Source organism: Trichomycterus rosablanca, chromosome 24, assembly GCF_030014385.1.
Source record: "Trichomycterus rosablanca isolate fTriRos1 chromosome 24, fTriRos1.hap1, whole genome shotgun sequence".
Classification (NCBI taxonomy): domain Eukaryota; kingdom Metazoa; phylum Chordata; class Actinopteri; order Siluriformes; family Trichomycteridae; genus Trichomycterus; species Trichomycterus rosablanca.
This window is the reverse complement of record NC_086011.1, coordinates 7,716,270-7,780,623: the sequence shown is the minus strand read 5'-3', so window position 1 is coordinate 7,780,623 and position 64,354 is coordinate 7,716,270. Positions and strand designations below refer to the sequence as shown.

Here is a 64,354-nt window from a genome sequence, read left to right as displayed (position 1 = left end):
GATCTTAAAAGACGAATTGTTGCGCTACATGAAGATGGCCAAGGCTACAAGAAGATTGCCAACACCCTGAAACTGAGCTGCAGCACAGTGGCCAAGATCATCCAGCGTTTTAAAAGAGCAGGGTCCACTCAGAACAGACCTCGCGTTGGTCGTCCAAAGAAGCTGAGTTCACGTGCTCAGCGTCACATCCAACTGCTGTCTTTGAAAGATAGGCGCAGAAGTGCTGTCAGCATTGCTGCAGAGATTGAAAAGGTGGGGGGTCAGCCTGTCAGTGCTCAGACCATACGCCGCACACTACATCAAATTGGTCTGCATGGCTGTCACCCCAGAAAGAAGCCTCTTCTGAAGTCTCTACACAAGAAAGCCCGCAAACAGTTTGCTGAAGACATGTCAACAAAGGACATGGATTACTGGAACCATGTCCTATAATCTGATGAGACCAAGATTAATTTGTTTGGTTCAGATGGTCTCAAGCATGTGTGGCAGCAATCAGGTGAGGAGTACAAAGATAAGTGTGTCATGCCTACAGTCAAGCATGGTGGTGGGAATGCCATGGTCTGGGGCTGCATGAGTGCAGCAGGTGTTGGGGAGTTACATTTCATTGAGGGACACATGAACTCCAATAAGTACTGTGAAATACTGAAGCAGAGCATAATCCCCTCCCTCCGGAAAATGGGTCGCAGGGCAGTGTTCCAGCATGATAATGACCCCAAACACACCTCTAAGACGACCACTGCTTTATTGAAGAGGCTGAGGGTAAAGGTGATGGACTGGCCAAGCATGTCTCCAGACCTAAACCCAATAGAACATCTTTGGGGCATCCTCAAGCGGAAGGTGGAGGAGTGCAAAGTCTCGAATATCCGCCAGCTCCGTGATGTCGTCATGGAGGAGTGGAAAAGCATTCCAGTGGCAACCTGTGAAGCTCTGGTAAACTCCATGCACAGGAGAGTTAAGGCAGTTCTGGGAAATAATGGTGGCCACACAAAATATTGACACTTCAGGAACTTTAACTAAGGGGTGTACTCACTTTTGTTGCCGGTGGTTTAGACATTAATGGCTGTATATTGAGTTATTTTGAGGGAAGAATAAATTTACACTGTTATATAAGCTGCACACAGACTACTTTTCATTGTGTCAAAGTGTCATTTTGTCAGTGTTGTCCCATGAAAAGATATACTTAAAAATCTGCAGAAATGTGAGGGGTGTACTCACTTTTGTGATACACTGTATATATATATATATATATATATATATATATATATATTAGGGCTGTCAAACGATTAAAATTTTTAATCGCGATTAATCTCAGAATTTCATAGAGTTAATCGCGATTAATCGCATTAAAAAAAAACTGTGTAAATGTTATAGAAAACAAGGATTTTTAAGTGAAATGTTACAATTAAAATGGTGAACACATTTTATGCTAAATGTACTTATGTTAAAAACTGCTGGGACAAGAGAAAACTGTAAGGGAGTTTTATTTACTCACATACTAGGCAGTAAATGTCAGATTGTAGGTTAAAATTTCTCCATCAGCAAACATTGTAGATCAGCGGTGCTTTAGGTGGGATAAGGCGTAGTTATTGTAACAGACTTTTCTGTATTTGTATTGTGACAATGGTTTGATGGACGTTTCTACACGAAGTGAGTGTGTTTTGACCCTTTTGGGCTTCCATAGTTCATGGACTAACGTGCTTGACTCAGCTTTCCGGTATTTGGTACCGTAACAGAATAAGTTTAAAAAAAAGTGTTCTGCTCCCGACAACTTGTGAATATAGCGTGTATTTATTTATTTATTAAACGAGTGCATCACTACAACGCTCGGTTACATTATGATAACAAACCGCAAATGAAAAACGGTGGCAAGTCCGACATTAAAACGTTTGTTCTACCAGTCAAGTCTCAACATGAACTAGAATTTGCGTTAACGGCACTATTTTTTTTTAATCGCGTTAAATTGAAATCGCGTTAATGCGTTATTATCGCGTTAACTTCGACAGCCCTAATATATATATATATATATATATATATATATATATATATATATATGTATAGAGAGAGAGAGAGAGAGAGAGACGCTCGGAGTCAACTTGCTTGTGACGTCACGTGTTTCGCGAATTTCTGTTCGTAATCCCAAATTTGTTCGTACGTTAAGCTGAAAAAGATCGTTCGTAACCCGGAATGTTTGTATGGTAAACCGTTCGTAACTCAAGGGTCTAATGTACTTTGAATGTATGAGTTTATTCCTTTTATGTATGACAGTCAACAATTCTTTAAAAAACTAAATATAATTTTGGTACATTAATAAAGTCATTAATCCATTTATTTTCCATTAGGCTGTTTTGATGTGGCTGAAACTTCAGTGACGTTTCCTTGATCATGTAGTCCCAATATTTTCTGAACATTATGATATGATATGTCATACACCTGTGCTTCCTAACTGACTCCTAACTGATTCATAATCATGTGTGTTATAAAATGTATTTACAGTGGTACCTTGTAACTCAACGTCCCCTAACCTCAAAATCTTTGAAACTCGACACCATTCGTCAAGAAATCTGTACCCTTAAACGTGTGTGTGATAAAACAGAATCAAAGTGCGGATATGAGACGATCTGCACTTGTGTGGAATAACCGTCAAATCCACTCTGAAAGCTTCCACATGTGTCTGTGTTTAGCTGGATTTTGTTTCACTTTTAAACTTGTGTTACAGCTCGGGGTGCTGAGAAATTGTAAGAATCAGCTTTTTCGAGAGTCTAAAACGCTTATCGTTAAAAAAAGCTTAACGTGACTAAATGTATTAAAATGACACTTAAAACACTAAACCCTCCTTATTATTACTGCTCATAAGTTCTCTCCACTAATTAAGAAGCATAAGGAAACAATAAAGAAGTAAAGGTTAAGAACATGTTTTATTGTATTTTTACTGATTTTTAACTGTTTTTAATTGTATTTCAATGTTTTTATATTATATGTGTGTTTTTTTCAGTGTATAAGTGTCAAAAACAACCCCATTATTTTATATAAGCCTAAAATATATTTAGTTTTACAGGACCATGGAACACATTAACAGGTTTCCCATACATCCTTATGGGACAAAATACCTTTTAAATTCAACCCCACTCCCAAAACCAATTAATGTTGACTTTCAAGGTACCACTGTATTTTATTTCCTGTTCCACTTGGAAACACTAGGGCCAAGGCAGAAATACCCCAGACAGGGTGCCAATTAATCCATCAATCACCCCCCCACAGGCATAGCTAATCATGTTTGTGAACACACCTGACTGGCATGTTGCTGACAGATAGCAGATTCGAACCCAGTCTCAGTGCTGGTAGGCTAGTTTAAAATAATTTATAATACAATTTGAATATCACCTCAGGTCACTATATTATTATAATATAAACGAACTTCCCCTTTAATGGTTTCTCATGCTTAGACTGCTTTGTTATACTTGTTAATATTTAAATGTTTCTTAGATCCCAATTGGAAATCCACTAAAAACAGGTCTGTACTTTTTAAATTGTCCCTGTTTAAATATATAGGACGCGTAGCAGAAATGTTCAACGACTCTTGGGGAAAAACACATTTGGTTTTGGATGATGTGATATATGATGGTCAATTTAGTGGGTTGGTCTGATGCATGATTTTTACAGCTTGTAAAGGGAAAATGGATTCATTTTCATTTATGAGGTGAAATTGTTCATTCTTTTAACTGTAAATACAACCCCAAATCAGAAAAAGTTGGGACAGCATGGAAAGTGCAAATAATAAAAACACACAGAGGGTGTGTTCGAAAAGCTCGTGTGCTGTCTACATAGACGCATTTTACGTCATCCTGTGCGCGCTCCCGAGAAGGAGGCTGTTCGAAATCCTAGATGCCTTAAAATCCTCACTACTGAGGCATCTTAATATTTCAATGTTATTTTGGCTCAAGAACCAGTGAGCATCCGACGCTGCCTTAGTGATCAAGGCAATCCCAGCATTCATTGCGGATCGGGTGCTCTTCTCTCACAGAAAAATAAACATGGCTGACGGGGCGGAAAAACGAATGGAGCTATTTTCAAACGTAAATAAAATATTACTGATTTTTAACTTGTATAAACTTGTACGGAGTGTTTTTACTTGCAAGTTCGAGCTTGTCAGGAAATGTAACCATTAGCGGTACATGAAGAGAGATGCTATATTGACGTTAGCGTGCTGTGCTACCTCAATCCATTGGTTTTAATGGCAAGATGCTAAACGCGAAACCCGATGGAAGCGCCGTCTAAGTAGTGCGTTCGAATAACCTGACTTAGTTTGACTTAGAATCCTCTCTACTGAGGCAGCTGCCTATGTAGACAGTAAGACAGCAAGGCAGCTCCCTAGGTTTTCGAACACACCCCAATGTTTCTTACATTTACTTTGACTTCTATTTGATTGCAGACAGGATGAACCTGAGATATTTCATGTTTTATCTGCTCAACTTCATTTCATTTATTAATAAACATCCATCCCTGCATTTCAGACCTGCGACACATTCCAAAAAAGTTGGGACAGTAAAGCTTAAGCTTAAAAGTAAGCTTTTATTTTGTCCCATTCTTCCTGCAAACACGTCTTAAGACGTGCAACAGTACGAAGTCGTCGTTGTCACATTTTTCGTTTCAGAATTCTCCTCACGTTCTCTATTGGGGACAGGTCAGGACTGCAGGCAGGCCAGTCCAGTACCCGTACCCTCTTCCTCCGCAGCCATGCTCATCAAAGTCTAAATTGCCACCGTCCCAACTTTTTTGGAATGTTTTGCAGGCCTGAAATGCAGGAATGGATGTTTATTAACCAATGAAATAAGGTTGAGCAGATAAAACATGAAATATCTCAGGTTCATCCTGTCTGCAATGAAATAAAAGTCAAAGTGAATGTAAGGAACTCTGTGTTTTTATTTTATTTACATTTTCCATGCTGTCCCAACTGATTTAGGATTGTACACAAACACTTCAACAATCCAATGCAGTTAACAGCTAAACAGTCCAGTGTAGTTAAAAACTTTCGCAAACTATGCATCACATGCCCCATTAGCTGTAAAGAGCAAAGGTTTGCCATCCTTAAAAGACACCTTATATTCTTCAAATCTGCCTCAGCTCTGTGTTTTAGTCATAATCCATCCCAAAAGCGTATGACTTTGATTCAATCGTAGCGGGGACTAAACGAAATCACGAGGGAACGGTTCTGCCCGTTCATGCCTCATGCTGGGGAAAGGAGGGGGTATTGCAAAACTAACTGCTAACCCCACCCTCTCGTTTTTGCCATCCTGCTGTGAACTCATGACTGAAAATCAATGGGCTTGTTTCTCTAGGGGGTTAAGGTGTGGGCTTGCACCGTATTGTTAAAAAAGGCAGGGAACCCTTTGAAGAATCAGTACAGTACTAAAAAAACACCACACGAGCATTACTAAATACCTTGGTATCCATCAGGCTGTAATATAATCAACTGTTTTTAAATATGTCGAACTAGGTGAACAAGAACCCAATAGTTCCAGCAAGAAACCAAGACCTGGAACTTTAAAATGGCCAAGCCGGTGTCCAGAACTCAACCTAATTAGGATTTAGTGGCATGAAGAATCCCAAAATGATGATACCAGTTGTATCCTAGTGGTTAAAGTACTGGACTAGTAAGCATAAGGCCACTGGTTTAAACCCCACCACTGCCTGGTTGCCACTGTTGGGCCCTTAACCCTCAAAAGCTTTAACTTCACTGTTCTGCAAGTCTTACTAGCACCAGGAAACACTATTGTTGCTATTGATTCTACACTTCAGTACTTTGTAGTTCTACAATTACTGACTGTAGTCCATCTGTTTCTCTACATACCTTTTTAGCCTTCTTCCACCCTGTTCTTCAATAGTCAGGACCACCACAGAGTAGGCATTCTCAGCACTGCAGTGACACTGACATGCTGGTGGTGTGTTAGTGTGTTTTGTGCTGGTACGAGTGGATCAGACACAGCAGCGCTGCTGGAGTTTTTAAATACCGTGTCCACTCACTGTCCACTCTATTAGACACTCCTACCTAGTTGGTCAACCGTGTAGATGTAAAGTCAGAGTCGATCGCTCATCTATTGCTGCTGTTTGAGTCGGTCATCTTCTAGACCTTCATCAGTGGTCACAGGACGCTGCCCACGGGGCGCTGTCGGCTGGATATTTTTGGTTGGTGGACTATTCTCAGTCCGGCAGTGACAGTGAAGTGTTTAAAAACTCCAGCAGCGCTGCTGTGTCTGATCCACTCATACCAGCACAACACACACTAACACACCACCACCATGTCAATGTCAGTGCAGTGCTGAGAATGATCCAACACCTAAATAATACCTGCTCTGTGGTGGTCCTGGGAGAGTCCTGTTGTACGGTGCCCTGGAGAAGACAGGGTTAAGGGCCTTGCTCTAGTCCCTAAATTCTAAAGAATTATTTAATATTTATTTTAAAAGCGTCCACAAACTCTGTGAACTGTGAATAATGAATTAAGGTGTTTAATACAGACATAAAGCACTACTGGAACAGTTGGTTGTCAGTTTATTGCCTATTATTGAGACCTTAATGAATATTAGACCCATATTTTGAGTATTGTACTGCATAAGATTGAATGGCATTAGCTTCCACGAGAGCCGACGGCTATTCTATTAGGATTCACGCCACACGCTAGCCCCCGCTGTTGCGCTACATCGGGCCAGACAATTTTCCCTTCGCTCCCAGACACAAATGGCTTTTTAAATAAGCTGCCCGCTTCTCTGAATCACACACTTTTCATAACTGATGTGATGAAACCTGGGACCAATGAGTCAATCACCGGCTGACAGTGAAAATCGAGAGGCTCCGTGACGTAGCGAGAAAGCTAGCTAGCTGGAAAAGAAAGCAAAGAGAATCAAGCGGTAATGAAGATTAAATCGGGCAATTAAGAACCAAACAGAGGAAGTGGAACCTCGCTGTAGTCGAAGTGGCAGGATTGCTTCAATACCCGAGAGAGGATTTAGCAGACGGTGCGAAAATAGACGCAACCTGGTTTAACCTCGGCGAGACGGAGAGCGAGAGTAAACCCAGCAATCGCTCATGTTCTAATTAGCTGCTGGTTTTCCCCAATGGTTTACTTTATTGTTATATGCAATAAGAAAAAAATATCTCATTACATGTCTCATTCACAGTTCCAAAAAAATGGTAAAAAATGTATTTCTAAAATACAATAAAAACCAAAGTGATTTTTTTTATTCTCGTGAATCTTTAATTATTTAATTAACAAGTAACAAGAAAAGATTTCCACTGTTTTTAGTGACCAACTTATTATTTATAATTTTCCCCACTTTTTTCCCCCAATTTTCTCCCCTAATCTAGTCGTCTCCAATCACCCTGATTGCGTCCTCTATACTGATTCCACCCTTCACCGCTGACTGACGACGCCTCTCAACTGACATACGCCCCCTCCGGCACGTACAGTCAGTACAGACTGCATTTTCACCCGCACGAGTCGAGTTCATACACCGACGGGCACTGTGTATGGAGGGCCACACCCCCATCAGCATTATTCCTCAGCCCTGTGCAGGCGCCATCAGTCAGCCAGCAAGGGCTGCAGTCGCACCAGTTATGAGGACCTATGATCAGACTTTTTACCCTCTAACCCCGAACAACAGCCAATCGTTGTTCATGCCGCCCAGCCCAGTCGGAAAGGCAGAGCTGAGATTCGATACGATGTATTCGAAACCCCAACTCTGGTGTGCTCCAAAGAGTTGGGACAGCAGCATATTTACTACTGTGCTATTTTAAATCAGAAACATGTGACATGGGGAAGACATGCACACTTTGTACAGTGGTACCTTGTAACTCAACTTCCCTTAAACTCGAACTCTTTGAGACTCGACACCCTTAACTAATCCGTTAACTAATACGCTACCTAAAGCATTATGTAAGAAACATAAGTCTATTATCTAGTGCACTAAGTAAGGAACATAAATTATTTTCTAATATACAATCTAGTGCACTATGTAGGGAACATAAATCTATTATCTTTCACACTATCTAGTGCACTATGTAGTACACATTAATGTGTTTGTGACGCGAACAGTTAGCTAAGTAGCTCAGTTAGCAGCTGATCTCTCTGTTATCACCCATATCCGTTGTGTGCGAGAGATTCTTTTAGCTTTTTTTCCCCCTTGTCCGGGAGTACCTCCCTGAAATGAGTTTTTGAAAGTTGGGATGTCTGCAACTGTACTTCGAGAGTTTATCCAAGTAAGAACGATGTTACATTTGGATTGAACACCCCAAAGTGACCTCTGTCCTTTAATTCATTTTACTGAATTAGGGAGTAAGGAGGCAGGCGTCTACTTCTCACTTGAGCTTGAGGGTGTATTAGATAAACTCCAGGATGTCAGAAGTGTCGGTCAGTAATCTGCCTTGTGGACATGCTTCCTTCCTATACTAAAAATCGTCCATCCTTACAGGAAGGCATAACGAAGGCATGTGAGTGCAGTATGTTCTAAGATTGTCTGAATGTAACAGTAACACTGGCAGTTTTGGCAGTAAGGGTGGCAATGCGGCAATCAAAGGTCATCACTATTGTTGAAACTAGTAGAAGATTAGTCCACAACTTATGATTCATCGATGCACAAATTCAGGTCATTGCAAAGGGTTCAAGCCGTTCAAAAGTCATGAAAACCTCAACCTATTCAAGTCTGACTCGAATATTTTGGCGCATCCTTCGAGTTTTCGGCAGCTGACGGCATCTAACACATTGTTCCAAGGTAAAGTGGCACAATCGTTCCTAATCCCTACTGTAGTCCACAGAAGCTTCACTTCCAGAGGATATCCTCGCTCCCCAGGATGGGCCTGCCTCAGAAAATGGTTAGGGATAATTGCATCCTGAGTCCTGTTGACTGTCCCAGCTCTAGCTCCAGGGCACCCATGTGACAGGCTTGTGTTCCTCCTCGAACATTCTTCAGGACTTCGTCAGGACCCGAGAGAAGCTGACCTGTGCAGATCAAAACATGGTAAACATGGTTGAACTATCAATTTCATTGGACCTGCTTTTCAAATCATGTGTCAAGGTTTCATTATACAGTAGATTCTGTTTAATGCAGGCAGAAGAAAACTTCATTTCTGCTAATCCAGCAATACAAGTTATCGCACGTCTATGTTTAGAAACGGTTTCTTTAGCTAGATTTTGGGAAGCACCAAAATCTCCCCGTCGAAAAGGCAATGAGCCGCTCGCCCACGTATTTACAGAGAAGATACGTTGCTCAATCCTAACACGACCTTTCTGCTTTCTCTGCCTTAGGTGAAAGCTCCTGAAACGACCTCACGTCACCACAACGGACACGAACGCTGAGGCTTTTAATTCCGGCGCCTGATCTACTGTAGCATTAAGGCATGAAATGTGATTAGACGAGTTACGTTGTGGTAAACCTCACGGCTTAAAAAATATAGCAAAGTTTCAAGCAGCGCAGGATGGTTTACACACCGGTGACTCACTCATGAACCAGCAGCAAAATCACATCTGAAAGTAAAATGTAGCATCCTGGCAGCTGCGATCAGTGTGAGCGACCCGGGCGTCAACAAACGGGCATGACTGGGTATGTCTGGGTGGCCGAAGCTCCACGATGGGTTGGTGCCGAGTCCTGTGTGGGGAATGCTACAGGATCCAGCGGTGGTAAAACATAAAAATGAAATGAAAATGATAATAAATACGCTTTAATAAAATGTTAGCAAGGGTTTTGACCCAAGGGTTTGGGACAGCGGTCTAATCTCCAAGCCCACCACAGATGGTGTCTAATGTTGTCGATATTTGGTAACAAGCAGTATCAAGTCCAGAGCAGAGCAATAAAAAAAAAAAAAAATAGATGTGTGTGGACAACAAAAGACAAGATTCATTCCAAAATACAACCTTTCTAGACTTTTCTATTGTTCAGAGTCATGAAGAATCTGGCAACACCCATAATAAATACACCCAGGTCAGTTTATTAAAAGGCATCACTCATTTACAAACATATTCTCTTACCCGTACCTCGAGGCAACGTAATGCAGCTACTCCACCTTTTGCATGTTTTAGGAAGGTGTGAGGATACTGGGTTACCCTGGGAAAGAACATGTGCACAGATCGTGTTCCAGGAGGTGTGGATCAGGATGTTTATCACCTGTGCTATCATATCACCTCCATATTTCAAATCATATTATTAAATTTATCCAAGCACTGTGGACACTACGTGTTTAATGTTTAAGCACTTGGGTGGCGCAGTCATCTATGACGCTAACTCACCGGTTTGAATCTCAGATCCAGGTTCGATTCTCGGTGGTGCTATCAGCCAGCCAGGCATCTATACAGACATGATTGGGTGTTCCTGCCTTGCGCTTAGTATTCCAGGTGGAACCGAACCAGATGTGAACCGGACCAGATAACATATATATGATCCAGTTTATTCTCTCAGGACTATTTGGAAGAATTTGTGTAATTATAATGGTGTCCCTTTAATTTTGGTTGGCAGTATTGGGACACCTGACCATTAGCTTGTTGGACATTCCATTCCAAAACCATTGGCGTTTATTTTGAAATGCTCCCTCTTGTAGCCTCTCTTGTAGCTTTGATATCATCCACTCGTCTGGAAAGCCTTGCCAGAAGAAGCCTTTGGTGTGTGTGTGTGTGTGTGTGTGTGTGGGAATTTGTGTCCATTTAGTTAATAGAGTCAGTGAGGTTAGGCACCAGTGTCTCAATCCAAGGCACCAAGACCTGGCTTAAAAAATCCAAGTTGAATTCATCCCAGAAGTGTTGAGTTGGGATGAGACTAGAGCTTTGTGTAGCTCATTTACAAGACACAACAAGTCAAACTATGGGTCTGTTCGAAAACCTAGTGAGCTGCCTTGCTGCCTACTGCCTACCTATGCAGCTGCCTAAGTAGAGAGGATCCTAATAAGACATCAAACTCGTAAGGCAGGTTATTCAGACGCACTACTTAGTCAGCGATTACGCCAATTACGCCACCGTTTTCGCTTACTAAGCTAACACTGTTAGCCTCAGGCCATTCAAACCAATGGGCTGAGGTGGCACAACCCACCAGCATGCCAGCTAATATCTTCTCTGTGTATAGTAAAGGATTAAAGTGTCACTGACAAGCCCGAATTTACAAATAAATCACACTTGAATAATTTCACCTTTATACAAATTACAAATCAATGAGAATTTATTTACATTTGAAATGAACTTGTTTGTTGAGCCGCATTCGTCCGCCATATTTGTCATTTTTTGTGCGAAAAGTTGTGCCGTACAGAATGCTGGGATTGCCTTCACTGCTAAGCAAGCATCGGATGCTCCCTCATCATTCAGTCAGATTATCACTTTGAAATAAGGCACCTCGGTAGGCAGCATTTTAAGGCATCTACGAATTAAGACAGCCTTCTTCTCGGGAGCGTGTACGATGACGTAAAATGCGTCTGTGTAGAGAGATCGCTAGACACACTTTATGTCTTTATAGACCATTGCTACAATGTTTGTTTGTTTGTTTGTTTATTAGGATTTTATCATCATGTTTTACACTTTGTGTACATTCATGACAGGAAACGGTAGTTACTCATTACACAAAGTTCACCAGTTCACAAAGTTATATGGAACAGTCTCCAATTCACTTCACTTGCATGTCTTTGGACTGTCGGAGGAAACCGGAGCACCCGGAGGAAACCCACGCGGACACGGGGAGAACACATTGCTACAATGTTAAAAGCTCATCATTTACCTGTTAGCAATGGGTGTAGCAGAAACAACTAAATCATTATCAATCATTTGAAGGGTTGTCCACATACTTTTGATACTTTTCTCAGCACTGCAGTGACACTGACATCGTGGTGGGGTGTTAGTGTGTGTTGTGCTGGTATGAGTGGATCAGACACAGCAGCGCTGCTGGAGTTTTCAAACATTGTGTCCACTTACTGTCCACTCTATTAGACACTCCTACCTAGTTGGTCCACCTTGTAGATGTAAAGTCGGAGACGATCTCTCATCTAGTGCTGCTGTTTGAATTGGTCGTCTTTCAGACCTTCATCAGTGGTCACAGGACCATAGGACCTGTTAGCAATGGGTGTAGCAGAAACAACTAAATCATTATCAATCATTTGAAGGGGTGTCCACATACTTTTAGTCATATAGTGTGTATACTGTATACTTCCATATACAGGCACCATATATGGCCAATAAAAAGGCAGAACATCAAATGCTGCTTAAAATACCCTGCAAAATATCTGTATATAAATGAACAACAGGAAAAGCCCTCGGCACGTTCATTATGCAACATCGTCACACTGATTTCTCAGAGTTGCTCAAGATGTTTGTCATTTGCTCCTCAAATGTGCTCAAAACACAGCTTTGTTACCTCAGGATAGCAGAAGCGGGTATACATGCACCATCTGACGAAACCCTCTGTAGTGCTCGACGGCAGCCTTTCTGTTATTCTCCCTCAGCTTCTATTTCTGATGTTTTGTTTGTTTTTTGTTCACTTTCTCTGCGTCTTTGTATTTTGGTTTTCTTTTTTGAGAATGAGTCGATGTTCTCAGATTCTCGCACTGCATGATTTTTGCCCTGATTTTCACCAACGTATGCGCCAACTCGGAGGCAAATCGGCGTTCGCTCGGGGCTCAAAAATCGGCTCTCGATTGCTATGTGTGAACTGTTCAACGACTCTATCCGAGTGGCTCGCCGAGTGCTCACAGACTCGAGAAGAATGTCTAAATATCTGCTAAACATCTGGACCTGTCCAGCAACTCTAAATCCTATAGTGTGGAAAGTGTTGCGATCAGGTTGTGACTGGCAGTGAGTGGTGGCGTTGAGCTACAGCCAATGAAAACTCAAGGAAGTAGTAAATAGGTTCAGCAGAGGCATAATATAGTCTCACACAAGCTTTACAGTATTTGTGACATATAGGGATGTCCCGATCACGTTTTTTTGTTCCCGATCCCGATCATTAATTTTGATCCCGATCCGATACCGAGTCTCAAACCGATACTTGTATTTTCTAGATATTGTCTAGATAAGAACTGGATAATACTGTTCACACAGTGCACACTTCAAGTACATTACAGTTATTCAAATTAATCCAATGTACATGTTTAACAACTGAATAGCTCTGCAGTGCTGTAGGGAAAAAAATGCCTGCATCCAAGCTATTGCTTAATGTTCTTTTATTTTTACAAAATAAAAGTAAACAAACTTAGTGCAGCATTGTAGTAGTAAAACTAGAACACTCAAAATAAAGTGAAGGTTCTTTTTGAGGAAAATCAGCATCTCTGTCGTGTTAGCGGACAGCCGGTTCCTCTTTTCAGCATATAATAATAAACTCGCTGTATTCGTATTCGTATTCTGAGTGTTTATTTTTTAGGTGCCGTATCAAATTGGTAGTAATTGTAGATCGTTTGGTTAAATGATATCTGGTTTGTTTCTTATGAGCCACCGTACTTGTATGCGTGTTGTAACTGTAACAAACTTTTCTGTGGCTGTATTGTGACAATGGTTTGATGGATGTTTCTACGCAAAGTGAGTGTGTTTTGACCCTTTGGGGCTTCCATAGTGCATGAAATAGCGTGCTTGGCTAAAGCGATGACTCCAGCTGTCCGCTATTCGGTACCGTAACAGAAGAAGTTAATAAAGTGTTCTGCTCCCGACAATTTGTGAATATAGCGTGTATTTATTTCTTTATTAAGCAAGTGCATCACTACGACGCTCTGTTACATCACTAAGCCAATCAGAGTGCTTGAAACTGAGATGTCGTTCAGTCTTGTAACTCGTAAAAGCTGTATGTTATGCTCCTAAAGTTTTAATACTCGGATTAAAAGTTATTGTTTTGTAAACCGGAGTGATCCTTGACTCATACACCATATAAATAGTCAAATTCTACAGTAATGAACGCAGCTCTGCTCCTACCGCCTCGTGAAACGCTCGCATTGCAGACATCACACTTCGCTGTTGGACTTGTTTCACTTTTCAATTTAAAGTATTTCCACACAGCGGACATGCTGACGTAAAACAAAGGATCGGGCTTAGGATCGGCCTTAGTTAAGCCGATACCGATCAGTTAAAAAATGCCTTGATTGGCCCCGATTCCGATCTTTGAGATTGGATAGGGGACATCCCTCCTTCTCAGGAGCGCATACGATAGCGTGAAATGCGTCTACATAGAGAGATCGCTAGGTTTTCAGACAGACCCTGTGTCTTTATAGACCACTGCCACAAGAAGTGTGCACATTTTTTTGGTCATATACTGTAGTGTGTATAGAACCTTTGGAAGGTCTCAAACATGGTATCATTAAACCCCTCGTCGCTTCCTGTGTGTGTTTTTGTGACAAAACGTAGTTTGGGAGACCAGACAGACTCGTCTGAGATTCCTCCTGGTGATAGATGGTGTAGTGTGTGAGCCCCTATTGCTGATCAATTGTGTAGTGTGAGAACCACGACTTAAAAGACTCCCGGTTACAAGAGGTCCAGTCGTGTGAACTTAGCATTAAGACCGTCTGCAGATCTGCACTTACAGTACACTTATCAGTGCCTCGATCACGCAGCGTGGGTGTCCCATAGATAGCTGACTGCTAATAATTTAGCTGTTTCACAGAAACACTCGTGTTGAAATCGGTGACCTTAAGCAAGTGTGTTTCTGAGTGGAATCCTATTTCCAGGATGTTGACTTTGTTTTAATTTCCTCATTCAAAGCAAAGAGTTTCACAATGAATCGACTGCACACACACACACACACACACACACACACGCTGAGCTGGGTGTCAAGGTCGTTTCCATACCGGCTTAAGCGCTGTCTGTCTGAACCCTGCGCACGACCAGAAAAACACTATCTAGCATTTGCTGGATAATTGTAGGATATACACCGATCAGCCATAACATTAAAACCACCTCAGATTTTATCAGCTCCACTTACCATATAGAAGCACTTTGTAGTTCTACAATTACTGAATGTAGTTCATCTGTTTCTCTGCATGCTTTGTTAGCCCCCTTTCATGCTGCTCTTCAATGGTCAGGACCCCCACAGGACCACTACAGAGCAGGTATTATTTGGGTGGGGGATCATTCTCAGCACTGCAGTGACACTGACATGGTGGTGGTGTGTTAGTGTGTGTTGTGCTGGTATGAGTGGATCAGATACAGCAGCACTGCTGGAGTTTTCAAACACTGTGTCCACTCACTGTCCACTATATTAGACACTCCTACCTAGTTGGTCCACCTTGTAGATGTAAAGTCAGAGACGATCGCTCGTCTATTGCTGCTGTTTGAGTCGGTCATCTTCCAGACCTTCATCAGTGGTCACAGGATGCTGCCCACGGGGCGCTGTTGGCTGGATATTTTTGGTTGGTGGACTATTCTCAGTCCAGCAGTGACAGTGAGGTGTTTAAAAACTCCAGCAGCGCTGCTGTGTCTAATCCACTCATACCAGCACAACACACACTAACACACCACCACCATGTCAGTGTCAGTGCAGCGCTGAGAATGATCCAACACCTAAATAATACCTGCTCTGTAGTGGTCCTGTGGGGGGTCCTGGCCATTGAAGAACTGCACGAAAGGGGGCTAACAAAGCATGCAGAGAAACAGATGGACTACAGTCAGTAATTGTAGAGCTAGAAAGTGCATCTATATGGAAAGTGAGTGTAGAAACAAGGAGGTGGTTTTAATCTTATGGTTGATCGGTGTATATCAATAACAATAGATGGACTCCAGTTCATCAAACAATTCCGTAACTCCTGCTACCCTGTGAATGTGGCTATTTGAAAGGTATGCATTGATTTGGAGTGACCTTTCCCTTTTAAGGGAACAAGTGTGTCCAGAATTAAGGTCTCTACAGCATAATGGAGCCAACACTATAAGGTCCCGCACTATAAGGTCAAGCTTTTCGGGCTGTACCGTGTGACTCATCTGAGCATATACTTTCTTGCTCAATGCCCCCGAAGGGCCCACCCTGTACCAGCTCCAAAACTCAATATGACAAGGGCGTTAAACTGAAACCTGCGTTCTTTGCTTCCTTTTTCATTGATAATAATGCGAGGGTGTGGAGAGCGTGTATGGCGTAATTTAAATATGTGAGTGAGTACCACTTTGTGTACAGATAGTTGCCATAGATACTGTTTTTCCCTGCTTATGTGTTCACGCAGTTCCTGTTGGCGACGAGCGTGGAGAGGTTGAGCAATCCCCAGTCTATTGCATAACCCTTTTTAACCCTCTAGCATTCACAGGTGTGCTCTCACGGTGTCTCTTACTTTAACTCTCCCTCCTTTCCTTCCTCCTATCGGCCTCTCCGTCTCCCTCTTAAGCTTTCCTAGGTATGCGAGGCTCTCGGTTCAGCTAGCGGAGGTGAAGTAATGCAGAGGACACGCGCTTGCCTTTATGCCTCTTGCACCAAGGACTGTACAGAGATGTGAGGGGAGGAGAGGGGGTGGGCTATAAGAGCTGTTGCACAATTGCCTGTCTGGAGCGTCTCGCTGTAACTCTATAGCTTCTACTTTGCTTTCCACTCATGGGAGCACTGCAGACCAAACAAGGGTTATTAAAGCCAACTGATTTTAAACTTAGAGAATATAAATATATAAGGAATTAAAGTCAGGTACAGAATTAAGAAGAAGTAAAAAGGAGTGTTGGGTTGCATCTGCGCCAGCTACTCGATCCACAAGCAAGCCAGAGCTCAAGCGCTCGACAGGGAACCAAGAGAGCAAAACTCTCAAAGGTCTCCATGAGCAATGAGAGTTTTGAGGCAGCTTATAAAGTGCCACTCCCAGTTAAAATGAGTAATGCTTGATTAGGCACAGAGAATGCTTTTGAAGTGCAGTTTAAAGAGAACTGCGCTTTCATTCAATCTGCAACTTCGTCACCCTGTTGGCCAACGTGAGCACATCGTTTGGGCTTGTTTTATGTATAGTATTACTGAATTCAAAAAATGCCTAATATATTTATATTCTCTACTTTTAGTATTAGTTAGCTTTAATAACCCTTGTTTGGTCCTTGTTTTTGCATAATACACTTTAAAAAGTAAATATGGACGTCTGATCATAAGCCAGAGATGTTTACACGTCACAAAATACGAGTCCGAGTCAAGTCACGAGTCAATATAATAAACACAAAACAAATATTGGAAATGTAGCATAGAAATAAACAAATAATATGTACATTCAGATAAAAAAACAACGGATTAGCGACTGTATTTTGCCGTTTTACTTTGTGCCTTTACTTTTCTAGTCACTGTGCAAATAAGTGTTATATAATGTTAAATAAATTTCCGTAACATGAAGGTACCAGTTAAAAGCTTAAACTGATACGTTTTGTTTTCATTGCAAAACAAAAGCGCGCGATAAATCACGGCACAGCGGCCAAAATCCAAAACATAACCACTGCTTACCTTAGCTTATGTTCTTCCAGATGCTATTAAATTTATAACCGTGTGTCCCATTAAGAATAGAATCTGTTATTTTGTAAATGTGCTTATAATTAAAAACCTCCAAACTTTTCCCGGTTGTGAAGTAAAACACGAACTCGTTAGAAAGCCAATCAAGCATTTCATTGACTCATCATCTGTGTGCTGCAAACTGAATAAATGCAAATGACAGCATTTCTTACTAAAAATTACAATCAGAAGGTCTGATTGGTTCAGAAAGCGCTCTTTCAACCATTGGCTCCAATTCTGTAGGAGCGTTCCATTCACCCCATTGTTCCTGTGAAGTGCACTACGTAGGGCATTCCACCATTTTAAGTGAGATTCCAATCCAAAGGTAACGAAAATGTATATTACATGTAATTGTCACACGTAACTAATGTTAACACATGCTGACGCTAGGGACTCTTGTTGTTTAAGAGTCATGAGTCGAGTCTGAGTCCGAGTCGAGTCTGAAGTCGCTGTGTGTGCGACTTACGTGCGACTCGGACTGTTGGACGTCCCATGTCAAAACCTTAAGCAATACTGTAATATATGGGCATTAGTGGGGCCAGTTACTGATGTTTGACAAGAACACCTGGCTGACAATGTTCCAGTTTGTTCCTGTCTGTGCAGGCCACTAGGGTTCCTTTGCACCATATATTTATGGACCACGCTTCGTCCAAGAACACAGTCATGGTCCTACACCACCGAAAGTCAAAAGCATATAACTGATTCGGCATATTATTGATTTTGCAACTGGTGTGGATAAAATACCTAAACTCAAAAATGAAAAGTGGTGTCCACATACAGCACGTTTGGCTGTTATAACGAGCACTCTACAAGGTTGAGTCGCTGATTGAATGAGCTGCACTTCAAAAGCATTCTCCGTGCCTAATCAGCATAACTCTCATTGTTTTGCTCCCTGTTGAGCACTCTAGCTCTAACCTGCTTGTGGATCGAGTAGCTGGCACAGTTGCAACCCAACACTCCTTTTTACTTCCTGGCAATATAATACAAGGGATCTTCAAAAAGTTTCCGCACTTTTATGTTTTGGTTGGAAACCCTGAATGTGAGAGCAGAAGGAGCAGTAATTGGTCTAGTCTGAGAGACTGAGAGAGAGCTCATAGTCCGGATTTAGCGCCATCTGATTTCCACTTTCTTGGACGCTCGGAGAAGCTTTAAGGGGAAGAAGATTTTCATGTGATGATAATGTGAAAGCAGCCACAACATTTTGGCTGACGGGACAGGGGTGGCCTAGCGGTTAAGGTACTGGACTAGTAATTCAAAGGTTGCTGGTTCAAGCCCCACCTCTGCCAGGTTGCCACTGTTGGGCCCTTGAGCAAGGCCCTTAACCCTCAATTGCTTAGACAATATACTGTCACTGTACTGTAAGTCGCTTTGGATAAAAGCATCAACTAAATGCTGAAAATGTAAAATGTAAATGTAATTGATGGCATTAAAAAGTTGGTATGATGCTGGGAAAAATACATCAGAAGAACCCTCATGGAATCCAGTGTTTTCTGCACACGTGACCCAATTCTATTTTAAGGTCCTGATTTGGGTTTGGATTCTTGGCTTGGTTTCATTCTTTGTTTATCTGAAGTACTTTACAATTGGGTTCAATCTTTAGTAAAGTAAATGTTCCAAGGTAGATATAAACACTAGCATGGACATCTGACCATAAACTTGTTGGACATCTCATTCCAAATAACAAGCACTGAAGAAATTGTATGTTTAGCCCCTTGTTGAAATGCCCTTTCAAGCTTAAACCATTTACTTACAAATTGTTTGTTATATCTCGGTGCTTTTGAAGCGCGTCTGGCGCCCATCTGATGACACGCCAGCCAGATTGCACTATGCTGTACGTGATCATATGCAATTCTGAGCAATAGCAGAGCCTGCGCCTGCAACAGAACAGAATATCAGTGTTTACCATGCTGTAAAGTCCCGCAATCAGAGTGCAATGATGGCTGACTGTGGGGTGTTTAGCCGTACGCACGTGAACGTATGACAAGTGAATCCTTTCTTCATAAAACAGGGTCGGCCGTGTGCAATCGTTTGAAACAGATTGCATTGGAATTGCAGGATGTGCCTCATATGTTCACACTGCCAGACTACAAAACTGGTCTGGGGTCAGAAAAGCGACTTAACGAGTGATAGTGTGAGATACGGCGGAGGCTGGGGGGGTCTGATTAGAAATCTGTTCTTTTAGTTAAAAAAGTAAGTAGACGCTGTGTAAGGGGGAGCTTTGTCTCAAGTGACTTTCCATAGAGCTGGATAATTGTGCTCAGGAGAATTTAGCTCATTATACTAACATGCTTTTTTTTTTTTTTACAACATATTTTCTTTAATTAATAAGAGAAACTTGATGTGAAGATTGTGTCCTTATTAAAAATACACTAGAAGTATGAAAAGTATAAAAGCCTGCACATCCTCCATAACAACAGTGCAACTTGGCACCAGTTAAGACCTTTTTCTGCTCCAACATGACTGTTCTAATTCATCCCAAAGGTGTTAGATGGGGTCGAGGTCAGGACTCTGCCATAACATTAAAACCACCTCCTTGTTTCTACACTCACTGTCCATTTTATCAGCTTCGCTTACCATATAGAAGCACTTCGTAGTTCTACAATTACTGACTGTAGTCCATCTGTTTCTCTGCATGCTTTGTTAGCCCCCATTCATGCTGTTTTTTAATGCTCAGGACTCAGGACCACCACAGAGCAGATATTATTTGGGTGGTGGATCATTCTCAGCACTGCACTGACACTGACATGGTGGTAGTGTGTTAGTGTGTGTTGTGCTGGTATGAGTGGATAAGACACAGCAATGCTGCTGGAGTTTTAAACACCTCACTGTCACTGCTGGACTGAGAATAGTCCACCAACCAAAAATATCCAGCCAACAGCGCCCTATGGGCAGCATCCTGTGACCACTGATGAAGGTCTAGAAGATGACCGACTCAAACAGCAGCAATAGATGAGTGATCGACTCTGACTTTACATCTACAAGGTGGATCAACTAGGTAGGAGTGTCTAATAGAGTGGACAGTGAGTGGACAGTATTTAAAAACTCCAGCAGCGCTGCTGTGTCTGATCCACTCATACCAGCACAACACACACTAACACACCACCACCATGTCAGTGTCAGTGCAGTGCTGAGAATGATCCACCACCTAAATAATACCTGCTCTGTGGTGGTGCTGTGGGGGTCCTGACCATTGAAGAACAGAGTAAAAGCAGGTTAAAAAAGTATGTAGAGAAACAGATGGACTACAGTCAGTAATTGTAGAACTACAAAGTGCTTCTATATGGTAAGTGGAGCTGATAAAATGGACAGTAAGTGTAGAAACAAGGAGGCTGATTGGTGTATTTTCGAACTCTCTGCGCTGGTGTGTTAGTTGAACATCCCACTGCGCCACCTGGGTGCCTACTGATATGCTTTATAATATAAGTATAAACTTTATAGGCCTATATGTAGACTATATATATACTCTCAAGAGTCGCAAAAAGGTCCTGTGTTTGATTCCCAGGTGGAGCGGTCCTGGTTCTTTCTATATGTTGTTTGTTCTCCCCGTGTCTGCCAGGGTTTCCTCCGGGAGCTCCGGTTTCCTCCCACAGTCCAAAAACATCCAGTCAGGTTAACAGAAGATGCAAAATTTTATTGTTTTAAGGTGTGAATGTGTTTGTGTGTCTGGCCTGCGATGGACTGGCACCCTGTCCATGGTGTTTCTGTGTGCCTTGCAACCATTGATTGTTGGAATAGGCTCCAGCACCCCCTGCAACCCTGATTAGAATAAGCGGCCTCAAGGCTCTGTCCAATTAGAAAGCTTTAAGATTTGTCTAGCTGGTAAAGTGGGTATCCATAGGTAGGTGGATTGGCTAGACCCATATCCAGGGTGTTTCCCACTTTGCGGCTTGTGTTGCCGACTGACCGAGAGAAAGTGACCGGTATGAATGATTCACTTCTGAACACCTACGTGTCTGTGTAGGTTACATCATAAAAGACATCATAAAAAAAACAAAAGCCTGGCCAGAGGCGATTACTTACTCATTTACTCTTCCTTTATTATACACAGTATTTTGGGCAGGCCGTGGCAGGACAACGCAGGTTCACCTGAAGCTAAAGAGGAAGCTCTTATCTTTAATCTCATTCATTTTTTAAAGTTTTTCTGTGGTTTTTGGAAAAAGGAAGTACACATGGGCAAGTTTCTCTTATTCTCTGAACACGTTCTATGACATAAACCTAGTTAAAAATAAGAGAAGTATCTATGGAGGCTGGTATTCCCCTTGTAAACCTGATCTGGCTAAATCTGCCATGTTATGCTTTAGTGGTTGGGCTCACTGGAAAAACACGAAGAGGAGAATAATGTGGGTAATGCTACTTCATGTAAAACATTACTCATACCTTGAATCGCTATGTCATAATCATGCAAGGCCGATCATACATCTGGGTTCTCTGTGGGGATTTTGGGCCAGTTCTTGACCTCTCATTTGAACTTGCGAGAACTTGCATTGTAGCCCTTGCTCGGAATCTGCATCGTAAAGCTCGAATCAAGGTTGCTGCTGATCACATGGATTAAGAAAATGCAAGTCTAGTACTGTCACCTCAAAGCAAGAAGGTCCTGGGTTCGATTCCCAGGTGGAGCGGTCCAGGTCCTTGGTTTCCTTCGAGAGCTCCGGTTTCCTCCCACAGTGCAAAGACGTACAAGTGAGGTTAATTGGAGATACAAAGTAGTCCATGACCGTGTTTGACATTAAAGACTGAACTGATGAATCTTGTGTAACCAGTAACTATCTGTCCTGTCATGGATGTAACCAAAGTGAGTGAAATATGACATTAAAATCTAATCAAATAAATAAATAAGAGATTTTTTCCTGCAAAGCAACCTCTAAACTCATGGTAATCTAAGCCCAAACTTTGTTTAATCATGGACAGTGACTTCATGGAATAAATTCATGCATTTTTTCTAAATTTTCTCTGAGCCAGGACTTTAAAGGAATTGATCTGCATTATTAGAACATGCCCAGACATGTCCAGATTTGACAACCTCTGTCTATAATAATGTACAACAATGAGCTACAATAATGTCCACTATAATGTCCACCGATCAGGCATAATGACCACCTTCCTAATGTTGTGTTGGTGTAAACATCCACATGGATGGCAGGACCCAAGGTTTCCCAGCAGAACATTTCCCAAAACATCACACTGCCTCCGCCGGCTTGCCTTCCTCCCATAGTGCATCCTGATGCCATGTGTTCCCCAGGTAAGCGACGCACACACACCCGGCCATCCACGTGATGTAAAAGAAAACGTGATTCATCAGACCGGGCCACCTTCTTCCATCGCTCCGTGGTCCAGTTCCGATGCTCACGTGCCCATTGTTGGTGCTTTCGGCGGTGGACAGGGGTCAGCATGGGCACCCTGACTGGTCTGCGGCTATGCAGCTCCATACGCAGCATTAACTTCTTCAGCACTTTGAGCTACAGTAGATCGTCTGTTGGGTCGGACCACACGGGCCAGCCTTTCCTCCCCATGTGCATCAATGAGCCTTGGCCGCCCATGACCCTGTCGCTGGTTTACCACTGTTCCTTCCTTGGACCACTTTTAGTAGATACTGACCACTGCAGACCGGGGACACCCCACAAGAGCTGCAGTTTTGGAGATGCTCTGACCCAGTCGTCTAGCCATCACAATTTGGCCCTCGTCAAACTCGCTCAAATCCTCACGCTTGATCATTTTTCCTGCTTCTAACATCAACTTTGAGGGTAAAATGTTCACTTGCTTGTCATGATGTTATGCCTGGTCGGTGTATAATGAGAAATATGTGGGAATTTGTCCCCATTTGATGACATTGTTTGTATGGCTGGGCACTAATGTTGGTCAAGAAAGCCTCAATCTATGTTCCAGTTAATTCCAAGGCTGTTCAGGTCTGTATTTATTGCTTTGGGTACCATCATGCTGGAGGAGGAATTGCAAAGTTATGCAATTGATTTATTATGTCTGTTCACAATGGTTGTGTCCAAACTTAATTTTGTCCGTACACCGTCTAGGCATAACATTATGACCACTGACAGGTGAAGTGAATAAGACTGATTATCTCTTCATCACGGCACCTGTTAGTGGGTGGGATATATTATGTAGCAAGTGAACATTTTATCGTCAAAGCAGTTTGACAAGAACCGAATTGTGATGGCTAGGCGACTGGGTCGGAGCATCTCCAAAACTGCAGCTGTTGTTGGGTGTTCCCAGTGTGCAGTGGTCAGTATGTATCAAAAGTGATCCAAGGAAGGAACAGTGGTAAACCAGCGACAGGGTCATGGGCGGCCAAGGCTCATTGATGCACGTGTGGTGCGATCCAACAGACGATCTACTGTAGCTCAAATTGCCGAAGAAGTTAATGCTGGTTCTGATAGAAAGGTGTCAGACTCCATGCCTCGACGGGTCAGGGCTGTTTTGGCAGCAAAAGGAGGACCAACACAATATTAGGAAGGTGGTCAAAATGTTATGTTCGATCGGTGTATAGTGTATATTGGTTTTGGTTTGATCATGTGTAATGACTAACATGTGACTAGTATTTTTTGCTACTCTGACAAGTTAACGTCTTATAACCCCAGTACCTACAAACACTCTGAGAAAATGTTTGCTTCTTTCTTCAGCTTCGTGGCTCTGTGATTTATTCATTCCAACGTACGGTTGCAGTTTCCTTCCTTACATGGCTGGCGCGGTGCTGTGCAGAACGTCTAAAACAATGAGTCATTCCCAAAGCATGCAGAGAAACCTGGCCGTCTCTGTGACAACAATCAAATAATAATGGTAGATGGAACTCGTAACACTTTCCACTCGTTCACACAGATACTGGTTTTTCGGTTGAGTCTGTACCCACACCACCCACAGGGGAGAGTCTATTAAAGCTCGCTTGTGCAGAGACGAACACACGTATGCGTGCACGGTAGCTGCCCATGTGACTCAAAATGAAAGGAAACAGGAAAAGACCTTTTCGCTTCAGAGATACGGAGATAATCTTGGCGAATCACATGTCTAGCATTTACAGTACACAGAACAGGACAGAACAGTCGGAACAGGGCGTGTGTCGCATTTTTGCAGAGAAAAAATATATCAAAAATCAAACAGACTAGACGTAGATGTCTGATTGGCTAGGAAATAGTTTTATTTATCTTAAGAATGCATTGAAGCTCTGTTGCAGAAGCATGTTTAATGAAGAATGTTCACATTAAGAAATGCACAATAAAGTAAGTGGACACCTGACGGGATTATTTAGGTGGTGGATCATTCTCAGGACTGCATTGACACTGACATGGTGGTGGTGTGTTAGTGTGTGTTGTGCTGGTATGAGTGGATCAGACACAGCAGCGCTGCTGGAGTTTTCAAATACCGTGTCCACTCACTGTCCACTCTGTTAGACACTCCTACCTAGTTGGGTCACCTTGTAGATGTAAAGTCAGAGACGATCGCTCATCTATCTTTTAATGTTATGGTTGATCGGTGTATATCAGTGGAGATATCAGTCATTTAATATTTGGCTAAAATGTACAAACGTATTGGTCTATAATGTACAATGTGTCATGTGTCATAGGCCAAGGACACAAAAGAACCTTTTGATTAGAACAGCACAAAATGAAGACAGAGTGTCTGTACTGTGTGACAAGGCCACTATTTACACAATCCTAGCCACGCTATTAATAAAGAAACTGTTTCCCATGGAGTAAAAAGGAATGAGAGAGTAGTTAGGATGCCTGTACGTTCCAAAGGGAATAAGTATGCAGTACCCTGAACTTTGACCCTCAGAATGTGTTGGACTTCCTAGTTCCCAGAGCCCACAGCACTGCAGCCTTGCATAACACGTTATTTTTCTCTGTCTGTCTTTACAAACCTCAAGGAGATAAGATGAGATAACAACTCCAGTTCTGTGATTCTGACGCTGTTTCGAATCAGATCTGTAAACCCAACATAGCCGTATTAGAGCGGAAGGTTTTCTGTTACAGTTCTTAAGCCAGGCTATGAATTGCATTCCATTTAAAACGTTCAAGTCATGATTTAGGGCTGTGAGAGTATTACAGTCTCTGTGGCAATATGATGACAGGATTGCAACACGAAAGCATGTGACCTGTCATTAGACAACAGAGTTATTTGCTAACGTCTGTCTGCAGGGTTCACAATAACGGCTCATTTGTTGCCACAATAATGTGACCGAGTATATATTTATGACTAAGACTCTGTTTTAACAGAGTAAGACGATCTAAATCTAATAGGCTTGCAATAGGGCTTGCAATAGGGCTTGCAATATGACAATACGCACCATCGGGTGATGGAAATGAGCAAATGGGAACTGCTGTACACTCACTGGTCACCAGTACACCTGCTCATAAATGGAAATATTAAAGCCAGTCACATGCTGGAAGCTCAACACATGTGTTCAAGCGACATGGCATGGTTGTTGATGCCGGATCTGGTTTGAGTAATTCGGTGACTGATGTCCTGTGATTTATATGCAGTTTTACAGGGTTTTTACAAAAAAACATCCAGTGAACATCAGTTCAGTTCCAAAATCTGGACATTTGCATATAAGAAACCATTGTGTATTTATTTAGAGCCACAATGTACTCATTTGAATGGATTTATAGTACTACAATACAATGACATAACATAAAACCAACTCCTTGTTTCTACACTCATTGTCCATTTTATCAGCTTCACTTTGTAGTTCTACAATTACTGATTGTAGTCCATCTGTTTCTCTGCATACTTTGTTAGCCCTCTTTCATGCTGTTATTAAATGGTCAGGATTCCCACAGGACCACCACAGAGCAGGTATTATTTAGGTGGTGGATGATTATCAGCACTGCAGTGACACTCTTAGTGTTAGTGTGTGTTGTGCTGGTATGAGTGGATCAGACACAGCAATGCTGATGGAGTTTAGTTTAGAATAGTCCACCAACCAGCCAACAGCGCCCCGTGGGCAGCGTCCTGTGACCACTGATGAAGGTCTAGAAGATGACCAACTCAAACAGCAGCAATAGATGAGCGATCGTCTCTGACTTTACATCTAAAAGTGGACCAACTAGGTAGGAGTGTCTAATAGAGTGGACAGTGAGTGGACACGGTATTTAAAAACTCCAGCAGCGCTGCTGTGTCTGATCCACTCATACCAGCACAACACACACGAACACACCAGCACCGTGTCAGTGTCACTGCAGTGCTGAGAATGATCCACCACCTAAATAATACCTGCTCTGTGGTGGTCCTGTGGTGGTCCTGACCATTGAAGAACAGGGTGAAAGCAGGCTAAAAGTATGCAAAGAAACACAGATGGACTACAGTCAGTAATTGTAGAACCACAAAGTGCTTCTATGTGGTAAGTGGAGCTGATAAAATGGACAGTGAGTGTAGAAACAAGAAGGTGGTTTTAATGTTATGGCTGATCAGTGTATATGGACCCAACAATAAGGAACTGCGATTCTATGGAAGTGAACAGTCACTGACAACAATAAACTGTAGTTAATGAGCATACGGAGTTTCCCAATCCATAACTCGCTAAATAGCTGCTTTATGAGGTACTTTAAATTACCGTCCATAAACGTTTTACAGTACAGAGTTCCCTTTGAGTATCAGACAGTTATTTCCAGAAAAATTCTTTCTTAAGAACAAAAGTTCTTAGATAATCTGCTATCGTACCCAGTCCTGCACTGTGTTTCCACCTCTGTGACAGAATGTTCTCTCTGAACGACTATCTTTAGAATCCTTTAACACTCAGGAAAAAACAAGGTTAATTTTCTTTTTCCCCACCCAGAGAGACAAGAAAGGGTGACGTGGCAGGTGGCCAACCATTACTGCTGTAAATATATAAAGATGAGGATTGGGGGGTGGGGAATTAATGACAAGTGAGGCCTTAGTCATGTCCGTGTAACCTGAGACCCACCTCACATCTTTTCATCAAGCAAGACAACAGACGTTTTCCTCTTTGAGGATTAACACTCAGACGTAACCTTTGGAGTTGCATGCATGGCCATTGTTGTTCGGGTGTACGGTGGTACCTTGTAACTCGACGTCCCTTAAGCCAGATGTGTGTGCCGCTGTGTTCAGTGCTTGGCTTGGTTTAGCTGGATTTTTCTCCTGTTTCACTTTTAAACTTGTGTTTTAGCTCGAGGTTCTGAGAAATTAAGAGAATCAGCTTTTCTCAGAGAGTCTAGAATGCTTATTGTAAAAAAAAAAAAAAAAGCTTAATGTAAATTAATGTATTAAAAGAACGACACAGGAACACCAAACCTCTCTTAATTATTACTGCTCATATGTTCCTTGCTTGTTGTTTTAGCACAATAAGTCACGTTCAGCTTTGTGCACCAACACACTCCATAGGAAATAATAGAACAGTCTGAGCAAAAGCGATTTTGTCGCCCTTACAGTAGGAGTAAAGAAGGATATAATAGCGGAAATTGAAAGGTTAAGGAATACGGTATTCCAAGATCAAGCATCTCCACGATTAAGAAGCATAAGGAAACAATAAAGAAGTAAAAGTAAAGTGCAGCTTTTATTGTATTTTTTTATAAATTTTTAACTGTTTTTCAGTGTTTTTATATTATATTTTTGTTATTTACAGTGTGTACGTTTCAAATCAATCCTATTATTTCACATTAGCCTTAAATATATGCAGTTCTACGGGACCATGGAACGCATTTAACTGGTTTCCCTTACATCCTTATGGAAAAAAATACCTTGAAACTCAACCCTATTTAAACTTGACATCAAGTTTCAAGGTATCGCTGTATTGAGCAAGTATTGCTTGATCCACAGTGGTCATTAAGTAACGTTCCTATAAGTGGAGGTCAAACAATGACAGACAGTTTAAATCTGTTCCCATTATTACCGCATTTAACTAGGATAGTCTCTTGGTTCTACTGTATGTTGCTGGCTAGATCTGCTGAGATTCAGCACTTTCCTCGAGTCCTGAGGCAGCATCATCTGGAAACTGTCCGTTCTCTATTGTGGGCAGTGATGACCAGCTTTAAACATGCGAGTGGACCAATGAAAACAATAGAACACTCCCCAACATGCTACAGTCTATTGTTTTCAGTACTGTTGTCTTGCCAGAATGCCAGGATAGCTGGTTCATGAGCTCATTGCACTGCGCTGTGAATGTAATCCATAGTACACTTAATGGGCAATAATATCTGGACACCTGACCAGGAACCAAATTTAATCTGTTGCCCCCATCGTTGGTAATACCAGCCTCCGCTCTTCTGGGACGGCTTGCTGTTGGGATTGGCTGTAGAAATGTGTGCATATTCAGTCAAAATAGCATTTGCGAGGACAAGTCCTGGCTTGCTGTTGACGTTCCAATTCATCCTCAAGCTATGCATTTGAGATTGAGGTCAGGGCTCTGGCAAGGCCATTGGAACCTGGTGGTTAAGGTACTGGACTAGTAATCGAAAGGTCGCTGGTTTAAGGCCCATCACTTCCAGGTTGCAACTGTTGGGCCCTTGAGCAAGGCCCTTAACCCTCAATTGTTTATGTGTCACGGTACTGTAAGTCACGTTGGATAAAAGCGTATGCTAAATGCTGAAAATGTAAATGAGTTCACCTATACTGAAACTGGTAAACTATGTCTTAATGGTCATACTGGAGCAGGAATGGGTTGGCTCAATAATGCCCACATATGTTTGGTCATGAAGTGTATAAAAGTCCGTCCCAGCAGTATTAAGCCCATTATGGTGAACTGGCACACCCTTCTTGACATACAATTTCTAACCACAGTTACTTTACACTAAGTAACTTACACTATACGGCCAAAAGTATGTGAACACTGCTTCTTAAATTATTAAATTATTGATTTAAGGTGTTTTAGTCACACCCATTCCCAACATGTGTGTACATTTAGTAGGAGTGTCCACATACTTTTGACCAACAGTGTAATTCCACATCCCCTAAGCTAAACCTGTGACTCTTCTGAAAAACTTTTGCATTATGCAAGAAGTTGTGCTGGTTCTTGGTGGCCTTATTTCTGTATCTAAATAGCCTGTGGACAGTAGGCCAGTACATGGAGGGTGGGGTGTGTGTGTGTGTGTGTGTGTGTGTGTCATGTTGCTTCTTTTATCTCAGTAGATTTCTTATGGGTGCTATATTTGCAACTTGATGCTTAAGAGCAAAAGGCTAGTCACGTGCAACACACGGACATTCCTTCACAGACGAACCCCTGTACGTACATATAAGGTATATGAGTTTAGCACAGCCAGTGAAATCATAGAGTGTGTGTTTCTGCAGGGAATGTGTGTGTGTGTGTGTGTGTGTGTGTGTGTGTGTGTGTGTGTGTGTGTGTACCTCTGCAGGACGAGCCGATTGCTCAATATCCTCTCAGGTCATGTGAAATGTGAGCGGTACAGAATGACACAGGATGTGTACCCTCGGCCCTCCCCTCCTAGTCCATCGCCTCCCCTTCCCCCGTCCTCCCATCCTGTCCCATTCCAGTGCTACCTCTGACATAATAGGTCTGACTTTCTTTGTCTAGGATTAGAAAGCAGAACAAACATTCCAGTACAGTAGAACTATACAGTATGATCATTCTTTATCAGTTTATCATTGTATCACACTGTTCCAAACCATATTTCCTCAAAATAATTGGGACTGTATGTTAAACCAGATAAAATTAGAAAAAAAAGACAGAGCGCAGGGTCAGCCATGTACGGCATCACTGGAGCCGAGAGGGTTAAGTGCCTTGCTCAGGAGCCCAACGGTGGCTGCATGGCAGAGCTGGGATTCAAACTCTCAACCTTTCAATTGATAGTCCAAAGCTTTACCCACTAGGCTACCACTATAACATTAAAACCACCTCCTTGTTTCTGCACTCACTGTCCATTTTGTCAGCTCCACTTACCATATAGAAGCATTTTGTAGTCCTACAATTACTGACTGTAGTCTATCTGTTTCTCTGCATGCTTTGTTAGCCCTCTTTCATGCTGTTCTTCAATGGTCAGGACTCTGCCAGGACTACCACAGAGCAGGTATTATTTAGGTGGTGGATCAATCTCAGCACTGCTGTGACACTGACATGGTGGTGGTGTGTTAGTGTGTGTTGTGCTGGTATGAGTGGATCAGACAAAGCAGCGCTGCTGGAGTTTTTAAACACCTCACTGTCACTGCTGGACTGAGAATAGTCCACCGACCAAAAATATATCCAGCCAACAGCGCCCCATGGGCAGCGTCCTAGAAGATGACCGACTCAAACAGCAGCAATAGACGAGCGATCGTCTCTGACTTCACATCTACAAGGTGGACCAAGTAGGTAGGAGTGTCTAATAGAGTGGACAGTGAGTGGACACGGTACTTAAAAACTCCAGCAGCGCTGCTGCGTCTGATCCACTCATACCAGCACAACACACACTAACACACCACCACCATGTCAGTGTCACTGCAGTGCTGAGAATCATCCACTACCTAAATAATACCTGCTCTGTGGTGGTCCTGTGGGGGTCCTGACCATTGAAGAACAGGGTGAAAACAGGCTAAAAAGCATGCAGAGAAACAGATGGACTACAGTCAGTAATTGTAGAACTACAAAGTGCTTCTATATGGTAAGTGGAGCTGATAAAATGGACAGTGAGTGTAGAAACAAGGAGGTGGTTTTAATGTTATGACTGATAGGTGTATTTCCAGTAACCTAGAGTAAAGTTCTCTGTTTGTTTTGGGTTAGTATTAGGTGTTTAGTGTATGTATAGTATAGTATTTTTGTATTCAGTGTGGCTTTGTACTTTATTTGTATATAAATACCATCCACTACTGTTAGCACTTAACCTACTTCCTGTTTGTCTCCTTGTTACAGTAACTAAAAGCTGTTTTCACATAGATCAAACGTTTTTTTCAATTTAACCATGAAACATACGCTGATTCATCAAGCGTGTTAAGTTTCTATTTGTACGTTACTAGTTCAATGACTGTATGTGTAAGATATTTCATGGTGATCAAGCCTTATCTCGTGGCTCTGACACAACAGACCAGTTTTAGCTAACCGATGATTAGCTTGTGTCAGGGTAAATTTGCTCAGTAATGATGACGGTAACGATGACACATTCACCCTCGCACCACTATACATTCTAACATGGTGTGTCAACTTGTCCGAAGGTAATTCTGAGAATAATGACAATGACAATGCACAAGCAGACATCCCAAGTTGCAAAAACTCATTTCAGGGACCTCGACCCTGACCCCCCAAGCCCAAAAAATAAATAAATAAAAAGCTAAAAAACCTCTCGCACACACCAAAGGATATGGGTGATAACAGAACTTTTAGGAGCTGCTAAGCTAACTGTTCGAGTCACAAACACATTAATGTGTACTACATAGTTGGGATTCAAACTCTCAACCTTTCAATTGATAGTCCAAAGCTTTACCCACTAGGCTACCACTATAACATTAAAACCACCTCCTTGTTTCTACACACATTGTCCATTTTATCGGCTTCACTTACCATATAGAAGCACTTTGTACTGTAGTTCTACAATTACTGACTGTAGTCCATCTGTTTCTCTACATACTCTTTAGCCTGCTTTTACCCTGTTCTTCAATGGTCAGGACCCCCACAGGATCGGGTATTATTTAGGTGGTGGATCATTCTCAGCACTGCAGTGACACTGACATGGTGGTGGTGTGTTAGTGTGTGTTGTGCTGGTACGAGTGGATCAGACACAGCAGCGCTGCTGGAGTTTTTAAATACCGTGTCCACTCACTGTCCACTCTATTAGACACTCCTACCTAGTTGGTCAGAGACGATCGCTCATCTATTGCTGCTGTTTGAGTCGGTCATCTTCTAGACCTTCATCAGTGGTCACAGGACGCTGCCCACGGGGAGCTGTCGGCTGGATTTTTTGGTTGGTGGACTATTCTCAGTCCAGCAGTGACAGTGAGGTGTTTAAAAACTCCAGCAGCACTGCTGTGTCTGATCCACTCATACCAGCTCCATGGTATTGTCATTGCAATGCTGAGAATGATCCACCACCCAAATAATACCTGCTCTGTGGCGGTCCTGGGAGAGTCCTGACCATTGAAGAACAGCATGAAAGGGGGATAACAAAGCATGCAGAGAAACAGATATACTACAGTTAGTAATTGTAGAACTACAAAGTGCTTCTATATGGTAAGTGGAGCTGACAAAATGGACAGTCAGTGTAGAAACAAGGAGGTGGTTTTAATGTTATGGCTGATCGTTGCAAGTGTGTAAAAGTAGCATTCTTGTGAAGAAGTAACACCTCTCTTTACTCTAATTTTGGGTTGCAACACCTTTAGAAGCAATAAGTCAAACTTTCCTTTTCTTGTCTCGGCATTTCAGCGTGTTGTAAATTTGATTCACTGGTTATTCAAGCAATTAAGAGGGCGTGTTGTGAAATTTTATGGGATTTTTTTTCATGATTAGATCATTTCACATGACAAATATGCAATATCAGAGCTGATCTGAGCTAGTATTAACCCAACACGTGTATCAATAAAACACAAAATACGCAATATTTGCACTTTCATTGCACTGGGCAGCAAAAAATAGAACCAAAGCTGGCACACATTCCAAATACGTGATGCATCGAAAAGGCTGTGCTTTTCAGTGGGCGAAAGCACACATGAGCACACATCATTCCAGTGAGTGATGATGACTGTTACTAACTGTACAAACAGTCCTCCGGAGAGTATATCTTTCTTCATCTGGTGGGCTGTAGTGCTTATTAGCATGTTTCTTCCTGACAGCAGTGGTCTGGAACAGGATGCAGGATGTGGTGTGTGTGTATGTGTGTGTGTTTGTATCTGGACTCACATTATAAGCCCAGCAAGAGAACAGAGGTCTAGTATTAGTTTAGCTGACCCCTCCTAATGAATCAGCTTTACTTAACTCATCCTTTATGTTTCAGCTGCATAGAACAAGTCCTAAATCACTGCAAATTATAAAGCTAGCCTTTAATCAAATTAAGGTGGGTGCAGTTTATGGCCTTATGCTTGTAAGCTAGTCATCCCATATTAAAACCATATACATTTATATGAATAAGGCCAGCCACTCGTGACTATACTGGTCTGCACTATTCTGGACGGTGTTCTTGCAATATCTGGCATGCTAGATTTCAAGTGCCGGATGTCACTTGGTGCAAACATATTTCTATATTAAGATTTCCATTTACAGAAATTTTCAGACACTTTTATTCATAGCGACTGTGCCAAGTTAATATTGGTGAGGGTTAAACCAGCAGCCTTGCAGTTACTATACTAGTACCTTAAACACTGAGCTATTATTGGCCTACCTGGTCATCTGTCCATCCTATTCGCCTGTCTTTAAGTAGTAATTACTGTACATGGAACAGTGGTCTCTTTGCCAGTTCCAGGAAGAACACTGAAGAACGCAGAAGAATCAAAAGTTACCTTTCACCAAGATGAATTATGTATAGAACCACTAAAACAGACAATGAATCAGAAGCTGTCATCAGGTGGCACAGGTGTATGTTACACTAGCCCACTACCGCTCGAATCCCTAGTGGTGTTATCAGCCAGTTGGGCGTGTACATATAGACATGATTGGCTGTCTGAAGGTAGCGGGAATGGCCGAGGATTGTAATGGATTGGCGTTCTGTCCAGAGTGTGTTACTGCATTGAACCCTTACCCCTTTTCCACCGATGCGGAACGGTTCCGGTTCTGGATCGCGAACTTGATTTTGAACCGGTTCCCCGTGTTTCCACCTAAAAAAGGAGGTTCCAGACAGCGAACTAGCGGGCCAATCTGGCACCACAGAATACTTGGTTTTCTCGAACCGTGACGTAATCGGTGGGCGTGTCAAAGTGTAGAGGTTTGGGTGCTTTGCTAAACCACTGTGCTGCTGTTTCTTATGGAGCTTAATGCTGCATTTTTATCTTTTAAAGTTCACCTGATTCAATTCTGAGCCTTAAAAAAGATGAACTGTGTGATATGAGGTGGTAAAAGTGGCTTGTTGTACTAAAACAACGACCGATGAATTTGGGCAGTACAGAGCACTTATAACCTGTAATAACGGTGAGAAATGTAGTGTTTCTAGGTCGTACTTTTAGTACATTCAGCCACGTTACGTTTTATTTTTTACGTGAAGCTTTTTCGACTCTACTGAGAAGATTCAGAACCCCGAGCTGCAGAACCACCACACGTGAAGTAAATCCAGCTAAACACAGATACATGTGGTATTTTAGAGTAGATTTGATGGTTATTTCAAACAGATGGATGTTCGTGTTGTGGAACTTTAATGATGTTTCACCGCTCAAGCCAGGCGCTGAGTAAATCGGCTATTTGCGCCGAGAGTCGCGGTGAGAGCGAAGCGCAAAACGCTTCTCACGTCAGTGAACTAAAGAAAACAACAACTGCGACAAACACGTCACGTCTTCTTATCACCGACAGCTGATCGATGCTTTTACATAAAAACTGTAACAACATCTGTAACAGCAGCACAAATGCTCGCACATAATCTACACGCTCCGCCATGATGTTACCACTCTTAACTTTCGTTAAGAAACGCCCACCGTTGATGACACAGGCTTGGTTCTCAAAAACTGGTGGAAACGCGCGTCGGTTCTCTACAGAAGACCAAGGTTCTAAGATTTTCTATTTCTATTTTGGTGGAAAAGCGCCATCTGTGATTCCTGGGAAACCAGACAGACCACAATATTGACCAGGATACAGTTATGACTATAATGATACCTATCAACAACAGTCACTGTTGTGCCTTGATGCAAAGCCCAATGTTTGATTGCAGTAATGGACCCAGATAGATATTACGTCCCAATATCCAATACACTGCAGTGAACTTGTGGTCACTGTAAGAAGTTTCACTTGTTTTCCCAGTGTCCTTTTGGCTTTCCTCCAGGCAATCCAGTTTTTTCTCCAACTTTGTAACATGCCATTTGGTGATGTGCCTACTTTTAATTTCCTCTGAGGTGTAAGCATATTTGTAAGTGTGTTGATTTGTAATTCTAGGTGTATTCCTGCCTTGTTTACCTTGTTTTCTGACCCACCGCAACCCTGATCAGGTTAAAGCACTTACTATAGTAGAGTCACTGTACAAGTCTACTACAAGTTTAGAAATTTGGGATTTATCAGTTAAATACCGCTTGTCATTTCACAGTAATACATAGTAATACAGTACTGTGGAGCGAGCGTTGACTCCGCATTCATTATGTTTTCTTTTCTGCCACCTAGTGGTGATAATGCGCACTTGCAATTTTTTAAATTCTAGATTTATCATTTGCAGGTAAAATAAGTAAATAAATCATTATATAAACGTCAATTCAAGTCAAATCGTGATAAACGTACGTTAATATTTTAAAAGAAAGCATTGTTTTTAAGTAAATGTACAGCCTTGTAAGCTTTTATGAACAAGCCCATTGTGGTAATGACACACTGATCAGCCATAACATTAAAACCACCTCCTTGTTTCTACACTCACTGTCCATTTTATCAGCTCCACTTACCATATAGAAGCACTTTTTAGTTCTACAATTACTGACTGTAGTCCATCTGTTTCTCTGCATGCTTTTTAGCCTGCTTTCATCCTGTTCTTCTACGATCAGGACCCCCAAAGGACCACCGCAGAGCAGGTATTATTTAGGTGGTGGATGATTCTCAGCACTGCAGTGACACTCACATGGTGGTGGTGTGTTAGTGTGTGTTGTGCTGGTATGAGTGGATCAGACACAGCAGCGCTGCTGGAGTTTTTTCAACACCTCACTGTCACTGCTGGACTGAGAATAGTCCACCAACCAAATATATCCAGCCGACAGCGCCCCGTGGGCAGCGTCCTGTGACCACTGATGGAGGTCTAGAAGATGAGCGACTCCTACCAACTAGGTAGGAGTGTCTAATAGAGTGGACAGTGAGTGGACACGGTATTTAAAAACTCCAGCGGCGCTGCTGTGTCTGATCCACGCATACAAGCACAACACACACGAGTCCTGACCATTGAAGAACAGCATAAAAGGGGGCTAACAAAGCATGCAGAGAAACAGTTGGACTACAGTCAGTAATTGTAGAACTACAAAGTGCTTCTATATGGTAAGTGGTATGTGTGTAGGAACAAGGAGGTGGTTTTAATGTTATGGCTGATCGGTGTAAATATATATAGAAAGGGACACATTATTTGGATTACTGGACCAACTCTGTATTTGGATTACAACCCATTACCCCATATCTCAGCTTCAAAACATGCCGAATGCTGCTTCCTGCCTGGCTGGTTCACGACCCGCCAGATTTCCTTCATGTAACTTGACTAAATTACTCTACTGGCTTCATGCCACTGTCAGCATCAGGTTCAGAATTTATGTCCTTACCTTATCTATGGCCTCTTTTACATTGCACTGTACACTACAGAACAACACAGTAAACGACCAAACCCAGAACTATTCATTTCATACCTAATGTGCTATTGGGGGTACATGGGGTACATGAAGACATGGTTTGATGAGTTTGTTTGGTGCAAAGCAGCTTCACTGGCCTACACAGAGTCATCCCTGTGACCCCATTAAACACTATTGTGGAAAAACTTCACAAAGCATAGAAGGCTGTTGTAGTCACAAATGGGATACGAGCTAAGATTAGTGACTTTAATAAACATCAAACCCACTGGGATAAATGGAACGATGATTTTGAGCAAAGCTTTTGATTTACCATCAGTATCCAATTTTAATAAGTGTTCTTTTGGCTTAATGGGCATATTAATGCAACTATATACAGTATTTGGCCCTTTTTCTCCCACTTTCAACATGCCATTTGGTGGATTGACTACTTTAAATTTCCTCTGAGGTGTAAGCATATTTGTAAGTGTGTTGCCCTGTGTTCTTTTGGCTTAATGGGCATAGGTTACCACTCCATATCAATGTTTGACCATGCTTTTACATGGTTTAGATTGTTATTTTGGCAGAAATGTACAGCACTGCCCATAATAACTAAAGCCTAGCTGTGAAGCATGGTGGAGGTAGCACTATTGTTTAAGACCATTTAAGCCTGGGGATTGGACCCAGTGTAACTTGGAATTGGAATGGTCAAATCAGAGCCCAGACCTTAACCTAGTTAAGACATTCGAGGCATGACCATGACCTACTGTATATTAATGACTGTTCCTTTGGAATAAGATGTCCAACAAGCTTATGGTCAGGTGTCCACTTATTTTTGGCCACATAGTGTAAAGACATACATGCCAGATTTCTTCCTATCACAGCACAGTCTGTCTGTTTTGAGTGATCTGGTATATTTTTTGTCCTCTCCTTCACCGCTTTGTATTTAATTTTCTATTTCCAAACGTCATTCTCGAAGACAAGAGCTTCTGAAATTAAATAATACTCTTAAATAATGTAGTGCCATTTTCACAGGGAGAAAAAAAAGAGAACATCACTCATGCTCGGGCTCATTAAAGCTTAAACTTAATCCCAAATCCACTTGAGCTTGAAAAATGTGTCAGGGTAATCAGACACAGGCAGCCGTCCCCTTGGGGTGCTTCGAGAGAAGCCGGCACAGAGCAGCTTAACCCTCGATCGACAGGAAAAAGCGCTGGATGTGATTCTGAAACGCAGATTTAGGTCAGGTGAATATGATTGGCATTAGCTGTGGGTTTAGGCTTTGATGTGTGGGGAGTATTATTTAGAGATTATACGTGTAAACTAATGACAAGGGAATCAAACTAAAATATCTTCAGTAATCTGAGGTTTAATGTATTAATATATATATATTTTTTTTTAATCTTGGAACTTGATCCATGAGTCTTCATTCAACACAGATTTTTGGACCTGGAATCTGTATAGTTGCTTTGAGACAATGTCCATTATAAAAAGTGCTCAGTAAGTAAATCTGACTTGACCTGACTTGAAGTCCATGGTTATTTCAACAGTCCAGATCAGTGTGTGTGTGTGTGTGTGTGTGTGTGTAAGAAAGCAGTTTTCTGCTTGACTGATGCTGAGCTTGAGGGATAAATGCAGAATTTGGACAGTGGCAGAACGCTTGAATGGTAGAGTATCAGTCAGGCTTGGTGACGGATTGGCTCCAGACTGACTCTCTCTATTACATCAGGCTGACATGACCAGTGCTTACACACACACCTGCACAGACATGAGTAAACATCACAGACATGAGCCACATTTCACATCGGTCATTAAATAACACTCATAAATTGAATAATAGAATGAATGGAAGCTACAATACACAGCACAGATTACCTTAATGGTTGAATGTAAACCTAGAACATCCAGCGAGGCTCTCAAAGACGAAAATTCACATCCGTGTTTTGACACGTCCCCTCTGCGTCTACAGAATTGGTTGGCTGGGATTGCTAACTGAATTGCCGTAGGATTGCACAGCAAATTACACATTACACGGTCCGTGACGCGATTTTTACAGCCGGATATTAGGTAGAGCTTCAGTTATAAGGGCCAGTAGTATACAGTATATAACAAAATGTGTTAACTATCAATTCATTCATTTATTAATTGTCTGTTTTACCACCGCTTTGCCCCGGTCACGGTGCATTAACACACCCCTGACGCCAATCCATCGTCGGGCCTCGGCCATCACGGCCATCACCACTCCCTCAGACGTAGCCGACCATGTCTGTATGTAGAAGCAGAAAGCACAACTGGGGATTCGAACCTTGGACCCCTGTGTTAATGTTCTAGGGTGATTTAATTGGCTGCGCATGATTGGCTATGTGTCTATGGGGGAGGGACAATGGCGGTGGCGGTGGATTGGGTAAAAAAGGGGGGGGATTTACACCAATTTATTACTAGTTACTAGATTACTGGTTAGCTAGTTTGACTTTTGAGTGTAAAAAAAGAAGCCACCACTTTAAGGTGTGGTTATTAATCCCATATGCATTGTTAACATTACTGTATCTGTATCATGCAGGGTTACTCATAACTCATATACCATATTTTGACTCCTTTTGACTGATGAATCACCTCCTTATGGGGATTAGAACGCCTTAGAATGTTCTATCCCTGTACTTTGTATTCGCAGTGATGTTACTCCATTTCTCTTTTTTTTTTTTTTTTTTTTTTTTTTTTTTTTTTTTTTTTTAAATATTGCTTTTTCACAAGGTCTACAATGCGTCCACATACCATCCATCGCAATCGAGACACCTCGTCCCTCTCACACCCAGATTGCAAGCTAAGCCTTCTGGAGGGAGGAGGGTGGAGGAGGGAATCTTCGAAGCCTTGAGGCTGGCGTGTCTGGTTGTCATGGTAACTCTCAGCGACCTTGTCTGATTCCCTCTGTCTGCGTGCACATTGGGAGATGAGCGAGTCCTAATCAGCCTGTATCAGACCGTGTGCACGGCTCTGAGACAACACGGTCGGTACGATGCCTGCTGACACTAGATTATTCCCTGTGGAATACGCACACACACACACACACACACACACACACACACACACACACACACACACACACACACACATGCACAGCCCTTGAAAGAGAATGTAGACAATTTCTTCCACATACTGTAAATTATACATTATTCTTATGAAAGGCAGGAAGATATTAATTCAAACCAGTGAGTAATTATTCTGGTCTTGGACTCTGATTGGGTCATTTGAGATCATCGTTTTCTTCATTTTAAGCCACTACAATGTTGCATATACAGTTTACTTTTCGTCCTTGTCTTGCTGGAAAATAAATGTCCTATCCAGGAGTAAGTGCCAGGTCCGGGTCCGTTCTGCATCAATAAATCAGATCTGCCCTGGTGTCTTTTTGCATAGGTTCCCAATACCAGCACAGATTTGGTTACCATCTAATCCAAAACCACATTTACCTTTTTCAAGTCCCAAATGTGGCACAGCCTCGTTTTTCCATATTTCCAGACTCGTCCATGTGACCAAATCTAATCCACACAGAACTACATCATATCAAGACTCCAAGCAGTGGGCAGCCCAGTGAATAAGGTGCTGGACCAGTAATCAGAAAGCTGCAGGTTTCATTCTTACTACTGCCAAGTTGCCACTGTTGGGTCCCTGAGCCACGTCCTTAAAGTTTGGATAAAAGATTCTTTGGATAAAAGCATCACCTGAAAGATAGCAAATGGACTCCAAGCATTGGGCAGTTCAGCGGTCAAGGGACTGGACTAGTAATAAGAAGGTCTAATTCCCACCACTGCCACTGTTGGGCACCTGAGATAAAAGCATCTACTGAATGCCATAGATGTGAACCTAGCACCCCAGCAACTGGTCTGGCTTTGTAAAATGGATCCACTTTTGGTTTTGTTTTAATGCTGGCACAGATACTAAACACACTAAAGATCGTTATTAGATTTTTAAATGTATAAACAATGGAAGAAAAATAAGCCATCAGCCCAGTTCCTGCTCAGATTTGTCCATGTGCCCAATACGTCCAGTTTGGGTGACCAAATCTGATCCAAACAGAACTACATCATGTCAAGATAGCAAACAGACTCCAAGCAGTGGGCAGCTCAGAGAAGGTACTGGACCAGTAATCAGAGAGCTGATTGACCATTGAAAGCAATTCACACCACTGCCAGTTGGCCACTGTTGGGCCCCTAAGCTACACCCTTAAACCCTGGATAAAAGCATCTCCTAAATGCTATAGATGTAAATGTAAAAAGCCAGATCTAGCATCCCAGAATCTGGTCTGGATTCATAAAATAGTTCTTGTATACTGGTTTTGCACATCACCAGCCCAGTTCCAGCCCGGATTTGTCCATGTGCCCTATACGTCCAGTTTGGGTGACCAAATCTAAATCTAATCTAAACTGAACTAGATTTATATCAAGATAGCAAACAGACTCCAAGCAGTGGGCAGCTCAGCGGTTAAGATACTGGACTAGTAATCAGAAAGCCGATTCACCACTGAAAGCAATTCACACCACTGCCAATTGGCCACTGTTGGGCCCCTAAGCTACACCCTTATACCCTGGATAAAAGCATTTCCTGAATGCCATAGATATAAAGTCTAAGATAGCAAACAGACTTCAAGCAGTGGCCAGCTCAGCAGTTAAGGGACTGGACTAGTAATCAGAGCCACACCCTTAAACTTGGAATAAAAGCATCTCCTGAATGCCATTTATTGGCAGCTTTCAAGACCTTCTTGATATTAAAAGTCCCCAAAAATCTACATTCATATACACCAGCTGTGTGGTTTCACTTTTTAATGCTAAGATCACTTAGTCCCATAGAGCGTTCCAGAAAGAAGACTTAACATTGGTTTGTATGTGTGAGGACGTGTGTACATGTGTGTCTCGTGTTAGTGTTGTTGTGCTAAACCTAAAAACCTCTCTGAGTCAAGTCATGTGTCTCAGTGGCACTCAGCCAACCAGGTGTGGAGGATATGAGTGTGTGTGGGGGGGTTGTGTCTATTACAAGATCTGTCAACATCTACACACAGAGAAGCGTAAGACGCCTGACATTATTAAACCCTGACATGTCACTGAGTATCATACAGCAAGACAATGACCAGGAACCTGCCTCAGGGCTGAACTAGTCTTGGGTCAGAACTATCTAAGAAGATAAGAACAGGATGATAGGTTTCAAATCAAACAATGCCAGACAAGCCTCCAGATTTAAACCCTATTTACCATATAGGAGCACTTTGTCATTCTGCAATTACTGACTGTAGTGTATCTGTTTCTCGGCATGCCTTGTTAGCCCCCTTTCATGCTGTTCTTCAATGGTCAGGACCCCCACAGAGCAGATATTATTCACATGGTGGATCATTCTAAGCACAGCAGTGACACTGACATGGTGGTGGTGTGTTAGTGTGTGTTGTTCTGGTATGAGTGGATCAGACACAGCAGCACTGCTGGAGTTTTTAAATACCGTGTCCACTCACTGTCCACTCTATTAGACTCTCCTACCTAGTTGGTCCACCTTGTAGATGTAAAGTCAGAGACGATCGCACATCTATTGCTGCTGTTTGAGTTGGTCATCTTCTAGACCTTCATGAGTGGTCACAGGACGCCGCCCACGGGGCGCTGTTGGCTGTATATTTTTGGTTGGTGGACTATTCTCAGTCCAGCAGCGCTAGAGGTGTTCTACAGTATGGCAACTATTCTGCTGGATGGGAAAAGATCGGATAAAAAAAAAGTGGGTGGGGTTTTCCACCCTGGTTAGTAACCTGGTGTGCCTGTACAGAAGAGGAATGTGGCGATCAGCGAGTGACTCTACATGTGTGAGACTGGCCCCACAGCAAATCCACAGAAGTGTTTGTCGGGACAAATACACCCTCCTCAGATGCAATCGGGGTCCTCAGTAGCGGAAGACTAATTGGCTATGCTAAATTGGGAGGAAAGGTAGATGTGGGGGGTGCTGGAGCCTATCACAGCTTTTCAATGGGTGCAAGGCACACAGTAACACCCTGGACGGGGCACCAGTCCCTCGCAGGGCAGACACACATACACACACCCATTCACCTATAGGGCAATTCAGTGTCTCCAATTAGCCTGGCTGTATGTTTTCAGACTGTGGGAGGAAACCCACGTAGACATGGGGAGAACATGCAAACTCTGCACAGAAAGGACCCAGACCGCACCGCCTGGGGATCGAACCCAGGACCTTCTTGCTGTGAGGCAACAGTGCTACCCACTTAGCCACCGTGCCGCCCCTTTTAGGAACAGTATACTCTATATGGACAAAAGTATTGGGACATCACTTCTAATTTTCGAATTAATGTGATTAAGCAACAGTTGATGTAAAAAATCAGATATATAAAGGAAATTATATGCTTCCAACTGGTGGTTTAGGGAAGGCCTGCACTAAGCACCTTGACCTCAGCCTCACTGAACAGCTTTGGCTTCAGTGCCCAGCCATACAAATACTCTTATGACTAAATAGGCACAAATTCCCACAGATACGCTGTCTATGGTGTGTGTTGATTACAGTTTATATCACAGCACGTATCAGACGTATCTTTTACAGTTCCGTTGTAAATAGTTAAGCGTGAGAGCTAAAATTGTCTCTCCAGGAAATGAAAACTGGTGCAGTTCATGACATTCTGAAAGGGGAAGTAGTCATGACGTCAGCCCTGTGTGTTTTTGCACAGGCCAACTGCATGTTTATTTTTTCGAGAAGAGCATGGAAAAAAAGACAAAAAAAAAAGAGGTGAAAGCAACAGAAACAGGAAGGATGCTGTCATTCACTCCGTATCTCCTTCAGTCAGAACGTTTCTTCATTCTGCATAAACATGGTCATATCAGATAACACTCACCTCAGAGAAGTGCTGCTGTCTGTGCTGGCACCGCCTGGCACTGCGGGTTTTCTGTCCATCTCTCTGAACATGTAAACTGAGGGGACAAGAAGTCCAAATACTGATGCACCTAAAATGCTTACATGGCTTGAAAAGGCTCAATGCAGAGTATATTTATCACTCAGGGCAATGGAATACAATTCTGATAATGGGCTAGGTGGGTAGCACTGTCTCCTCACAGGTGAAGCAATCTGGGTCCTTTTTGTGTGAAGTTTGCTCTAGTTTCCTCCTACAGTCTAAAGACATGCAATCAGGTTAACTGGAGCTACTAAAATTGCCCTGTGATGGACTGGCAACCTGTCTGGGTTGTTTCCCACCTTTCGCCCAGTGAATTGGACCCACTGTGACCCTGAATAAGATAAAGCGGTGAGAACAGACAACAAATTAAGGAATTAATAAAGCTAATTAAAGGATGGATAGTTGGGCGAACCAGCATTTTAATAGCCGATCTTCGACATATTGACTAGTAATCAGAAGGTTGCCAGTTCAAACCCTACCACCCTCAAGTTGCTACTGTTGAGCCCCTGAGTAAGGCCCTTATCCCTCAATAGCTCAAATTGTATTTGTTCATACATGTTGGATAAAAGCATCTACTAAATGACACAAATGTAAATACTGTTTTAAGTTTTAAGAAGGTCCTGGGTTCCATCCCCAGGTTCGGGTCCTTTCTGTGAGGAGTTTGCACGTTCTCGCCGTGTCTGCTCCGGTTTCCTCCCACAGTCCAAAAACATGCAGTCAGGTTAACTGGTGACACTGAATTGCCCTATAGGTGAATGTGTGTGTGTGTGTGTGTGTGTCTGCCCTGCGATTACTAGCGTTACTGTGACCGCAAACTAGCTAAGTAAGCGTATCATATTTTAGTTTTATTAAGAATTATTTTTAGTTTGATCATGTGCTGTATCAATAATATTAAACAAACAGTGATTTAGTTCTGGGTGCTTTAACTTTTAGACATTGATCGAATCAGATTCAAGATTCAGATTCATCAGGCACATTTGATTCATTAAAAGAATCAGAAAATAATCCATCATATACTGAAGCATTCAGCAAACTTTGCTGTAGGTTCTAAACTGGGTTTGTAGATAGTAATTTTCACATGCATGTGTGGCATGTGTGTGTGTGTGTGTGTGTGTGTGTGTGTGTGTGTGTGTGTGTGTGTGTGTTTCCACCGACATGATTGCAAAAGTGTCTCGAACCTGTGCGCCCAGACCACAAGAACATCTGCATCCTTTCTGAAACTCAGTGTTAAAGATGCAGATGTGGGAGGAACCCACAGTAAAATACAGGTACACACTACAGAGCTAAACCCAAATTATGTGTTCAAATACTTTCATAATGGTGTGAAAACACTGTGAGATCTTTTGACTTATTTTAATATTATATACAGTATATTGTGCATAATAGCTCTCACTGTGGTTCACCAGAGTCCCAGAGACCACACAATGGCTTTGTAACCCTTTCCTTTCAATGAGTTTCTCATGTGTATTTGAATCTCTTTGTAGGTTTTCTCTCCAATGTAACCCCATTACAAGAGACTGTACTAGTAATCAGAAGGTTGCCAGGTCAAGTCTCCCACCTCCAGGTTGCTACTGTTAAGCCTGAGCAAGGTGCTTAACCCCTTAGTATTTTTTATTTTAATTTTATTTTGTCCCAAATGTCGGATAAAAGCATCTATTAAAGTTTTCTGTTTGTGCATAATTGCTCTCACTGTGGTTCACCGGAGTCCCAGAGACTTAGCAATGGCTTTAGAACCCTTTCCAGATTTCAATTAGTTTGTTTCTCGTGTGTATTCAAATCTCTTTGAAGGTTTTCTCTCAGGAAGGTTGCCAGTTCAAGCCCCACCACCCTCAAGTTGCTACTGTTGGGTCCCCTGAGCAAGGCCCTTAACTCTCAATAGCTCAAATTGTATTTGTTCATACATGTTGAATAAAAGCATCTACTAAATGACCCAAATGTAAAGAGTGTTTCAAGTTTTCTCTCTTTGTGCATAACAGCTCTCACTGTCGTTCACCTGAGTCCCAGAGACCTAGCAATGGCTATGTAATCCGTCAGTGACTTTGTTTCTCATGTGTATTTGAATCTTGTTAAACGATTTCTCTCTAAAGACACAGTCCCTTGTCAGCCTTATTACAAAGGACTGGACTAGTAATCAGAAGGTTGCCGGTTCAAGTCCCACCACCCCCAAGTTGCTACTGTTGGGCCCAAGTCCGTTATCCCTTAATAGCTCGAATTATATTTGGTCCTAAATGTTGGATAAAAGCATCTACTAAATGACACAAATGTTAATACTGTTTCAAGTTTTTTTCTGTTTGTGTATAATGGCTCCCACTGTGGTTCACCAGAGTCCCAGAGACCAAACAATGGCGTTGTAAGCCTTTACAAACTGGCAGATTTCGATGACTTGAATCTCTTAGAAGGTTCTCTCTCTAAAGACACAGTCCCTTGTAGCCCCATTATAATGGACTGCACTAGTAATCAGAAGGTTGCTGGTTCAAAAACATCTACTAAATGATATTAGTTCTATAGTTATTATACTTCAGAATTTTTTGCATCCATATGTAAATATTTTACTACACCACCTACCCCGGCTATCTAAATCCTTTGTTCTTTTTCAGAAACTCAGCACAGACCATTTGTTACCTCAGATATTTATTGATGAGCACACGACCACACTCACAGATCTGTACAGAACACAAACTGCAACGTTCACATCTACATTTCTTATGTACAGGAAAGTGCTTTAATTTCTGCCCACGTACACACACACACACGTTAAGACTCGAAGGTAACGTACTGTAGCTGACGAGAAGAGCAGGTGCACACACAAGCTAATCATCTACAAATCAACTGTTCTTGTCTTCTAACTGTTTCTCACACAGTAAATAAGGTGGGATGAAAAGCATACGTTAGACGTTCTGTTCTAGATACATAAATACACTCCGGGTTTAAATTGAACGTGTTATAAGTGAGGTTTGATCTTATTAAGTATCATTATTTAGCATTGTTACATCAGCTTAGCCTTATGAATGATATATAAACATACAAAAACGAGGTACTGAAACTTACAGTTTGGAGGAGCTGATATTTATGTTACATGCTAGGCTAGAAAATCTGATTCCTTAAAGATAAGGACACCTGTAATTCTGCATTTACACCAGCATTTTGTAAAATGTATCATTTCACCTCATAATTATAACAAATTTTAGCTATTTTTGTTTAAAATCTGTTAAAAAGTAACATTAGGATATGTTTGAAGACAGTGGTCACATGATATGCTAGACCCTGAGCTGAGAACAGATAGGAACTGATTACTGGTTGCTGGACATAGCACTGGACCACAACATGTATTGCAGCCAGTTACATTGTGTTAGGTGCTCATGTGGTGCATTGGTCTGCTACACTGGTCCACTATTGCTGAGACTTGGGTTTGAATCTCAGTATTTGTTGCTTGAGTGTCTGCACAGACATGATTGGCTATGTTTAATAGAGGGATGGCTAAACCCCAAAGGATAGGAAGTGTTTTCCGGTGGAACCAGACCATGCAACCATGACCAGGATGAAGCGATTGATAAGAATGCAATATAACAACCACTAACAGAGTCTAAGAACATTTCAGATACAACGTCCTTCACTGTGCTGTCATCGTTAGGGCTCAATGTTAAGCATTTAAATAAAGGATACATGATTGCCTGCTGTAAAGTGAGTCCAGGGACTGAAAATTCCAAAAATGATGTGACGTATCAAGCTGGGTTTCAGATCTGGAGCACCTTATAGACTGGGGACATACAGGCTGAAGTTTCTCCACAAAGAGGAACCCCTGCTATTGTACTCGATCAGCCATAACATTAAAACCACCTCTACTGTAGTCCATCTGTTTCTCTGCATGCTTTGTTAGCCCCCTTTCATGCTGTTCTTTATCGGTCAGGACCCCCACAGGACCACCACAGAGCAGGTATTATTTAGGTGGTGGATCATTCTCAGCACTGCAGTGACACTGACATGGTGGTGGTGTGTTAGTGTGTGTTGTGGTATTATGAGTGAATCAGACACAGCAATACTGATGGAGTTTTTAAACACCTCACTGTCACTGCTGGACTGAGAATAATCCACCAACCAAAAATATCAAGCCAACAGCGCCCTGTGTGTAGCGTCCTGTGACCACTGATGAAGGTCTAGAAGATGACCGACTCAAACAGCAGAAATAGATGAGCGATCGTCTCTGACTTTACATCTACAAGGTGGACCAACTAGGTAGGAGTGGACAGTGAGTGGACACGGTATTTAAAAGTTCCAGCAGCGCTGCTGTGTCTGATCCACTAACACACCACCACCATGCCATTGTGAGTGCAGTGCTGAGAATGATCCACCAGCTAAATAATACCTGCTCTGTGGTGGTCCTGTGGGGGTCCTGACCATTGAAGAACAGGGTGAAAGCAGGTTAAAAAAAGTATGTAGAGAAACAGATGGACTACAGTCAGTAATTGTAGAACTACAAAGTGGAGCTGATAAAATGGACAGTGAGTGTAGAAACAAGGAGGAGGTTTTAATGTTATGGCTGATCAGTGTATGTACATCAACGATTTTGACATTGCCAGAATATAGAAGAATATTTTTGTACATAATGTTAAAAAATAGATCCAAACAAAAAAAAAAATCGTGTTCCTCGTAAAAGGATGTTATCATGGCACAACATAAAACATCTGTATTGTACTGAAGTGCTATACAACTTTATTTTAAATAAATAAATGTTTCATATCTTGACGGACGGTTTCTAGTTTCTAACGGTAACACTTAATGAGCACATGCATTTAAAAGTGTAAAGATCGCTACCTACAAACACAGCAAGATTCACAGCAAATGAACCTCTAAAAAGGTAAACTGTAAACATTTGGTACTGTTATATGAGGCCGTGTGGTTGTACCGTACCATCCAGACTAGTCTACACTTGGACTAACCCTTACAAGATTACCCAGAGTACCCAGCATTCGAAAACATGAATCAACAAACATGCCGAGAAATGGAGTAACCGTCATTGAGTGACCCTCACGATGAGCCCGCCAGTTTTATGCCCGCCAGTTAGGCACAGTTAGGCGACCCTGAGGACGAGGCGGCGAACCGTAAGGCATTTCGAGGTCGATTCACGTGCCCTGAAATGAATCTATAACGCTGTTACGACACGCTAATCAAAGCGACGATGCGAAATTCATATTGTATTGAGCCGTGTCTTCCTAAGAATGGTGCTCAAGAAGAGCCAGCAGTGCGTGGGAGGTGTGGACCAGATGGGTTTGGGTTCATTTATATACTGCTTTTTTTTTCTCATTTATCATGCTGACACTAATTTGCTTGAGCCCATCTGTGAAGTGTCTGTACATTTTTCTGGCACTGTTGCTATAATGTGTAATAAATAAACAATGGAGGGAAATTAATATATTAAAAATTTATTTTTATAATGTTAAATAATGATGACTATAAAAAATTACAAAGAAATTGACTCCTGGACACAGATTCGACGACTCTAATTCGAATCTCCTTGTTTCTACACTCACTGTCCATTTTATCAGCTCCACTTACCATATACAAGCACTTTGTAGTTCTACAATTACTGACTGTAGTCCATCTGTTTCTCTGCATGCTTTGTTAGCCCCCTATCATGCTGTTCTTCAATGGTCAGGACCCCCACAGGACCACTACAGAGCAGGTATTATTTGGGTGGTGGATCATTTGCAGCACTGCAGTGACACTGACATGGTGGTGGTGTGTTAGTGTGTGGATAAGACACGGCAGCGCTGATGGAGTTTTCAAACACCTCACGGTCAATGCTGGACTGAGAATAGTCCACCAACCAAAAATATCCAGCCAACAGCGCCCCGTGGGCGGCGTCCTGTGACTACTGATGAAGGTCTAGAAGATGACCGACTCAAACAGCAGCAATAGATGAGCGATCGTCTCTGACTTTACATGTACAAGGTGGACCAACTAGGTAAGAGTGTCAGTCCAGCAGCGCTGCTGTGTCTGATCCACTCATACCAGCACAACACACACTAACACACCACCACCATGTCAGTGTCACTGCAGTGCTGAGAATGATCCACCACCTAAATAATACCTGCTCTGTGGTGGTCCTGTGGGAGTCCTGACCATTGAAGAACAGCATAAAAGGGGACTAACAAAGCATGCAGAGAAACAGATGGACTACAGTCAGTAATTGTAGAACTACAAAGTGCTTCTATATGGTAAGTGGAGCTGATAAAATGGACAATGTGTGTAGAAACAAGGAGGTGGTTTTAATGTTATGGCTGATCGGTGTATAACCAGTCATTTAAATAAGTCTACTGTATGATTTTAAATGTCCCTAACAATATTAATATTGACAAATAAAATGCATTTCAACACTTAGCTAATAATAACAGTTTTGAGTCTACTTGATTTGCTGGTGTTTCATTTGTATTCGTTCAGCGTTTATACGGAACAGCCCTGTACTGTACTGTACTGTGTACATGCAAAGGTGTTTGACTGGCAGGTTGAATTACGAGCGTCTTAGTTCAGAGCTGTCGGATGTACAGAAAATACTGAATGGAACATTTTTCCTGAAAGTTGTCCCTGTTTTACACTCATTGACAGATCATAATGTTTAATTCTTTTCATTTATGGACTGAATTAATGCACCAACATGAAATGTAGTTGCTAGAATGAGCAAATGTTTGTGTCTTTTCTACTTCTGGTGGTTGAGTTAGCTTAGCTAGCTTAGCTTGCTAATAGCAGACAAACTTGATTGGTTTGATTTGGTCCACTACATATTTTTTTTAAAAGTTAGCCAAAATGAGGGTTAGCTATAGCTCAAAGCTTAGGCTGTGTTCGAAATCACATACTACATACTATATACAGTATACTGCATACTACACTCAGTATATACAGTATACTGCATACTACACTCAGTATATACAGTATACTGCATACTACACTCAGTATATACAGTATACCGCATACTACACTCAGTATATACAGTATACTGCATACTACACTCAGTATATACAGTATACTGCATACTACACTCAGTATATACTGTATAGTGCATACTACACTCAGTATATACAGTATACCGCATACTACACTCAGTATATACAGTATACCGCATACTACACTCAGTATATACTGTATACCGCATACTACACAGTATATACAGTATACCGCATACTACACTCAGTATATACAGTATACCGCATACTACACTCAGTATATACAGTATACCGCATACTACACTCAGTATATACAGTATACCGCATACTACACTCAGTATATACAGTATACCGCATACTACACTCAGTATATACAGTATACTGCATACTACACTCAGTATATACAGTATACCGCATACTACACTCAGTATATACAGTATACCGCATACTACACTCAGTATATACTGTATACCGCATACTACACTCAGTATATACTGTATACTGCATACTACACTCAGTATATACTGTATACTGCATACTACACTCAGTATATACTGTATACTGCATACTACACTCAGTATATACTGTATACTGAATACTACACTCAGTATATACAGTATACTGCATACTACACTCAGTATATACTGTATACTGCATACTACACTCAGTATATACTGTATACTGCATACTGGTCCCAATAGTAGTATGCGATATGGTATTAAGTATGCGTCAAAAGCAAACCGTACTACCGGGCACATTAACATATGAAGGTCCCGTCGCGCCCAGGTGGCGCAGCGGGATATTCCGCTTGCACACCAGCGCCGAGATTCTGAACTCCTCGGTTTCGAAACTCGACGTTGCCAACGATCGGTTGGGCGCCATCTAGCAGGCATAATTGGCAGGGCGGAATGACCGGACTGGGGGAGGGGTCTTCCAAAAATATGTAAGGTCCCTAATTGGTAGATAGATAGGCGCCTGTGCAGAATGCATAGGTGAAAATGGGTTCTGCTAAGGGATGCACACGGGTCGGAGGACTCTTGAGCAGCTATATGCCCACCTCGACTGCAATCAGGGATCCTCCAGCAGCAGAAGCCAAATTGACTATGAAAAAAATAAATAATAACAAATGAAGGTACCACCCACTTTTGAAAGACTGCATTGACTCCAGCGTGTTGGAAATGTTGGCCAGGTATCTTATGCATACTGGAAAAAATATTCTGGTCACATACCGTGTACTGCATACTGATCGTACACAAGTAGCATGTAGTAGGCTATCTGGAACACAGCCTTAGTCATAAATAAGTGAACTATACGTGAACTAGTTTCTACTAAGTCAGCCTGACCTTGGTATTTCCCAAGCCAATGGAAAGTGCAAGCTTCAGGTGTGTTCACAGCTAATTAATGACTATAACGACTTTAAGAACCCAGGAACTATTTGTTCTAGTTACTCTATGTGTAAAATAGATAGAAGTATAAATAGATCAATTCTACATAGTGGACAGAATATGTCCATATAAGGAAAACTGAAAGTCTGTGATTACACAGTTGTTTTGATTTCTTGTTTTTCAGTTTTTGGTGCCAGAAAGATCAGACACCTGATATATATTTTGCTTGATCACACCCTAGACAAAGTGCCAGTTTATCACAGGGTGCCACCTATTTATTCATACTTCTAGACTATTTAGAAGAACCTTGTTACAGTAATCAGAGGTTGATATACTGTATAATCTGGGTCATTAGAGTATTAATGCTACTGGCTGAACCATCATGCCGCCCATAAGTAATATTTTACCATTTCTGTGGTATCATACAGCAGATATACAGTATGTTGATGCAGATCGACATGACTCAAACCACTTTATATAACCCAAGCAAATAAGGGTTATCGAGTTTGCTTTGACAGGACCTTCCCTGCTTTCTCAGTACACTACTTTCCAGAAGCCGGCAGGCATCAGCAGTTTATATCAGAACTACATTATTTATTAGTTGTCTGTGAGAGCTGACGGCGGGACCGAACTGAAACTAATGAGACCAGGAGTCGTAAGGATGAGTCCCATGTGAGAAGCAGCTAGAAACCCATGCACCCGGGCACCCCCTGCGGTCCCCACTGATGCACTAGGAAAGCGGCCAAAAGAAGAAAGTCACACAAGCTCTCGTGCACACACGAATGAATCATCACTGATGAATTACCTATGGGAAGCACTAGGACCTAGACAAATGATCCCTGAGAGAGTCAATGGGGCCAGCTGGCAGATATAGATTTCTAACCCTGAACGGGGCAGCTGACATGCGTTTCCAGAGCCGGTGTAGAATCCCCTCCCCATTACTATCACAGTTCCTCTCATCTCCCTTCCCTGATGCTCAGCACAAAGACTGCTGTCTGCACGGCCAGATGCACAGCTACTAGAAAGAATGGTCCTTCAAATGCTGTCTCCCAGACTTTCCACTGGGAGTACCCCTTATTTGCAGCCTGACTGGGCAAACATGGATGGTGTCTTTACATGGACTGCCTTTAAATCAACCGCCCAAGTCTAGGAGATCAGTTTTGTGCCACTTGCTTGTCACTTCAATGCGGTGACCCAATGTGCTTTATGCCTGTCAGCTTGCCTCAGACATGCTGGTTTTTACTTAACCCCTCAATACGGCAATGCTGTATGACTAACTGGTGCTATCGCTTGTGCAAATGAGTAGAGCCTTCCAATATGTGTAGTCTGACTCTGCATACATTATACTGATTGGACACTATGTTGAGCAGTAATGCTTCTATGCTTAGTCATGAAATTGAGAGTGCAGCATTTCAAATGTCCAATGTACTCTATGAACGTTCAGACTAGGAATCGCACCCCTGCTCCCTTTGACTTTTTCTTGACTGGATGATTTCTTGTCAGCTGAATATCTTGTTTCTCTTGAATTTGGTATCAAGTACCTGAATTTCTAACTTCCCCTAGGTATGCTTCAGGCCCCAACACTTGGGAGAAACAGCAAAACCCAACAGAATCAATAGCACTTACTGAATTCATCTAAAAATGCTTAGAAAAAGAATTGTCCAAGGTCATAGACCTAACATGTTTAAGACCACTGGTTTTCCCACAACCGTAATCAAACCGGACTCATGCTCAGTGAGTGAACACCAAGTCAGAGATACTTGGTACCAGTAAGTCTCCTGAAATCATCTCATTCACCTCTGGAGTGCAGTAGTCTGGAAAATCAAAGTGGGATCCTGAGTGGGCGTGAAAGGCTTCAAAGTCCTTGTCCAGGTTGGAGCAGTCCATCGGCACGCTGTCGAAGTTCGTGTTGGATATGATATGCAGGATTTCTTCGTCGAGTTCCTCGTCCGAAGATACAGACGACGCGAAGCTGGTGGAGCTTGGCGTGGAGGATCTGACCGAGTTAGACCCCTGTGACTCTCTGGCCGCCGTGTTTATATGAGAGCCTGCGTCGGACGGACTGCTGGGCGCTCTGATTCCAGGTTGCTGGTCCTCCGGAGGAAAGCTGGACTGACGATGGAGGTCGGCGAAAGTTGTCTGGTTTTGATTGTCCTGCAAAGTCCCTGGACTTGCCAGACTTATATCCACCATGTCATCATCACTCATGCTCTGGGTGTAGCGTTTGTATTTATTGCTGCTGAAGTTTATTTTCTGTTTTGAAGAGTTTGGTTTCACTTTGAGACCTTTGCTGGTGAAGCTGCTCGAAGTTGATCGACCTGAATGAGGCTTGATGGCTTTCACTGGGAGTTTGTTTTTGACAGGCATGGAGGACTTACTCTTCTTTCTGGGACGATACTTGTAGTCAGGGTAGTCAGCCATATGCTTCAAACGCAGCCTCTCTGCTTCCTTGATGAAGGGAATTTTCTCGTAATCCGGGAGCAGTTTCCAACGTTTTCCGAGACGCTTAGAGATCTCCGCGTTGTGCATGTCAGGCCACTGTTCCATAATCTTTCGTCTCTCGATTTGAGACCACACCATGAAGGCATTCATGGGTCTCTTGATGTGCCCAGTAGGGGTTTTGCACCAGTTGGGGTCTTTGTTGGACGGGATGTGCTCGAATACTTCAGCAGCATCCTCGGCTCCCAGTCCCAGGAACACCTCTCGGGTTGAATCTCTGTCCATGGCTATGGAGTGTGGTTGCAGAACCATGATGCAGGACAAGGGTCTATTTAAGTGTGTCTCTAAAGTCACCCATGACTAGACACTCATTGATGGCTTAAAGCCTCATCTCATGGTCCGCTTTATTCCTATACATAAAAATCAAGAGTTGTTTTAACTCAAGAATTTAGGAACTACCAGTAGCTTCATCAAGTCAACAACAACAACAACAACAATAATAATAATAACAATAGATCATAGTAGATCATAAAAGATGTAGTACTTACTGTGTTTTTTAATGGTGTGTTACTTTTTCAGTTGAGATCTACTCAGGCTGGTGATTTCTTCGGCCGCACTTGGACTGCACTTCTAAGGCAGTGATAAAAGGCTGTTCTGCAGTATACATCTACGTGCACTTCCTCCAAGCCTGTCCCATTCAGCACACATGTGTAGCGTCTATGTAACACTCTCCGGTTCTCATTGTGTCCCGGTTTGCCCTGTTTCCCCTCCCTTTCGCTTCTTTGTGGGGACGGCCTCCCATCTGCCGCTCTATAAGCCCACGCTGTAAACAGCTCAACCTTAGCAGACAGACTCCTCCTTTCCCACCCACCACTTGTGTGTGTGTGTGTGTGTGAGAGAGAGAGAGAGAGAGAGAGAGAGAGAGAGAGAGAGAGAGAGAGATGAAATGCAGACGGACCTATTCATGCAGTGACTGTAGATGGAGACAGTGTGTAAATTAGGTGGTAGGAACATAAAACGCTTCATGCCCTTATCACCAACATTGCATAGAGAAATTATTTTAAGGTACTGGACTATTCAGTTAGGGTACTGGACTATTCATCAGAAGGTCACTGGTTCAAGCCCTAACACAGCCAATTGCTATTATGGGCCCCTGAGCAAGGCCTTTTACCCTTAATTGCTTGCAATGTTTGCAGTCACAATTGCAGGCACATCAGGTAGTGTTGGTTTTCTTAGTCCAGGTGGACTAACTCAAGGGGACAGCATTTTACGTCATCATTTGGCGCTTCCGAGAAGAAGGCTGTCCGAAATCCTAGATACCTTAAAATGCTGCCTACTAAGGTGCCTTACTTCGAAGCAATAAACTAACTGAATAACAAGGGGGCATCTGATGCTTTCTTAGCAGTGAAGGCAATCTCAGCATTCTGTGTGGCACAACTTTTCTCGCCAAAGATTTCAAATATGGCGGGCGAATGCGGAGCAAACGGTGATCACTGTTGCCTACGTATGTCTTTTTAGAGTCCTCTCTATTTAGGCAGCTGCCCAGGTAGGCACTAGACAGCAAGGCAGCTCACTTGGTTTTCTAACAGACCCAAGGTCAAGGTCATAAGACACTGGGTGCAAGGCTGGAGCAACCCAAAACAGGGCACCCGGAACAGTTCACTCACCCACTGAGACCAAGTTGCAATTCTGAGCACACAATTGGTGTGTTCTGCAGGTGAGAAAGAAAACCAGACTACCCAGAGGAAGACTGGGACAGCCTATGAGGACCAAACCCAGGTCCCCAGGCTACTGGGCTACTCTATTGTTCATAGGTGTAAATGAGCGTGTAAATAAGTAAGAGGCTGCTACAGACTGGTACCCTGTTCAAGACATGGGGTCTGGATACACAGTATAAATAAATGTAATTACCTTATATAACAAGGCTTATAACAAGGGTGTCTTCACATCAATATTTTGAATAATTATAATATGCATCAAATCAGTTATTTAAATCACACTGTCACCAAAGTGCCAGTAATATTAATACACATTCAATAATAATTGGCTACTGAAAAATTGAAGCTGAGAAAGTGCAAGCTTGCATTTTCATGGATCCATGTTCCAATATCACACATTTCTTTCACCTCCCGTAATCAATCTACGTTCATAATGATTAGCCATGCAGCACTAGGCTTTCTAATGAGAACTGTGCTGTATCTCCACTACAGAGTCAAGCTCACAGTGAACCCGATAATGACCGCTGAGGCCTCTTAACAGCCCCCTCCTCCCCCCCAGTCCTTTCCATAATGATCCAGGCCACTGGGTAGATGTCAAACATATTTCCTTTGAAAAAATAAAACTGACATCAGCTTGACATAGCAAAGACAGAGAGAGGTGGAAGGGTTCAGCAAAATAAAAACACACAAACACACACACAACCATTATCATTTATACTGAGCGATCTATTTCATGCTCAAACCAAATCCTCATACAGATCCAGACACATACACCAACAATGGGAGGGCCGGAGGAGGGAAAATTGGACCCCCAGAGCGACCTGGGTGTGTACGCTGCTGTCTGGCTGATAACGACAGGGGGCCATGCTTCTATCCAGGGAATCTATAAGGGAATCATGATTGGGTAAACCCCAATTGGGGATCCACCAAAGGATCAGTGTTTTTAAACAATGATGAGTTATGGCTCACCACTTTGTGCCAAACTGCGGGATATTCCGCAGGCACACCAGCGCCAAGTTTCTGAACTCCTTGGCAGTGCCTGCAGCAGAATCTAATTGGCTATCGTGTCTGCTAGGGCGGGATGACCGGACTATGTGGGTGGGGTCTTTTAACGCTGTGCAAGGACCCTGATTAACAGATAGAGGTACCTGTGCAGTAAGCATGGGTAAATAAGAAAGGGTTCGCTAAGGGCTGCGCACGGGTCGGAGGAGGCATGAGCAGGAAATATACCTTCCTCTAATGCAATCAGGGATCCCCAGCAGTGGAAGATACATTAAATATGCTACATCAGGAGAAAAATGGGATAAAATGGATAAAATAAATAGAAAAAAAGGAACATTTAGTAATGCAAGATTGGTTCTGTATACATAAATCAGACTAAAAGGTTTTGGTCCCTATTCATAACAGCTGTTGTCCCATCCTCTGTGTCCTTCCCCCATTCAAAATGTGATCATTCACACACACACGCCCCCATATGCTTCACCTTGCTTGGTTTTGACAGTTGGTTTTAAAGAACAACGGATAAAAAAAATTGAGGTCAGTGGCAGAGCGTGATAAATATAAATATGTAGGGTTTATGTTGCGTCCCATAACAAATCCCATTTCATCAGCCCGCCCTGCGTCTGTCAGACTGAGGCTTGTGATTTAGGAGCGAGGGGCAGGACAGGGTGCAGATTGTTCCATCTCAAAACACTCCCCCACTTCATCACCATAACCATAATGCACTTATATATTCTCTCAGTTCTTGTCTTTTGAGTAAGTCTCAGACTTACTCTTAACTATGACTTAAAGTCATCAGTTTTTTTGGTTCTATTCTATTTTTTTAGGGTTCTATTTTTGAAAGAGCAGATAAACTAGGTGTTACAAGATTTTATCTAAGAGCCAATCGTCATCCGGGATAAACACACAGTGCGTTACAATAAAAGTCAAAATCCAGTTCTCAATCAACAGTCCACAGATCGACGGCTTACCAGCTACTGATAGATGTTAGAAGTGTGTTTTAGGGCACCCAGGTGGTGCAGCGGGATATACTCCTCGTTTCGAAACTTGGCGTTGCCACCAGTCTGCTGGGCAGGCACCAGTCAGCTGGGCAGGCCCATAAAATGTTGTCTGATTTTTATACAAGTAATAACACAAACACATTTTGATTGAATGTATGATTCCCATTAGGGGTTGCCACATATTCGATTTGGTTTTTCTGACTCAACCCTCCGGGCCTTAAACCTGCCCTTGGTTCGCTGGGTGCACTGATATGTGTCCCCACAATGGCTAGGTTCACTTTACGCCACACGCCTTCTGTATTTGTATACCAAGGCCAGGATTCAAACCCTTGAAACTTGGGCACAATGCAGTTGCCACCGGTCGGCTTGGTGCCATCTAGCGGGCATAAGTGCCTGCAGGAAGGGATGACCGGAATATGTGGGTCTTTAAACGCTGTGTAAGGACCCTGATTGGCGGATAGAGGCGCCTGTGCAGAGTGCATGGGTGGAAAGGGGTTTCGTTAAGGGCTGCGTGTGGGTCGGAGGAGGCGTGAGCAGCAATATACCCCATCAACTGCAAAAAATCGGGGATCTCCCAGCAGCGGAAGACAAATTGACCACGCTAAATTGGGAGCGTCTTGGTGCGGCGACAGCAAACAAATGACTTTGATCTTTCTATTAATTACCCATAAAATGTTGTCTGATTTTTCTACAAATAATAACACAAACACATTTTGACTGAATGTATGATTCCCATTAGGGGTCGCCACATATTCGATTTGGCACAGTTTTATTTACACTGGATGCCCTTCCTGACACCCTAAAACCTGCCCTTGGTTCTCTGGGTGCACTGATATGTATCCCCACAATGTCAAAGTTCACGTTATGCCACACGCCTTCTGTATTTGTATACCAAGGCCAGGATTCAAACCCTTGAAACTTAGGCACAATACAGTAACATACTCTGGACAGGCCTTGGCCATCCCCCCTCCAGACACAGCCAATCATGTCTATATGAAGACGTTCAACCAGCCGATGGCACCACTGGAGATTCGGATCCTGGATACCAGTGGCCACACAAACAAAGACATTGGTGTCCCAATCATTCAGTCACAGAAATATCCAGACTGCCCTGACATACTCATTTCCTTACAAATGCATTTCAACTCTACGTCAAGTCTTCAAATTCCTCTTTTCTTACTTGTGCCACATAATAACAAATAACGCGTTGTCATTAGCTTCACTTCAGGTGCTGTACCATGTCCATCTGGATTTTTGTGTGTTAAACATGGTACGAAGCTCAAGCCTTGACAGCCCTGACAGCACAATCACGTCAACACCCATCAGACATGATTGCATAGCAAAATGATAGTCTCTTGGGGAAAAGAGGCAAGATTTACTGCCATTTAAATGCAAGTCTGCTGGGTTTGATTTTACCAAAGAGGGGCATAGATTACTTACGGGAACAGCAGAGGGGAGAGTGTCATCCAACTGCCTTATCTAAGTCCGGAGGTAGATAATGATGATAACTACTGACTCGTGTATGGAGCTGGAGGTGACAAAAATAAGGATGTTTGAGGGGTGGCCAAGGACCCCAATGGATTGGCGTCCTGTTTGGGGTGAATTACGGGGCGAATTCTGTCTGATTATATAACACATTGGATAAATCACACATGTATGAGTATTCCATGTACCAGTATGACTTACCCCACCCTGCTCCAGTACCCTTCCTGGCTTGGAAGTGAGGTCTTGGTGCCTTAGTGTGAAGTTACGTCAGAGCCACTTTTATGGGGCAGGGGTCCTGCTGAGTGTGATAACCTGTAAAATGTCAGCACCGGGGTGCACACAGAGTCCCGGTGAAACCCAGATTGAGAAAGGAGATCTGATGTGAAGCTCAGGGCTTCACGTTGGCCAAGCAGAGACTCAGTTCTTCCCAGGTGTGCATATATGTAGAGGATTCAGTGAGGGTTCAGACCCCTTTACCTTCAGTCTTGTCAGATTAACCAGAATAAGCAAACACATTCTAAACTCTTGGAAGGCTTTTTTAGAAGAGGAGAGGATATTACAATCATGAGGAGTGGGGGTGTTTTAAGTAGCTAAGCGGCTGAGGTAAAGGATTATTGATCTGAACTTTAAAGGTTCACTTTCTCCTAAATGTAATTCAAACCACCCATGTACTCTATGCATCTGATTTTTTGATGGGGGGCGTCACACACACACACACACACACACATGTGTACAGCTGCATACAGAAGGTAAAAAATATGTGGACACCTGGCCATGATCTTGTTGGACATCCCATTCCAAAACCATAGGCATTAATATAGACATTGTTATCCCATATTAATTTCATCTAATACATTTTTGCACCTTTAGTGACCACATACTTTCAGATATATTATAGTGCACATTTTAGACAAGCAGTCCTGTTCCCTCTGTATTAATATTTATCTGTAAGTCATCTCAAGTACAGTATCAATTTCACACCATTCGATGTAATACAAAGCAGGATCATGTTCCTTATGCACCTTAGGAGACACGGTTGACTTTGGATGTCTAGCTCATTAGAGGTCAAGACCTAATTATCTGTAAAGAGTGTTGTTACAATGTCAAAGATATACTTTTACAAAGATACTTTAGGCTAAAATGCTAAATAAAATGACAACTTGATAAATAAATCAACATTCTCTGAGGTCCTATCAACTCCCAGAGTCTGACCACTAGTATCAAATCAGTGCCTGGTATCAATGGCCAATGGCTCTTCCAAGAACTGGGCTATAACTGATCAATTTCAATCTGCATGCATTTTTATCATTCATAATCTAAAATCATGAGTGAAATTTGGTTTTATCATGGCATGGTTTACATATGAAGTACTTAAAGCAGATGAACTGTTGGGGTTCTTGTAGCTGTAAGGCAATATAAAATTGGAACCTAGCATCCTTTAAGTTTAGGCTTTAAGCAGTTCAATATGTACTTACATTTAGAACTTGCTAAGCTGGTTGCTCAGTGATTCATTGATCTGTTGAGAATCAGCGAGTGTTAGTCAATGCATCGAATCGTTGTCCAGCATGTTGACTACCTTACTTTCTGCATCCTATTGATTTTGGACATACAGCTCAGGGTTGAGAGGAAACGACACATTGTATGCTTTTGAGATCAATAAAGATTTTATAGGTTTTATAAATATACAGATTGTTAACTGTAGGTATTAGTTCCATCATTATAAATCAAGTAGTTCCACTGAATACTCTTGACCAAAACAGTTGTTAAAGGATCTCCAGATGTCATGTGTTCTCCTTATCATTCTATAATACACGGCAAGCTAGAACTTGAACCAGCGACTGCTATGTGGTTGATTCATAATATAAATGTCAGGATGATTACAAACTGCAGCAAGATCTAGATATAGGTGTAGGTGTAGGTGTGAGGTGTACTGTTAAACTAGCAAAAATTGGCATGTGATAAGAACTGCATGACTAAGCACTGAAACCTTAACGTTCCACCTTAAATACCACTGATTTTGTTTTATTTATAAATTAGCAACATATGCGCATCAGTTCAGGACCTGAATTGATCAATTCCTTTTATTGTTTTACACTCCAAATTAAGTTAATGAAACTAATGCTCAATAGAGGTGGGAAAACAAGAGTCTGGAGTTTAATCTTTCAGCAGCCGTTCTAGGCTAGACTGACACAGCTTAGATTAAAAACACAAAACCACCCTGGGTTTGCTCCAGCTGTCGGGCTTTTCTCCTTGTACTGCCCCAATTACTCTCCAAGTCCTCCTCCCTTCGCCCTAACTCCCTTGCAGGGAGAGAGATGCTAAGAGAGAGATGGGGCGGGGTAGCTTACGGGGTCAGAAAAAAGTCAGTGGCTTCTCTAGGAAGGGATTGAGCGCAAGAAATTGTTGTGCTGTCTTGCTACTGTTTGGAATTGTTGATGTCAGTGACTGATACCTTCTAAAAGGCTCCCCAGACAGACAACAGAAGAACGACAGAATGACACAGAAAGACACAGAGATTCTTGAAACTAGAAAGAGACAGTGGAAGAATTCTTAAATGTTTTTGTTAAACGTGTGAGTCACAATGGCACTCGTGCAGATAAACAGCCACCCACACACACTCACACTTTTGGAATAAAAAAAAAGGGCAAACCACAAGAAACATATTATCACCCACACATGAGAGAAATGAGAATTTCCAAGTCATAGCGCTTCTGTCCTTTATGCTCACTTACACAAATAATAAAATCATTTTAAATATGAAACATGTTCAAATAAAGCACCAGTATTATGTGTATTATATTAGTCCCCCTTAATCACTTGATGGCTGCTGGTATTAATAATTCTATAACTAAACCTGCATCATAGAAGGCAAAGCATCATAGTAAATTTTTATTTAAACATCATTAATTACATAAAAACTGACAATCGTTTCGATTTAATTTGACAGTAATGTGCGGAACCAAGAAAATGTTCATTTTCACCAACATTCTCCCAAGTCTCTGCCATACAACTATTGATTTTAATTGATTTTGTTGGCTTTTAATCATAGCTGGTGCAATGCTAGACTTCTTAAGAGTAATCAATTATTAACACACAGGATTGTGCACCCATTTGATCATAAATTATTCATAAGTGCGTAAGGTATGCCACATTTGATCAATTGTAATGTTATATTGTCAGCTCCATTATAAGCACTATAACAGATACTTATTCCACTGCTTAATAATCATATATCACTTTCTATTTCTAAAGTGCTCCCTGTGCCTCCCACCCACAGTGCAGTTTATATTTATAATGTAGATGAAACCTCTGCCTGGGATTAAAAATATTGCTCATGGGGGTCAAGAAGTACAGCAGTCTATAACACCGGCATGCCACCGGTCTGGCTGGGTGCTCCACGGACACAGTTGTTCATTTGTCAAACAGAGAAGGCCAGACTGGGTATCACCTCTGTGCTCCAGGAACAGCACTTCATACTACTGTACAATGGAACCAGCATCAGTTCCACAGGAATACTTGGGAGTCCAGTATGTTCTGTTGTGCATGTTCTGGCTCCAGGTAGGAGTCTGCTGCTGAGTGGTAAAAAGAAGAGCCATATGGCTGTACACATTTTGGAAAGGGGTGCGTGCTGGTCTAAGGTCTTCCTCGACTAGCATGGATGCTGTACATATTGCTGTGCATGATTCTGGGGTTGACAATGCTTTAAGGGATTGGGCATGTCTAAATTCTCTTGTTTATTTCTCTGTCAGGCCACCTACCATCATTGATCTAACTGGATTGTGTAAAGTACAGTATAAAACAACGGTTAGCAGCAAAACCCAATAAAATGTCTTTTATGGTGAAAATTTGTATATAGCTGCATAAATTGAACATTATGGGGGTCAGATATACCAAGAAGGATGAGGGCTTCCATTCTAAAACACTCCTGCCATATCAAAAACTCATAGGAACACCGACAGGTTCTAACATTACAGTTGTGGCCTAGCAGTTAAGGTACTGGACTAGTAATCCAAAGGTTGCTGGTTCAAGCCCCACCACTGCCAGGTTGTCACTGTTGGGCCCTTGAGCAAGGCCCTTAACCCTCAATTGCTTAGACATTATACTGTCACTGTACTGTAAGTCGCTTTGGATAAAAGCGTATGCTAAATTTTAAGCATATTTGAATGTTCCTGGGATACCCCCCATATACATTGTGATGCTAAATCACTTACTTATTAGTACAGTACAAATAAGACAATGCTAAGCTAATTTGTGCATCCTTTTTAATGTAAGCTAAATATTAGCTTATTGGTATTATCTGGTATCTAAATAGCTTTTAAGAAATGATAGTTGTCTATAAACAACTATATGCTTAATATACACATAATGAGTGTACTTTAGTGTCACTTATAATCATTTTTATGATTATTATTTATTTATTTAAACGTGTGTTCAGTGTGTAGAAGATACGTGTTTGGTGACCTCTACTGTTCAATAGCTAAAATACTGTATATAACATTATAAATACAGACTCCTGGTAAAATAAATAAAGCTTTTAATTTTGAGGATGAGTATAACCCTATATAACAACTTTAAGTTTTGGTTTGTGTTTTTATTTGTAGTAAGTTGTTCTATGTACTTATAAGACCAAAAGTGGAATGAAAAATACTGCAGTCTTTCAAATCACCATTGTTGTGGTACATTTGTTACTGTGAATGATAACAGATCATTAAACAAAACTACTATAT

The 64,354-nt window shown here is 42.1% G+C and overlaps 1 protein-coding gene across 1 annotated transcript; it reads right to left on the bottom strand.

Annotated features, from left to right (window-relative positions):
• Positions 1-53,716: 53,716 nt before the first annotated feature.
• On the bottom strand, positions 53,717-54,746 carry sox12 (SRY-box transcription factor 12). Its single transcript, XM_062986711.1, has one exon. It carries the CDS (start codon positions 54,734-54,736, stop codon positions 53,717-53,719), a length of 1,020 nt encoding a protein of 339 aa, XP_062842781.1. The 5' UTR covers positions 54,737-54,746.
• Between the last annotated feature and the right edge of the window lie 9,608 nt (positions 54,747-64,354).

Excerpts from the sequence above, each read along its gene's own strand:
- sox12 (XM_062986711.1), bottom strand. The coding sequence starts at position 54,736 with ATGGTTCTGCAACCACACTCCATAGCCATGGACAGAGATTCAACCCGA.